This window comes from Excalfactoria chinensis, chromosome 2, assembly GCF_039878825.1.
Source record: "Excalfactoria chinensis isolate bCotChi1 chromosome 2, bCotChi1.hap2, whole genome shotgun sequence".
Classification (NCBI taxonomy): Eukaryota; Metazoa; Chordata; class Aves; order Galliformes; family Phasianidae; genus Excalfactoria; species Excalfactoria chinensis.
Genome location: NC_092826.1, coordinates 54,070,425 through 54,142,513, shown reverse-complemented (window position 1 = coordinate 54,142,513; position 72,089 = coordinate 54,070,425).

The following is a 72,089-nucleotide window of genomic DNA, read 5'->3' as shown; positions in this document are numbered from 1 at the left end:
TACTCCTCCACCTTAGTAACTACAAGTATGACTCTTTGCTATCGTGAAACTGAATTGTATCACATAATTGTAGAATCACAGAATTGTAGGGGTTGGAAGGGACCTCCAGAGATTATCAAGTCCAACCCCCTAAGTTCTGGATGGAAGAAGTAACAAAACCTCCTTTTCTGGAGGAAAGTGCCATTAGGTCATTTTAACCCTGTGGTAAATACTATGAAAAGGCAAGGAAGAATGGTTTGGGATGTCTGAGAGCTATTTAGAAGATATATCCTGTCAAAGTGTTTTTGCAAAGATACAGCATGCATCTAACCTTACTTAATCAGTTATGTTGGGTTTAAGTGGTAAGGTTTTGGTAATAGAAGAGGATTGCAGGGGTAGAGCATGAAGAATCCAGAAGACTCATCATTTCAGATAATAGCCAGCTCCAGCTGGCTCAAGAATGGACCTGCTGCTGGCCAGAACTGAACCAATAAGTAACACAGATTATGACATCAAGAGAGCAGATTTAAGGTGGGGGGAGGAGGGGAGTGGAAAGGAAGACAGAAAAACAGCGACAGTTTGTGTAGAGGCATCCACAGTGGGAAAAGAGGTCTGGGGGAGCTGTCACCCATGGAGACTCACGTGAAGCAGTGCCTGATGAGTGGGCCCAGTAGTACTGTATGATGTTGTAGTAGTGCTTGGAGAGCTGCAGCCTGTGGGAAGCCCATGCAGAATCAGTTCAGGAAGAATAATACCCTGTGGGAGGAAACTCTGGAGAACAGAGTGTGATCATGAAAAAGTGTCAGAGATAAAGTGTTATGGATTGACCACAGCTCCCATTCCCTGTTCCTCTGTGCAGCTTAGGGGGAAGAAGTAGAAAATGATGGAGGAGCAGGGGAAGGGTGTTTTCAATTTGAGTTAAGCTTTGTTGCTCTAGTCTGTAAGTAATAAGTAATAGCATTCATTTCCCTTATGTGATATCTATTTTGCCTATTGTGGCAACTGTTAAGTGATCACCCTGCTCTTTTCTCAGCCCATATGTTTTTCTCATCATATTCTCTCCCCTGTGGAGCAGGAAGAGTGAGTAGAATCATGGAGCTTAGCTATTGTGTTAAAACACCATCTCAGCTTGTTACAAGCAGCAGTTGGGGAGAGCTTTAATGATGTAGAGTTTGTTTTCCCTTATATAACCACAAGTATGTTTAGAGTTTCCATTTGTGGTCTCGTTGCTGCTTGTTTTAGTCTATACAGTGTTTTCCTCCAGGGTTAGGTTCCCTGAGGAGCTTCAATAGCATCAGCAATGCTCCAATACCACTAAAAGCTGCGGGAGAGTTTGTCACCTCTTCTAGTAATCTGAGTAGGTTTTTATTCATAGTTTGGACCATTTATCTATTGTACCTTAATAGAAAATCTTCTTGTCCAAGATTCTATTCTTAATCTGTGCTGCTATGAGAAGATTATGCCTCCACTTTCTATATAGCTCTCCTCTGAATAATCAAAGCTGAATAATCAAAGGATCATGAGATCTCCTCTCAGTCTTCTCTTCTGCAGGATGAACACTAGTTCCTTCAGCTTGTCCTCAAGCACTGAACTCTGTTTTGCTCACATTCATTGTGGTCTTTCACTGGCCTAACTTCATGTCATGTTCTACAGAGCCCACAGTTGATCATGGCAGTCAGATATGTATTCACAAGTGCAAGTTGTACTTTTCTTAACATAACCCAGTGCACAGTTGACCTTCTGTGATCAAGGGTGTGACGATGAAGAGGACTATCAGATCCTCCTTTATCTAGCTAGTCTTATTCCACAGTTCATGCTGTGGTTTGAGATTACTCTATTCCAGATTCAGAACTTTGCATTTTCATTTGTGGGACCTTATGATGTCTTGTTTATTTCTTGCATCACCCTGAAGAAAAATATCATACTTATTTCTGCAAAGATACGTGAATATTACTGTTGCAGTTCTTATAGAAAGTTACAATCTGTGAGGCTCTTTTCTGGAGACTTGCTTGCATTTTCTAATCCTTGATATTAAAGTACATTACAAAAACTTTTCAGGCTTATGAAGTTTTCCAGACTTAGAAATTAAAATTATGTCGCGTACAGTACCTAATTTTCTCCTTTTTTACTATTTTCATGTATATTCAATCATCTGAGTCAATTTAATCTACTGAAGTTTGTGAAAACTACAGTTTCTTTCTCCTTGAACTACTTTCAGTGCTTATCTAAATTGAGATATGCAAGAAAAATCTGGGCCAGTTCATTTGCTGAGGTTGGTTACTCTTGTGTTTAATATTCTCTAATGATCCACTAGTGTATTACTGAATGCACGTTGCTATCAAATAGATTACAGAGCAGATACATAAACTGCATAACAAAAGAAAAGCAGTTGTTGGAGAGGGATGGCTATTAAGTAATATATTCATGAGTAGCTTGTCTTAATTTGGCTGTGTCTACAGATTATTTGGATCTCTTTAATTTGAGAATCTTGATGGACAAAAAGTGCAACTGAAATGAAAGTCTTCTAGAAATAATTGATGAGGTAATGTACTCTTAGGAATAAGAATTATCTGTGTTTGGTCTTTTTGCTTCTAACAGATGTGAATGAGCACAAATATCATAGTGCTTAAGAATGATTTTGGCAGGGAGTGCTGTGGTAACACTTTCTGTGTAATGCTTTTAGAGTTTTCATCTCTGGCAGTTGCAGCTTCCAGTTATCTGGAAGATTTGCTTTTAACTCAACATTAAATGAACATGAATGAAGCTAGGCACTGGTAAGTGACCAATCCATTATTCTGTAAATGCACATGACTCACTATCAAGTTCTACTTAAAGTCTGAAAGTGTCTATTCAGCAGCACACTTGATATTAGAAGGCAAAACATAAGTGGAGGTAATAAATCACAGAACATTTTGGTAAATGCTTTTGTGTAACATAAGTAAGGCAAACAAACTTATGGATTCTTTTGGTCTTCATATTCAAGTGACACAGGAGAACTGTTTTCACCAGCAAACTGTGTTGCCATTGTTTTCTCAGCCAGGAGTAGTGTGAAAGAGTCCACAGTTTAGTGTGAAACAAGTTGCTTATGGCAAGAGATCAGAGGTGCTGAGCAGCTAGGTCAAAAATAAGAAGGCATAGGCACAAGAACAGTGTGCTTGAATAGCCTTAGGGAAGTCTAGAATTGGAAAAGCATTACAACAGTTCTGTAGAATTTGAATTATTTTTTGTGTCTCAAACAAGATGTAAAACTTCATTCTCCATATGGAGATGTAACAGAAATAACAAAATAGGTATGACTGGAAAAAGACCTCTAAGGGTCATCTAGTCCAACCTCCTTACTCAAGCATGGTGCCCAGCCCTGTGTTGAGGAATATTTTTGAAAATGTCCAAAGAGGAGACTATGCAGCTTCTACGGACAATGTGTGTTGTTGCTCTGCCTTACTCAACATTAAAGAGACACTTCCTGCTATTTGGATGAAACTTCTTGCATTCCAGTTTGTTCCCATTATCTTGTGTTCTGTTGATGGGCACCAATGAAGGGATTCTGGCTTCACTGTTTTGGCAGGTTCTCTTCAGTTATTTATAGATATTGGTATGATTCTGTCTGATGCTCCTCTTCTCCAGACTGAACAGTCAGAATTCTCTCAGTCTTTCCTCATAGGAAAGGTACTCCAGTACATTGGTGACTCTATGTTGGACTCTTCCCAGCATTTTCATGTCTCACTTTTGACCCCTCCCCTCCAGTAAGACTAGACACAGATGTGGCCTCAGCACTTCTTTCTTATGCCTGAGTCAGTCTAGAATACTCTTAACCTTCTCTGTGGTAAGGGTCCATTGCTGACTCCAGTTCAACTTGTTGTCCACTAGCATCTTTTTTGCAGAGCTTCTTTCCAGCTGGGTTGTCCCCAACAGATCAGGCTGCCTGGTGTTATCCCTCTCCAGCTGTGGTGAAGGACTTTGTCCTTCTCCTTGTTAAACTTCATGAGGTTCCTGTCAGCCTAAGTTTATAATCAGCCAAGGTCCCTCTGGAAGACAACACAGCCCTCTGGTGAGCCAGCTGCTCACTCTTGTTTTGTGTAATCTGCACGTTTACTGGGAGTGCACTTTTGTCCATCATACAGGTCATTAATCATTATGTTAAATACAACTGATTCTAGTATAAAGCTGTCATCATGAAGCTGAGAAAAAGTCAAGTACAAAAGAAAATGTCTAGTCATTAGCATTTAATTTACTGAGACAAATCCTATTCCTCTTTCAAGAAGAAAACATAAAATTGTTTGGTTTCATAGAGAAGTACAAAGTAAAAAGAAGGCTAAACTGTCAGAAGATATTTGGATATTTTTGGCTGACTGTCTTATACTAATACTTGAAGAGTGTCTTGCAAATACTCCAAAGGGTTTTTCTCATAAAATTGTGTGAGAAGGAGAAATCTTCACTCATCTTGATTTTTGACTGGGGAGCAGAGGTAAAATAATAAAACAGGGAGTAGTAGGTATGTTACTCTTTTTGCTGATGTTTATTTACTTAGGTAACAGCCTAGAAAACATGTCTATCAAATATTTTCCCACCAGGAGGAATCAGGTGTCATGTTACTAGGCATATCACTGAGATGGATGGGAAAGTGGACTACATAAATAGTTGATCAGATTCAAGAAGCAACTCTGTTAGGTAATCTTTTATTTATATTGTACCAAATATGTACATAGAGCTTTTATCAAACAAAATGTCCATACAGTCCTGGTCTCAGGTGACAGGCTGAACCTTAAGCATGAACAATATGGCTTTTTGGTTTGTTGTTTTGTTATCAGCTTTATTTTATTTTGCAAGAGACTTAGTTTAAAAAAAAAAAAAAAAAAAAAAAAAAAGAAGCAAACCTGTTATAACTGAATATTAATCTTGGAAATGCTGATAGTGTGAAAGCATTAATTTTTCATCAGATTTTTTTGTTATGTTTTCTACTGCTTTATGAAAACAACTGACTGAGGCACTGTGTTTTTTTGTTTTTTTGTTTTTTTGTTTTTTGTTTTTTTGTCACATAGCTTTCTGTGGAAATATTGATATCCATGTATTAATTTATATACATATTGGTACCTATATGTTTTCAAAATTAATATCCCTATATAAATACCCTTATGTTGTCCTTACCAAGATTAATATTCATTTATTATTAAAACACTGGACAAGAACATGAGATGAAGGATATTACTGAACACTTCACACTGAAAATGTTTTGTTTTATAAAGCAACAGAAGACATGCAGTTCAAATTGCCTGCTACTTCTTGTCTCTTTTAGAGCTGCCAATATAAGTGCAGTACAGAAACTGAGTGTAGCTGTTTAATGAAGACTTTCAGATCTAGAGAATTCACAGAAATATAGTTACTGTGGAAGATCTTTTGGTTTGATTGCCCAGAGAGAATAATTTGGACAGAAGTTTAAGAAAAAAGAAGAAAAATGCAATTTCCTCTTCATGTATGAGTTTAGGCTGCTACTAGGAGAGGTCACCTGAGGAGTAAAAGTCAAGTAAATGATAACAATGGCTTATAAAGATTAATTCTTGTATAAAGTAGGATATTTTGAATGACAGGAGTTGTATTCATATATTTAGAGAACAAAGCTCAGGAATTTGCATATCATATGCTAATTTACCTTACTAAATTAATGAAGATACTATATATATGTAATTTAATGTCAGTGAAAAATTCTATTTTCTGTTCTCTTTAAAGATTTGTTGGTTATGGAAATAACTTCAGGATACGGCATAAATATTTAGCCATAATGTATCATCTCATTTTCAAACACAACAAAAATTGTGTGCTTCTAGTCTCCTCATAGCAACCAAATGTAATCAAGTAGCATGTTTAATTTTGATTAATTTTCATTGAATGTCGTACTTCATCTCTAGATAAAAGATAAAAGAACAAACAACATGTGACCCTGGAGTCAATTATGTTTCTTAATTCATTTTTAGCAGGTAGTTGAAGCTCAGTGTGAAGGACAGATCTGGTTTTCTTTTGTTGTCTCAAAGCTTGCTTCGTGAGGTTTTTCTGATGATAAGACTCTGACTGGCGACTGCTAACTATCTAGGAGGGTGAATGGTGGTTGCTATTGTGCCATCTCTGCTTATGATTGCAAAGATAAGCAGAGACAGGACAAGCAGTCTTTTTCAGGGGTGCTGCTTGAAGGAGCGGACCACTGCAGAAGGCGATAATGCTTGTGTCTGGTAAACAGAGGCACCACCAACCCCTGCTGGCTTATCTGTGGGCCAGGAATGTCACAAAAGCTGGTTTTAAACCATTTTACAGAGTGTTTGCCTTCAGAAGATGCTTGTTTAGACATTCAGTGTTTGTTCGAGATATCCTCAAACTTCAAAGAAGAAGAAAAACAACCCCACCGAAATGGGGGATAAAAGGCCCTCGCTAAACTGGGGATTTTGGGAGACGGACTTTGGAGACGATCTCTGGAGATGAACTCTAGAGATGAACTCCCAAAGATGGCTTTGACGGAGAATTCCCTGACGGGAAACCTCTTCGGAAGGCCAGCTTGCTGCAGTGCTTCCTGACTTTCTCCCATCCCCCGCGGTGATCAGACGAGTTCCTGAAATCTACGGACCTACGGTGTACCTCGCTGGACCCACGGTGGTGACTATCTCTTTTGCTCTCTACAGACTCCTTGCTTATTTTTTCCTACTTTTCCTATCGCCCACCTTCCCTTCCCCATCTCCCTAAAAAGGCTAGGACTTTAATAAACTGGTTGGACCAACATTTGAACCGTTGCTTCTTAATCTCATGCCGGGTATATACACATATCAAAGAACCTTGCCTCCCTCCTGCAAATTGGAGCGAGACACTCAGTGAGGCAAAAACATCCAGACTACAACTGTTGGAAGTGGGAACTGCAGCCTATGTCTTGATAAGTGAAACAGTTATCATGGGAACAAGCCTAGATGTCACTTAAAGCTAAACTAAAATTTGGCTTCAAAATGTGACTTTGTTCCTCTTAATAATGTGCTTCAGTGCTTTTCTTTACCTCTGTCTAAGATTCAGGTCTAGACAACATTCTGTCCATTCCTCCCTCCCCAAATGTGCATATTTCTACCAATAAAATGGATAAAATCAGCAATACAAGATCTTTATTTTCCTAAAACTGATGAAGTAGGAGAAAGAAATGTTGAGCGAGGTGACAGATGAAAGATATTAACTACAGTTAAAGAATCTGTTCCATGTTTCTCCTCCTCTTGTAAGAGAAATTGGTTCACGTTTTATGAGCTAAGTACCTTTGAAGTTGTAGAGAAGGAGAAGGGTATGCATTTGACAAGGATAATATGAGACAAAGACAATATGACAAGGATAACATTTAAGACATACTATCATCTAAGTGCGTGCTTCGTTGTGGAAGGTCTTGGTCGTTTTCAGTCTGCTGCTCAGAAAAAAATGTAATTTTTCTGCAGCCTCTAACTGGGATCTGACAGATAGATAAAGTGCTGATCACAGAGAGAAATTGAAAAGAGATAAAAGAGAATACAAAATACTAGAGAGAAGGGAATAGCAGCGGGGTCATATCGGAGGTCTCTCTTTGTAGCATGGGAATATTATGCAAAGAATAACTTTTGTCATTACTGAATGCTCCCTGGATGATTGTAGTATGATTTCAGTATTTTAAAAGCCCTCATTCCCTGTTCCCTTCCCCCAGCCACTTAGCACTTAATGCAGTTTTCATGGATAAACAACAAAAAAAATTGATTAACACTAGATTAACATTAAATCCATTCTGGAATCAGGATTATCAGGATTTTATGTTCTCGGTTTTTTTGTTTGTTTGTTTGTTTGGTTTTTTTTTTCAAACTCACTGGAGAGGGCAGATGAGAACTGTGAGGTTTTGCAGTTCTAAATCACTGTATTTTCTTTGTAAGGACTCTCATGGACTCTCCTGACATGGAGACTCTCAAGTTAGGAGAGTCCACAGGAATCTAGGCTGGAAAACAGGACAGGCTTCCTGAAACTTCTGTGTTTCATGTTAGACCTTATTTAAATGTGGCTTCTCTAGTAGGGAAGACCTACTGGTTTTGCCATGTAAACTGTCAGACAGAGAAACTAGTCAGAGAATCAGAAATCCTGGTACAACACCAGTTGTCCAGTCTGGCTATTTGGAGATGAATTTAGTAGGCTACTCTGAGAGTAATGCCTCCTATTTAATTCCTTGAAGACTGCAATAGATAGAAACAGCAGAGTAACACTGTTTGATAGAGCAAATTCTCAGCTACAAAACAATATATATATATATATATATATTTCCAGTATGGTCACCACCATTAGCTAAGATGTTTTGTGAGCTTCTTTACTAGGAGAGTAGTGAGGTACTAGAATAAGCTGCCCAGGAATGCTGTGGATGCCCCATCCCTGCAGGTGTTAAAGACCAGGCTGGATGGGGCCCTGGGCAACCTGATCTAGTAAACATGGAAGTTTGGTGGCCCTGCCAGGCAGGGCCTTCTTTATACAGTTTATTCCTTATTAAGAAATACAGAGCTTTATTCAGATAGTAAATAATGTATCTTTTATTTCACATAGCTATCCATACCAGTCTTTTTTAAAGTACTACAACCTTTATTAGAATCATTAGAGGCCAAAAACAAATTTACCTTTTATTTATGAATATTGCTTATGCTATTCCATAGCCCTTTCAAATGCAGTTTTCAGATCAGTCTTCTCCAACATTATCTGTGAGTACCTTTTTCTTTCCAAGAAGCATTTCTTTCTTCAAAGAGAACAGTAAAATAATTTAAAACTTAAAAACACTGTAAGACCTATTTCACTCTTTTACTGCCGCAAGAGTCAAACAGAACAGCATCAGCCTGCACTGAATTCCAATAAAATCTTAATTTACATAACAGAAGTGTTTCTCGTGTGTACATCATAAATACATAAACACTTCCATTGCTGAAGTTTATGCATGCTATTTTTTCTTGTAATAAATCAATCACAGTTTTCTTTCCTTATTCAAGTTATTTCAAATGTTTCATTTTTCTACACCACTGTGATTTTGGATTTTTAAAGTGAATTCCCCTGGAATACTTATTTTCTATACTTCTAACCTTTTAATAAAATAAACATGCATCTAGATGTCTAACTCAGCTAGCAAATAATGCAGATAATTGCATTATCCTTTGAATGTGGTGTAGCTTTATTAATTCTTTACCTGTAAAATCATTTTGAAGTATTCTTCTCCATCTAAGGATATTAAAATACATCCAAACCTTTTCTGGTATATTTTGTAGGTGTTTTATAAACTGAAAATGGTCAGTGGCTTTTCCAGGAGATTGAAATGAGCAGCATTCAGAAATAGAATAGAGGAAATTAAAAACATTAAAATGCCCACCTTTTAGTATATCGTACAAGATCTCTATGAAGGTTACAAGACAGAAATCATAATTATGATTTCCAGCAGAGCTTTGTAGGTAATATCTTCCTGTTAATTAGCTTTAAGGTACTCTGGTCATAGGGAAGAAATGTGGTGTTTCTTATTTTGCCCTAATGGAATCAGGACTAGCCAGTTAGCTTCCCAGACTGGAGAGAGATGTTTGTAATGAGAAGTCACGTTACAAGACTACTATGTCACAGAGATGAATTCCCTCTGCAGATGGCTTAGGAAAAACTAAAAAAATGGTATTGTTCAGAATGGTAGTTATATTTTATGCTGGTAATAAATTGCTTTCTTTCTTTTTCACTCTTTTTTTTTTTTTTTTTTTTTTTTTTTTTTTTTTTTTTTTTCAAACATCTTTCTTATAGCCATTTATATAACAAGATCTTAGGTAGTGAAGTCTGAAAAAATATCATCCCCATTCAAGTATGTTTAGGCATTTGCAAAAGCATTTTGAAATTCAGTTTTTCCTTATCCGTTATTTATTTATGTCACTTGTTATTTTCAAACCAAGATTTTTACTGGATGTAGGAGAGCTGCTCTGAAAATAATGCCTCCTGTTTTATTACCTTGCTTCACAACGTCAGGGGCAGATGTTGATTGTATGTCAGTAGAGGCTGAACCTTCCCACCAATATTCCATTACACTTTGTGCCATGCAACAGATGGCAGCAGAGGAGCAATCTGACAAAATGGTATCTGACATGAAAGTGTGTATGAAGCAAAGGGCTGTTACTGACTTCCCTCACAAATAGAAAATGGTACACACAGACATTTGTCAAAGCTTATTGAATGTTTATGGAGTCCAAACAGTGGATGAGAGAAGAGTGAGGCAGTGGGTGGTGTATTTCAGCAGTGACAAAAACAGCAGTGAATCAACTTTGCTGATGTAGATTGTTACAAGTGCAGAATGCAGGCTCTTGTCCATCACTGGTGAAAATGCAGAGCAGCTGGTGGTGACAATGTTGGAAAGTAGCATTATGTAGCTGAGAATTTGCTCTATCAAGTAGTGTTATTGTGTTCTTTGTATCTTGCAGGCATTGCTTTCAGAGCTAACTGCATATTTAAGTTTAGCTGCAACAATACTTTTCCCCTTCTAATTCTGCATTAGTATGTTACTGCATTTTAAGTACTTTCCTCTAATTCTATCCAGAAATTAGAAGAAAAATAGATTTTTATTTTTTTCTTATGGTAGTGAATCTGTTTATGTCTTTTAAAATTTCACTGTAACCAAGTTTGTTACAGGTAGAAATGTAATTGCTTACTGTCAGCTTATTTAACCAGTATTTTTTTTGTTTTGTTTTTGTTGCTTCAATATAATGAAAATCACTGTATCAGAATACACAAGTGAATGGTTCTGATGCAGAAAACATCTAATCGTAAGAAAAAGGAGAAGCAAGCATCCTGTCCCTTTCCTTCCCACGCTTTTAATTGTTTCATTCAGTAGCTATAATGTTGGGTGTGTGTGAGGAGGTTATGCATCCTTCACTTCCAGAGATAAAGGAGTATCCTTTTAACTCTAAAATTTCCAATCAGCTGATGCTTTTGGACGAGAGCTAAGTGGCTCTTGATTCCATCCAAGCATGAGATAAAGAAATAAATGAACAGATTAATGTTGTCTTAACTAAAAATGGTTAAAGAAAGTCTTTAAAAAGATTCTAAATAATTATGCAGCCAATTATAAAATAGCACAGCTTTTGACTGCTTCGCTATAGATTTCATTGTCCTCTTTTGTTTTTTATTTCCAATCTTATACTCTCATATTTTTCAAGAATGCTGATAACAGTTCTTCCTTATAGGGTAATCTTGCTTTATAGGTGATAACTTATTTTACTAGAATACTTCCTTCCCAGTCCCTGTTTTACATGTGCGGGTTGGGTTAACTGCTATGTCTGGGAACATGTTGTGGTATATTTAACACTGTTTCCTAGTTTTGAACTCATTGAACTCATTTTTGGTGATGTGTGCACATTTCATCCTCATCCCAAATCTACCCTGTGTTATCCTATAACAAATTTTACCTGTTCAGTTATGGAAATATATCCTGAATCATCACAGGGTTTTGACAGAAAATTATATGGGAAGCAACAACTCTGTATTCTTGGCAAACTTATTTCATAGACTGAATTTCTAATTCTTGTTGGAGTTCTCTGCCTGTGGTAACGCATCTTTAAACTAAGACTGTTCAGGTGTTATTTATGGAATTTAAAGAAGTTGCCTTCTCATATATATCTATAAATATAGACTCATACATCTGTTCTTGCAAAACTATTATTGAGCAAAAAATCATCACAGAAACAATAGCCTGGGTGGGCCTGTGTTTTGAGTTTGTGATGAGAATGGTGTTGACATACTGATTTGTTGAACAAAGCCATCCTGGTTTCATCTGGGAAAGAGCTGATTGCTATCACAGTATCTGGTATGACGTTGTGTTTTGTCTTTAGGAGGAAAACCATGTCAATAAAAGACCAACATCTGCTGTTGAACGTTGCTTTATGAGGCAAAGGGCATTTCAGCTCCTCCTATCCTACTACTGAGGCAACTAAGGAGTCACAAGGAGCTGGGAAGGAACATAACCAGGATAGATAACCCAAACTGACCATATAACATAGTGTTCAGCAACAAAAATTGAGGGAGGGAAATTCAGAATTATGTCTTCCCAAATGACTGTTATGCTTGGTGGAAATCTGCTTTCCTGGAAATAACTGAACATCTGCTTGCTAATGGGAAGCAGTGAGTTAATTCCTTATTTTGCTTTGCTTGTGTAGGCACCTTTTGCTTTATCAACTGTCTTTAACTTAAGCCATGAATTTTTTCACTTCTACCCTTCCAATTCTCTTTCCTCATCCAACTGCAGGGTGGGAAGAGTAAGTAAGTAGGTGAGTGGGTGGTCAACTGCCTACTGGAGTTAACCCATAATGTAAGGAAAAAAGGGGGTTTGTACAGCGAGTTATTGATAAATGAGAAGTTACGTAGAATGGAGAGTTTCTACTCATACATCTAGGCTGTAATAATCTAATATGCATTAAAAAATTAGAAATAAGTTAACTCCTTTGTGCTAGTTCTCTGAAGTGTGTCTCAGTAGTATATTTTTAAAAAGATTATGTAAATCACAGTGGTGCACATTGTTTGTATTTTTGTCACTTTAAACAAATGTGACAAAAGTGGTGTGTGACAAGGAGATTCCCAAGTTAGTCTGCTCTACTCTGATTATGTTTAAGGGTTTGATGAACTCTTCTTCTCAAATGTGTTTGTTAAGAGAAAACAGAATATTTGATATGTAAAGGTATGCATTGCCTCCACTCTGTATCCCTGTGCATTGTTCAGGCCTAAAAGACAAATCTATCAGTACAGTTAGAAGAGTGACAGTCTTGTATGTAAGTCTATAAACCAGCAGACCAGAGGAATGACATCCCTGGAGAAGTCTTTGTAGTTTTGCTTATTCCATCTTCCTCTGAGATACGGTTTCTTTTCCCATGTCTTGGATATGTCTCAGAAGTGAGCAGCAGGCAGAGGACAAACAAAAATGCTAATATTTCCTTTAAGGTCTGCTTCTAGGTTTTCATGTTTCCGAGGCTTAAAAAATCACCCCAAAACTGAAAAACAAGAAAAAAAAAAAAAAAGAAAAGAAAATTGGTAGCACCACAGCTGGTGTTTTTGGAAACAAGTTAATTCACAGTGCAATGAGTGCTGACCAGACTATTTGCTAATGCATTTATAATTTTGATCGGAAATAAATGCTTTTAGTAAAATGATAAGAGCAGATTTTCAACACAACAAAACATTGTGCTCTGTGACTAAGAGCTAAAAATGAAGAGGAAGTTGTTATAGTGGGAACAAAATTGCACTGTCCATTTTGAGTAATGATGCATTTTTTTTTTCTTGACAGTAATGCTAGTAGTTTACTCTTCTTGTTTAAGTGCCATGACTTCATACAGCAGTTTTACAGTAGCCTCTCTCTGTTATGTTATCTTCTTTCATGCAGACAATAGTTTTTTTGTTTTTTGTTTTTGTTTGTTTGTTTGTTTGTTTTTGGTCTACTGATCTACTGATTCTACTGATGAAAAAAAAAAAAAAAAAAAAAAAAGGTGTCAAACAAATATCAGTTGTTTGATGCCAAGCTTGCAGTAGTGAGCTCATAGTATGAAGCAAAAACTCCACAATGATAGATCACTCCTGCCATCCCCTCAACTAAACTTCTTAAGTATCTGCGTAATCTTTCTATAATCTTTCTATTGGCCCATTAAAATCTAGGAACATTGAAAAACCTAAAGCAGACAAAACTATACCCTGAAATTCCAAGGAAGCTGATGTCCATCTAAGATGATTGTCAGAGTTTTAAGAGTGCATGGAGGTGTGCTCTGTCTTCAGGTGTCTGAAGGAGAATAAATAACAGGAAGTTGCAAAGGTGGAATAATATATTACAGAGTCTTGAAAATTTGGGATAGTTCTGTCTGAAAATGAAGTCTCTGACTCTGTGGTTGATCCAGTGCTGGATGAAAATAACTTTGTATCTACTTTGCAGACATTTGTTAGTATGAAAACTACTCTGGTCTCAAATATCTTAAGTGTGCACATTAACATGTGGATATAACTTCTATTGTTTGATGAATGATTTCTGTCTTTGATCTTATTTCTGAATTTTCTTTCCTTTTCATCTGTATGCACATACTCTTGTAATAATAGCTGAAGTGGAGCTTTTGAGCCTGTGACTGACTGGCTTAACATTCCTTTTCTCAGAGAGCAGGAAGAGTATTTACTGGGATAAGTATTAAGCTTGTGCTCATGTCTGCAGTGTTTGAGTCAGCTCAGCTGAAGAGCTGTGATATTACCTTGCCCTTAGAACAGATAACACGCTAATGTTAATTAGAGCTGTTGGTCTGTTTGATCAATTGAGGCAATGGAGTTATACAAAGTATTGAGCACTGAGTTTATTTAATGTGCAGTGCAAATGTGCATTAAGAAAGAAGATGTAGTTTAACACTGACATGTTTGTCCTCAAAATCAATGTAATTGATCAGATTTTCTTGAGGGAAAAAAAAAATAAAAAATGCACACATGCTTTAGACATTTAGGTTATCTATGTGCAAAATTAAATGATAATGACCGATAATTTAAGCTATATTATTTAATGGACTTTCCAGGGAAGTCCACAAAAACCATATATGAAGCCTGTCATTTCCAGTACAGTGGCAATAAACCTTTCCTAATTGCTCTAAATATTATCTACAGCAGTAAATGCTTCCTTTATGCTTCCTTTCCTTCAGCTGTGGCCTTCTTCCCCTTTGTTTATTCCCCCACAAAACTGCTTCCTACAGTAAAGACTAGACATCAAGTTTTGCCATATTTCCTGTTATTGATATGAACTGGATTCTTGTTATTAAACTTCTGCATGAAAATATTTTAGTTGCTGGTGAAGAAATTGTAAAAAAGTTGAGTGGAGAGTGTTATCACAGTGCTTTGTTTATGCTTTACAATAATATATTGAATTTAAAAAAAACAAACCCAAAATTAGTTCATATTCAACATTTAATGATAATAGATCCTTCAGTTCAACAAATTTTATGCAAAAAAAGCATTTTAAATAGGGGGATTTTTTCATTAATTAATCTCTCCCACCAAGTGATTCAGTCCAGTGTTTTCCTCACAAATGTGTATTCTGTATGACATGATTAGTATTAAAGACTTCAGTTCTTGAAAAGTGGATAGAATAGAACAAGAAGCATCCAGATAGAGTCCAAAAACAGGAGTGGCCTTAAGAATGTGCAGTTTATTGGTGGAGGTTAGCAGTAGCGTAGCAGCTTTGCAGTGTTGTGGTCATTTGTTTGCTGACGGGGAGCATATATTTGGTGAACAGAGAGCCATTAATGGCAGTCTGAAGGTTTACAAGAATAGAAATTTGCTTATATAGGAAAGCTCCTTGGTTGAGTATTTTCTTTCTTTTATTTCCTTGAAATGAATTCTGTGTTTGAATTCCTTTGCTATTTACCCAAAATATTTAGAACCTCAGGGCTAAACAAATAAGATGCATCCAGAATGCCCAACTTCTCAGATAAAATACATGAGAAATACTTTTCTGGCATCAGAAGTGGTAATACATTTTCTATGGAATTAGTGTACACATAAATACACAGCAAGTCAGAAAGGATGATTACTGCAATCTTTCTCTCTTTTATTATTTCTGAATAAGTCCATAAATTCTATGAAAGACAGCTGACATTGCTTGCAAATAATGAAAGTGAGCAGTAAGCTTCCATTCCCTGGAGACATCACAAGAATGGCAATTTATCTCTGCTTTTCTTTTCTTTTCTTTTCTTTTCTTTTCTTTTCTTTTCTTTTCTTTTCTTTTCTTTTCTTTTCTTTTCTTTTCTTTTCTTTTCTTTTCTTTTCTTTTCTTTTCTTTTCTTTTCTTTTCTTTTCTTTTCTTTTCCTCTCCTCTCCTCTCCTCTCCTCTCCTCTCCTCTCCTCTCCTCTCCTCTCCTCTCCTCTCCTCTCCTCTCCTCTCCTCTCCTCTCCTCTCCTCTCCTCTCCTCTCCTCTCCTCTCCTCTCCTCTCCTCTCCTCTCCTCTCCTCTCCTCTCCTCTCCTCTCCTCTCCTCTCCTCTCCTCTCCTCTCCTCTCCTCTCCTCTCCTCTCCTCTCCTCTCCTCTCCTCTCCTCTCCTCTCCTCTCCTCTTCTCTTCTTTTCCTTTTAACATGGCTTCAGAAAGGGAAGTAGTTACTTCAGTCTTATGACACGGATGATCTTCATAAAGCCTGTGTATTTGCACCTCCCACTGATATTAAAAGCAATTTAGCTTGAGTAGGAAATAAATAGAAACAGACATAAGAAAGAGATCTAACTTCCTAACAGCAGTCAGAACAAAGAAGTCCCATGTGATCCAAACTTTAAGATACTTTTCTGTGTCACTAATAAGATGATTAAAAGGCATTCTCTACTCACTTGAGCTGGGACAGGAAATCTGGGAGTAAGATTTATACCCACTAGATTTTTTTGTTTGTTCTGTAGATAATGCCTCTACACAATTTCTCATGGATGGCTTCCTGATACTCAATAATGCTTTGCAACCAATTTATAGGCATATTATATTTGATTCAATAAGCAGTTTTTTCTACACTGAAGTGTGTATCATCATATAAACATATTGCATACAATAATGTTAATATAACTGCATAGAATTTCCTTAGGTGCAGTTTTTTTTTTTTTGTTGGTTTCTTTTTTTTTTTTTTTTTCGTGTTTTTTTTTTTTTTTTTTTTTTTTTTTTTTTTTTTTTTTTTTTTTTTTTTAACTTGGCCTATCTCTCTTTATAATTAAGGCAGGTAGCTCTGAAGGCAGCAGACTCCTAGGGAGAGTAAAGTGGCTTTGCTCCTGCTGCCTGCTTTTCTTACATCAGAGGACCAGGAAAAGCCAAAAGACTTGATGCAGACAGACAGGTGTCACTGGGACTGGTAAGGGATCCAACCTCAGTATCACCACTCCTTTCTTTCATAATCCTGGTAGATGCAGAAGGACATACTCTCTGGAGACTTCCACATCTGTCTGCCTTCCTTCTTTCTTTTCAGGTCTTGAGATCTCCTTCATTTCTACTCATTGTTTCCTTGCAGCAACAGCATACTGTTTCCTCAGCGTACAATTCAAATGTGCATCTGCTGCAACAGTTATTGAATGAGCAATGTGGTGGACTCTACACAGTAATGTTGTCAGACCTGTCTACATTGAACAATCAGATCTGATGCTTTTTGATAGCTTTCCTCTTAATCATTATGGTGGATAGCCCCTGCAACAACCAGTTAAAAACTGGATGGAGACTCAGATGCTTTCATTCCTTTCATGGCTCTGTCACAGGTCACCTTCACAGTTTTGGTTGTGTTGATGACCCCTGCTGTACTTCAGTTCTGCCAGTAGGATAGTGATTTCTACTTTCCAGCTATGCTTGGTTATTGAAAAAGATAAAGATAGGTGGATATACTCCTTGATATATGCAAAGTACAATAATGTAGAAATCTAGACTCTAAAAATTCTAAGCACTGAAGAAGCACAGTTTCTCATTAGATATCTCTGTTTACTTAGATAACACATATGGTATTGAAAAAATGATAGTAGAATGGAGTATAAAGGTGTAACACAATAAAGATGGACTTCGTGTAATTTCATCCGCTATACTTCCAATGCATGCACCAAGGAACAAATATCTATGTGCATCCTAAGTGTAACATTGCTTACTGGATGACAGCTAGGTGCATTTCTATTAAAACACTACTCTGTGATATGGGCTGTTCTCATTGTAGAAAGTGTGAAAATCATTTAATTACAGTCTTTCATATAGAAATCAGCTTCACTGATCCCAGCACAGTAATAAATGGTATTATTACTCAGACTAACAATAGCTTACATGGCACCTCTAGTTGCATGAATTTAAATCATTTTACAAAAATAATTAGCCAGCTTCTTAAGCTGCTAAGAAGTACATCTTATGAGTCCTCTTTTTGTATTTTATACTGGAAACAAATGAGGTTCTGAGGGTTTTTTGTTTTTTTGTTTGTTTGTTTTTCCTTAAGTTCATGAAGCATTTGGTAATTCAGGACAGCACTCCTACAAAACTGGATTCTTCTCTTCCATTCTTAACTACTTCTGTTTCTATACATGCTGAAAAGCTACTACATAGAGAAAATACCCATAGAGGAAAAAATCCTGTTCTCCCTTCCTATCCCAATGATGAAAGAAAATCATACTCATGGACTGAATATGAAGTGAGATTTACAGAATTATTTACTCTGCAGTAGAGCAAGAATTAGTTTCCATGGCAACCACTGCACCTTCTGAAATACAGAACACCTAAATATAAACACTTTAATAAAGCCAAAAAAACCTTTTACATGTAGTGCATTGTTTTCAATAAATAAGAGTTTATATTGCATATATACACATATTAAGTGATATTTAATGACATTTTTCATTTCTAAATTCTGAAATGTTCAAATTTATACAATGGAACCAACATTTGGACCTGACATGTTGTCCCTGAGAGGATATTGTTGGACATCAGTGGCTTGAGAATCATGTTATGTATAAGACATACAAAGCTAGCAGGCCATAGTAGCTATCTCATTTATGTTTTATGATTTGTATAGCTTACAGTTCTAAGAAGGTGGAAAGATTTAAATGAAGAATAATGTTTTTAGTATTGATCAAATCTTGATGATAGTTTTGTTTTAAGTGGAAGATTGGACTTAGGGTTCAAAGGTCCATTGCTGTATGAATGAATTAGAACTATTTTTCAGGTCTCATGTCTTGTAAAGTTTGTTTTTCCTTAAATTATGTAAATTTACATTTAAAAGATTATGAAATTTGCCAGGTATTTGACCAGATACATGGTACTTGACAAAGGGCTGATGGATGAGGTGAAAACAATGTATTTCAGTAAAATCTCCTTTAGAAACAGGGAAGATTTGCTTTACCTACACCTTATCTACTTTGCAAAGTGAGAAGTACTTTCTGTCCTAATTAAAGCTTTCTAATAGCATGCACTCAAGTATCTGTGGTTTCACAGTAGTCAGGGAGAAGGTTGTCAGGAGAGGAATTCTTAGGGTTTTGGACATCTCTGATTTCAGCAAAGCCATGAGTCTACACCACTATTAATATTCCATGGATTTTCATTTACAGAGAATTTCAATGAGATTATTTTTCACCCTGGTTTGAAGTACATTTGAATTTTGTGTTGTCCATGGGGTTGAATTAATGCCTCAATGGAGACTGAGTGCTCACACAGTTGTGCTACAAGTAACAGAAACCTCTGTAATAATCCACAGCTATATAAAACTTTTTCTTTTTTCAAGTGCTGTGCAGAAGATGCACCTCAATTTTCTTTCCTTTCCTTTTCTTTTTCTTTTCTTTCTTTTTTTTTTTTTTTTTCTAATTAAGAATGCTCACTGAACTGCTGTTGAACTTGCTCCATTTGCATCCCTTAAATAATTTCATTCTATTTTATTATTCAGTGTCAAAATGTAAAAATATTTTTTGATATGTCACAGAACTGAGTAAAAGTGTCTCCATCAGCCCATTTGGGGGATTCATTCAGAAAGAAAACAGCTTTTTCAAACTTGACTGTGGTGTTTGATTTGAAGTAAGGAAGGAATATACCAAGAAAAGGTCAAAGAAAGACAGAAAGAGGCACAGGAGAATTTAGTAGACAAAATGTGACTAATTCTTTCCTACTATACTATCCTGAAAAGTTATTTTTCATAATTTCTTGTGGTTGAAAATTTCATGAGAATTATGTCTTATGTCTGTTCTGTGTTCATTGTCTTTTGAAACATAAATAAGGGTTAATGTATTGCAGTAGGCTTCAGTAGGAATGTGTGGCAATTTAACATGGTATTTAAGTGCTCTTTTAGTAGCTGTCATGTACTTCTAGCAATTTGCCATCTAAAGTTTTTCTTAAAGTCAGTTATTAGTACTTTACACCTGAAACAGTGCACAGAGATCTCTGAGGTTCACCTACTGATAAGCAGTGATGAGTGAAATAAAGATATTTCATTTTGCAGATTCCATTCCTTGTAGCAGGATTGGGAAAAATCCGGAAGCTGAATATTTTATTGGAAAATTATAACACTTGTTTGTCAAAACAAGACATTTAGGACAGGATTAAGCTGATCCTCAAAACTTCAGTCTACATTAATAACATCTTATGGCCAAGGATAAGTGGACCCTTCTAGGTTGCAATTGTAAATGAAGTATCCAAAATTAAAGAATGCAATTGTTCTCTAGAGTTGTCTGTTCCTAGTCTGTATTCTAGAGATTTGGGCTGATTTGCTCAGGTAGCATGCACTGTATTTAACTAAAGCTGTTCAGATAAATTCTATACTTAATTGGAAAATCTGACTCAAACTAAAACTTTTTGACGTGTATCATGTTATTGTATTGTGTAATAATCTGCTTGCTATGGACAAAACTGATTGAGTTCAGGCTGGCTTAATGGTAAGCTATTTTAGTATTTTTAGTATTCTGGCCACTATCATATCTTAATCTAGGAGAGACGAAGATATAGAAAACTAATGTTCATATAAAAAACAGAATTTACAGGATGCTCTGGGTCACACTGGGCTTTGTCAGTGGATATAATTGTCACGATAAAAAGTCCTTCCTGTGAAATAACTGATATTATGAAAACATCAGGGTTTAAATGAAACACCTACAAGAAAGAGAGGAAAAAAAAAATAAATGAAGTTTTAATATTTTATTGAAGTGTTGTGAAACAAATAATATTTTTTCCATTTAACAAAAGGAGATTCTCAGATATGTGTCAAAAAAAAAAAAAAAATACCTTGCTTGATTTTTCTTAGTGATTAATTGGATTCTGATGAAAAATAGTATTTCTTCTGTGTATTCCCAAAACTAACAGTTTTCCTCAGAAAATAATAATCCACCATAAATTTTAAGCTGACTGAGGATCTGTGGTGGCTAACTGGTGACCTGACAACATTAACTGAACCCACACACAAAACTATAAGAGGGTTTAACAGGGGATAGAAATTGTTGTGCATATTCTACAGAGCTATGATGGGTTTTCATCATAAACTTTGTGATGAAGTTTTACTTAGTTCTTCTTAAAAGCTCCATTATTTGTATCTATTACTATGCTGAGTATTTTATTGCATTTTGATACTGCCTTTCATGTCTGTAACTTAAAGAAATAATGTATCACAACAAAAGGTACTTCAGATAATACAAAAACTCTGCTAGATGTTCAGTCTACTAACTGCTAACAGCTGAATAAAGGTACCTGTAGATACATACCAATGCAAACACATGAAGATATTTTCATAGCAAGTTTGAGTTAACATATTTAATGATATTTCTTTCAAAATTCTATATCTACAATAAAAGCTTTACCATAAAATAACTGGTCTTGCAGAGAAGGTTACTTAAGTTCCAGCCCTTGACTGAGTCTACTTTTGGATATGAAACCCAGGCTATATTAAAACAAATATAGAATGAAGTTGTGTGGACATTGAAGGATCTCTGAAACTTGAGATAAACATTACCCAGAGACAGAAGAGTTTAGGTAGAACCTTTGAAAATGGGACTGTGGATCCTAGGTCACTTTTGCCCCTTGTTGATTTTTTTAGGGCATAACTAGTTTCTATTATGTACATTAGATACGTTATTAGGTACTAACACTCTTCAATAACACATTATTAGATAATATTTTATGGAAGATTGTATGTTCTTTTGAAAACTTTCACTGAATTTTGAGAATATCAATAAGGTTCATCAATATAGATAAAACCTTTTGTGGTGTCTGTAACTCTTGAAGGAGCTCAAGTTTCTGATAAACTGTACATTTCCTTTAATGTCTAAAGATGGGTCAAGATAAGTTTAATGAAAAAGCATCAGTAGAACAGTGTCTAGGAAGATTCTGTTGGGATCTTTTTTATACCTCTCCCCTTGATGTTTAAAGGGAGTTATACTGCTGAGGTTATTTTGTCAGGTTTCTGTCAGACTTCCTTTCCCACATTTTACAGCTCATTGCTGCACTCTGTGATAATCTTACTACACTGACTGGCTGCAGTTATTACCCTTTATATGAAGGATCTATGTTGAAAGCCAGTTATGAGTTTCTGTCCCAGTGGATTGTATGATGAAGTTGAAGCAGGCTGTCATCCAAAGCTGTATAATAGCCTCAGCTGGGAAATACAAAAGTGCCACGGATTATTGATAGAGTCATATCTGCAGTTCTGCTGATAAATTTGATGTATCTTGCTAGGTTTCTGTTATTAAGAAATACCTCTGTTTGTATGTCTCCCCTTTTCTCTCCTTGTGTTCCATTTTACTTGGATTGTAACTTGGCATAGTACTATATTTTCCAGTGAAAAGTGATGTTATTTTTAATAATCCTAACATTATAAGGCAAATGATGAACTTAACCAAGAGTTAATGATCTTCATTAGAAGATCTATACTGAAACAGCCACAGAAACAAAAAGGGATAAATTTTTATTTTATACTCTTGTAAAAGCATTACTTCTTGTGTTGCAGATCAGATTTTGACTAGCTGGGATATAAATCTTCTTAATGGAAAAATGAGTTAAATTATGTTGACAACAGAGATTCTTTTCTCTTCTCCTCGTGTTCAATGAAAGTAAGACCCAGTGATATGGTTGAAGTATGTGTCTAAGCTGGAAATATTATACTGTGGGCAGCAGTGGAAGTCAAGAAGATATGAAAGAACTCCTCGATCTTTCCAAATATACAAAATTAAGAGACAGCTAGTTATAAAACATTTTGTCTAATCATTTTCAGAGTAATAAGCAGACACTGCTGCACTCTGTTGTGAAGATTTTGTTAAACCTCTGACTCAGATAATAAAAAGCTTCAGAGAGCACCCACTGAAGATTCAGTTTTTCAGCATTCAGTTCTTCCTCCACCACAGGGGATCTGCCTGGCATGGGAATTTGTCAGCCTCTTAAAGCATAATAAACTTATATCACTCTCTTTTAATTCTGGCAGGAACTAGTTGAGGTCTACTAGAATGTCTCAAAACAAGATTTCAATAATGACTTCTGAGCTGACCCTTTCACTAATTTCATTTTAAAATTCCAGAATAAGTGAAGAATAATTAGGAAAAAGGAAAACGATCAACATGTTAGTGAAAACAGTGACTGAACAAATCCAGTGAGATGACATTCCAAACAATATTTCAATAAAGTTATGTTTGACTAGCAACTGTGTATTCCATAAGAATCTTTAGCACATGAATGTCTAAGTACCTGTCATTGGTAAATCACTTTCTCAGCGTCAGTTTAGTTTTTCACAGGACTTTAAAAATAGATATAGATACATAAGTTACTCAGCTAATTTTAACAATCTGCTTGCTGAGATTGGTGGTACTTCCTTGTTCTGTGCTGAACGTAATTATATTCTTTCTGATATGTGAGAAAGCAGAAGAAAGGATGCCTGTTGGCTTAGCCCAACCAGACTGATAACCTCTGGCGTAGGTGAACTACATGTGGGAGAGAGAAAGTTCCTCCTTTCTTGAGAGCTTATGGAAGATTTAGAAGGGAAAGACTCCAGAACATGTGGTGGAGCAGGGAGCTGGAGTCATAACCAGCCTGGAAGCCTGGAGTAACAAATCCTAGCCTAGACAGGCTGTAAACCCTATTTTCTAGACATCCCAAGTTATTGTGGAGTTTGCAGCAACTAACGAAAATATTACATGGCTTCTTTACTTGGGTGAGCAAATCTAAAAGTAAGGTACCACCACTGAAGATGACAATTTCCATTCTGAATTTTCCTTAAGCAAAAATAAATTTGAAAATAAGTCAGTAACTATTGTAATAATCTTTGACTTCTGGGGCTTCTTTCTCTTTAGAAAGATGTTCCGACTAGTTGGAATCATTGCTTTGGCAGGATTAAGGACCAGTCATGTTAGCAGTATGGTGAAGATACTTATGTGACAGTGTGTGTGTGGGGATGTATTTCTTTCCATGACAAACATAAGCATAACAAAACTATGAAAAAAACCTGTAAGTATGCATGTCTAACTTATTTTTTTTTCCTTAAGCAATAACCCCCCACCCCCCAAAAAAAACAAAAAACCAAAACAAACAACAAAAAAAAACAACAACAACAAAAACGTTTTTCTATTTTATGATGAATGAAAATATTAAGTTGAAAGCATATTACTTGTTACATATATTATTTATGATGGTACATATTAGTAATGATATCTCAGGCTACCTACATGTATTGAACGCCTTGTCTAAATGCATATATATACATAGACACACATGTATTGTGATTCGCTGTGAAGGTTGAACATACTTATTTTACCAGTATATGATCTCTTGTCATAACCTAGATAAGAGCTCTTGTGCCTCTCACTCCTGTATTAAATCAAACATTAACTTGCATATAATCATAGCCTGATCCATCAGTGTTCATATGTATAAACATTCCAAGAGAATTCAGGTTTGCATAAACAGAAGAACTATTGCAGAGGACTGGTTTTTATAAATAGGTTCAGATTTTTTTTTTTTTTTTTTTTTTTTTTTTAAGCTGATATATTCTGTATGACTTTAAGATCAGTGGTCTGCATGTTTATGTCCAAGAAAGCTGTAGATCTGTGCAATGTAATATGCAACATAGCATGTTTCCTATACCTCTTCTAGGAGCTATGTTTCTGTCAGTAATGCTGTCAGCAGATGACCTTCTCAAAAACAACTGTAGAGTAGGAAAAGCAGACTAGTGATGAGAATATCTGAACCTATTTATTGAGCATTTAAATGCAATATCTTACAAGAGGTAGTCAAATAATCTCTTTAATATGATTTTCTTTCCTTTCTGCTCTGTTATTTGAGAATTTGCCACCAGGATTTTACATCTCTTTACTAATTCATTAAAAAATGTAGTTTTGTCCTTCTTCCTTTCTTTCTTTCCTTCTCTCTGTCAGCTGTTTATGGACTGGTTCGGCCTGGTTCCATGAGGGGCAGGGTGGAGGGATTTCTCAGAATCTGCACCTCCAGGGATAGGAAAAAAGGGAACCCCAAGTTATTTGGAAAAAAAAAATAAATGGCAACAATGTGATGAGAAATGAACTAATTTACTAAATAGAGTATCAAAAAGAAAAAAACAACAAGGTAAGACAGTATAGTACAATATAATTAGAACTGGGATTGACCAAATCAGATGTAACGAAAAAGAGATTGTCTGAAAAAAAGAAGGCCTTATGCTAAAGCTGAGATGTAGACGTGACAGTCAAGTCGAGCAGCAGGGAGGATAGACAAAGGAAGGCAAGAGAACACCAGATGACCCACCAATGCCTTATATGCATTCTCCCCTGTGCAGGAATGATATCAGCACAGCAGTCTTCTGGGGAATGTAGTTTCTTCTCTTTGGCATGCAGAACAGGGGCATTAACACTTTAATTCCCAGTGCACTACATGAGGTTATGATGTGGAATACTGATGACTGTAAAACCATTTTACTCTCTTTTATTTTTCTCTTCCTTTCTGTCTATTAATTTATATGTTTCTGAATTCAGAGCATTGTGAATGTAAGAATTCTGGCAGATGGTAGTCCTAACCATTTTCACTGTTTATTTAATGGACTAGAGAACACTTTCTGGATTCACTATAAACATCGTTACTTATACTTGAGGTTAGAATTTGATTTCAGTAATGGAAATTTAAAAACTAATCTTATTTTATGTAGTAGTTCAGTGGTGAAAATTCACGTTAGCTGTTTGTAGACATTTAGGCTTCCAACACAAGAATTCTGAAGAAGTGAGCACACACAAGCAATTTGGTGTCCTTTGGGTCTGACGCAAATTTCATGCAAAGAGTACACTCTCCAAGACACTTAAACTGAACATCCTCTTGGAATGTTTCTTGCTGGTGAGACTCGTTTGGATTTTTATCAGTGATAAAAGTTATCAGAAACTTTTTGTAGATGCAGTTTCAGAAAATGTACTAGAAAAAGGGCTACGTGCATATGATCTTTACACCAGATAGACTGCTGCTAAAATAGTGTACACTTTCTTGGAAAAAAAAAATTACATCTACTATAATCTGACACCTATATGTGGATTACAAATTCTGAACTAAAGTTTTTGTTTTGTTTATTCATTTGTTTATAATGGTAAAATGAAATTGCAAGGATAAAGAAAACTATTAAGTTGTCTGAATATAACAGTCATGCTCTAAAAGCCAAATGTTATTATTAATGGTATCCACTTTTAAATTTTATGATGATTTTATGATCTTTTTATGTTTTTATGCTTTATAGCAGGAGAGATTTAAACTTTTTTCCCAAGGTGCTACATTGTTTTTAAAACTTATTCCGTTTTTCACACAAGTTTGTTGTTATTACTGATATTTTTGTTTGCTTGCTTGCTTATTTTCCAGAAGATTCTGGAAAATTTTCTCACCAAAACAAGGAGGAAAATGACTATTATTAAATAAATAAATAAATAAATAAATAAATATAAAGGACAAAACATGAATATTCCCTTTACTTCACCTACTAGCAGTGAACATATTGTTGGAACTAGAAAATAGAAAATAAAAAGAAAAAAAGATTGTTTAAGTACAAGTGTACAGTTATTTCATGAAACTGCAGTTTGATCTGCCATAAAATTAGCAAAAAAAGGCAAAAATAGAGTACCTTCTTTTAGGTCAATGTTCACTTAAGTCAATAGGTGCAATTAGAAGAAGCGATTGTGCACTATGTCTTCCATTTCAATTTAAGTGTCTACAGTGCTTGAAAATGCATTTGATGTACATTTTATTAAAGCTGACAAATATAGGCTTAATAATGTTTGTACTTGTCTGTGTACGTAAAGAAGATGAGATATATATAAGTATCAAGTTTGTACAAGGTCTTCTAGTAGTAAGAGATTACCATACCTTAGCTGCCTTCTTGAATCAATACAGTAGAGTTCCTTATTAATTCTCTTGATAAAATAATATGGTATTTTTTCCTCTCTCTCCTGTGATACAGTAGAGCATTAAGGAAGCAGTATAAGTACATTTACTGCCTTCTTAGTGCTGCCCACAGGGTGCTATAAATGCGCAAACTGGATATAATTGAAGCACATATTAACTTACCTTCTGTTGTACAGGAAGAACATAAGCAGGCTGTTAATGGGCACAGTGTTGAAACTCTTAACTTGGGGGATGAGAATTAGCTTGCAGAAGTAATTTGGTAAGCACCTGGGAAAATTGCAAGCTTCATTTCCTACAACGTGGAATATGATTAAAAACAGAATATATTATTATCAAGGGTGCCATTAAAAAATGTGTAGACAGCATTCTGTGATGTTAAAACGGAAATTGGAAGTTGTATTCAAATATGTTGAAGATGCTGCATGTTAATTATTGTCTACCACAGTGCACTGAAAGTGCAATTCAATTATTTGCTTTGTCAAGCAATATTTTGATTAACTTGAACTTTAATTTCGTACATCTGGTGTTTTTCACACTGTGATAAAAACAGTGTTGAGGTATGCTACTTTGCCAACAGTATCTTGAAATAACAGAAAGAACATATGCAAAACAACAGTAAGCCATATTAGATACAGGAAAGACTGCCTTATTTTTTTCTCACTTTTTTTTTTTTTTTTTTTTCCCTATTTAAAGAGGAAAGAAAAAAAACATTTAGTAAGGGGAATACAGTAAAAACATTAATTTAAGTGCATATCCATGAATATCTCTTGGACTTGCTCATGCATTGTCTTTAATTGGTATGACCACATTAATATGATTACTGTACTAAATTATGTTTCACCATTAGATTTGGATGCACAATTCAAAAGACTTTTGCAGATCCTGGGCAGTGGGAAACTGATATATTAATCTCTAGTCATAACAAGAAAACTTGACAGTAAGGTTTTTTTGTTTTTTTTTTTTTGATGCCTGTTCTCAGTTCCATAGAAAATGAGGACTTTAAATTCTATTATGTAGACAGTAATTCTGTGAGAGACCAAGTAAAGAAGAATGAATTTCAAAATATTCTAGAGTCCCTTTTCTGGATACTTCTATTCACAGTTCCAGCTGACATATGAGAGTGGGTTGTGGCCAGTTCCTTTGCAAGCTAGCTGTGGGCTTGGGAGCCTCATGAAGGACCTATAGTACAGGTGGGGACTTGTGTTAGTGTTACAGATAGTGTTGGCTTCCCCAAGGGAACTAGCAGCTGTAGAACAAAATATACATTGCATTAATCTACCCAAAGACAGCCTTCTGCTGCAGAACGTGCTTCCTCAGAGCTAGAGGAAGATTTATAGCTGGATCATCCTGTATTGCTTCTAAGACTTGTACTGCCCTCCCTGTAGGCAATACTCTGTCAAAAAGTTTGCTTAGCTCTCAGCATTTCTTTCCTGTTAAGTTACTGATTTTTATGTAGTATATTCATAAAGAAATTGTTTAATTGTCTGAAAGCTAGTGTCAAGTGATACAGAAAGAACTCTTCTGTTACCAACTAAAAAACACTGAATATTCAGTTGTATAGAAGGGAGCTTTTATGGGAAGTGTGAAATTCCTAAAAGCTAAAACTGTGTAAATGAATGCTCTGCTATTTCTTGAAGTGTCTGTTCTGAGTGGTTTACAACTGTTAATTCAGATTATTAACAAGAGATATAAATCATACAGAAGATTTATGAGTAAATGATTTTTTTCCTTCAAGAAATTTTTTCTTCATTTTAATATGGCATGAAAAAATGGTTATTTTATCTCAAGAGTATCTGCAAGATAGGAAAGAGAAATTATTCAACAAAATAATGTGTTTAAGAGATTGGAAGATGGTGTGAGAAAACTTTGATTCAATTTACTTTGCTTAACGTCCTCCGTAGCATCATGAACAAGTCACGTATTATCACCCTGGCCTATTTTTCTTTGCTACAGGGCCAAAACAGGAGGGCAAGTTAAAAACCATTAAAGAGGAGATGGTATGGTAATGAGCAGAATTGAGTTACAATGTTTCAGAACAGTTTTCCAGAGGAAAATACAAGACTGAAGATATATAAAAGCCACAATTTTTAGGAAACAGGTCAAAAAGTAAACTTGTTTCTTTGTGAGTATTAAAAGAATAAGAGTCTAAAAGTCAAATATTCTACTGGATACTTCAGTTTTATACATACAGATTGCATGAAAAGGATGGAGAGTTTGGATACAATTGTAAAGATGGAAGTGAATCTCAGTGTGAATCTCAAGAAAAGATGGTTTCTGATGTTCTTTATGTTCAGTTCAGTTTCTATGTTAGAATTAACTTACAGAAGGGAAGTTTATTTACTCTTATCTCCTAAATACTGAATTTATTTAGAAATAATTGCAAATTTACATAATGAAAGTTGGAGGGCCAGGCCCAGAGAGTGGTGGTGAATGTAGCTAAATCCAGCTGGTGACTGGTCACGAGTGGTGTTCCCCAGGGGTCGTGCTGGGGCCTGTCCTCTCCAATATCTTTCTTGGTGACCTGGATGAGGGCATTGAGTGCACCCTCAATAAGTTTGCAGGTTGCAACTTCCAAGTTGGCTGGAAGTGTCAATCTGCCTGGGGATAGCGAGGCCCTACAGAGGGATCTGGGCAGCATGGATAGCTGGGCTGAAGCCAATGGGATGAGGTTCAGCAAGACCAAATGCCGGGTCCTGCACTTTGGGCACAAGAACACCATGCAGTACTACAGGCTTGGGGCAGAGTGGCTGGAAGACTGTGTAGAGGAAATGGACCTGGGGGTATTGTGTATTGATTGATGCTTGGCTGAATATGAGCCAGCAGTGTGCACAGTTGGCCAAGAAGGCCAATGGCATCCTGGCTTGCATCAGAAACAGTGCTGCCAGCAGGAACAGGAAAGTGATTGTCCTCCTGTACTCAGTTATGATGCAGCCACACCTCAAGTAGTGTGTCCAGTTTTGGGTCCCTGTCTGTGAGAAAGAAACTGAGGTCCTGGAGCATGTTCAAAGAAGGACAACAAAGCTGGTGAGGGTCTGGAGCCTTATGAGGAGCAGCTGAAGGAGCAGGGATTGTTCAATCTGGAGAAGAGGAGGCTCAGGGGAGGCCTTATTGCTCCCTATAACTACCTGAAAGGAGGTTGTAGTGAACTGGGGGGTCAGCCTCTTCTCTTGTGTAACTGGTGATAGAACTAGAGGGAATGGCTTCAAGCTGAGCCAGGGGAGGTTCAGACTGGATGTTAGGAAATACTATTTATCTGAAAGAATGGTCAGGCAGTGGAATGGGCTGCTCATGGAGGTGGTGGAGTCACCAAACCTGGAGGTGTTCAAGGAATGTTTGGATGTTGTGTTGATGGTTGGACTGGATGATCTTGTCAATCTTTTCCAACCTTGGTGATTCTGTGATTCTGTGAAGTGTTTTTCATCACAATGTTTTGTAACAGTGAATGCTCTTCTCGTCTAGGCTTGCTCTTCAGCAAAGATTTTTGTTTATTCTTTTTGAAGTTTCCTATTAATCAAGACATTCTTAGAACTTTTCACTCCAAGCAATAGTAGTGTTACTAGCAATATAATTTTCTAATAATTCTCTGTATAGAACTGACTGAATTTCAAACATGGATAGTATTTTTATATTATATTATTTATTATTTATATTTTTTATATTTATTTTTTGTGGAAAACTGTTTATGGAAATATATTGAATATAGGTAAAACAGTGCTTAACTCAATCCAACAAATTGTATGTGGATAAATTATAATAGTTAAAATATTTATTTTCTTTCTGAATTTTTAATAAATAAAGAAATTTTGTGGGTATTCTGATTGTGTTGTCCTATACTACCCTTATTCATTTAAGTAATTCTGAAAGTTATCATAAATGATGTATTCATAAAGCTATTTTAGAGGCTGAGAATACAATCTGAATCTTCAAGTAAGGTGGGTGCTATTCTGTTTCAGATGATTTAAAAACTGGTCATAAAATCAAAATAGTAGCCTCTTGTCACATCCTTAAATGTTAGCTCTTTTGATTTTTTTTCTGTATATTGGTTCTTTGTATTTTTATAGCAAATAATATGACTGATAATCCTGTCTCTTGGAATAAAGTAAAGCCTTGAGGTTAAAGCTGTCTAGACTCTTTTTTCAGTTTGCTTTGTGACCTTTTCTTGTATTACAGCAAGTGAACTAACATCTGACAAACCTTTAATTTTGGCAGGTTAGGCTGCATGTTCTCTCAGAGAGAAATATAGACAAATGTCTTCAAACTTTAATTTAACTTGAACATTTTGCTGTTCAGCTGAACTTGACTATTTTTGTATGTAAGGGTATTTTTCTTTTCTTTAAGTAAATATTTTAAATTATTTTGCAGACTAGATTTTTAAACTGGAAAGAAAATACTCTCAGCTTGGAGCATAGGCAGCAAAAAGGAAAAAAAAAAAATGCTGATTCTTTCTGATATCTGTCCTTTGAATAACTTGACCTATTTTCAGTACCTTTTTTTTTTTTTTTTTTTTTTTTTTTTTTTTTTTTTTTTTTTTTTTTTTTTTTTTCCAAATAGCAGTGTACAAATGATATATGATTGTACTTATCTTACATTTTTAAGTGTGGGAGTAAGCAAACACCTCTTATATCATCCTTAGTCACAGGGACATAGCAATTATTCCAAGAGTTTTTGTTTTCTGAAAATTTATGGACAGTGAAATGCTTGATAAATCTTTCATGTTTGAGAATCAATATATGAATAATTTCATGTTTTATTTGGAAATTTCCCTGAGTGGAAATTGACTGTCTCATTCCGTTTGTGTTTTAATGCACCAAAACCCAAACACGGGATGACTTGGTGACTGGTGCCCATATGCATGTGTCAAGATGCAGTTAAGAGAGATCTTCTGTCTCTGGGCCTCCTTAGCAGACCAAGTCCTGGGATTCCTTTCTCAGAGTGGGAATGGCAGTAAGCCTACCTTTAGGTTGGCTTCTTGATCTTTGACAGGTAAACTTGGAGAATAGTTGCATAAAAACTTTATGCTATATGTGGCATACGACTTACAGATGACACTGTTATTGAGATGATTTTTGTCTCTTCAGTAAACATTTGAGAAGTCTGGGGAGAAAAAAGGAACTGATCCAATGATTTTATATTCAGGAGGTGTGTGGCCATCTGTAGGTTTTCTGCAGACCCTCTTGGAGTTCTCCAGTGTTGTGGAAAACACACACACAGTCTTAATTTATACTCAGTGTTCTGGGATCTTAATTAACATGACAGAAATTTTATGTATACGAATAAATACATATAAATACATTGTGATATGCACAATTCAAGGATTTTAATGTGTTTCTCCATTTATTTGTTTTGTGATAGAAATTAAAGTAAAATCCACCTATGGAATTCTCTTTCATGCAACAATGCTTTTTTCTCACCCTGTTCCGTGTTAACATCACTGATTTGTGATGCTAACTTTTTATTTATTTATTTATTTATTTTTTTAAATCAGTTTATGAAAACAGATGGAAGTCCTTTTCCTGCTGGATGGCTCAAAGATCAAATGTTTATTGAATTTCTGAGAATGATACTTAGTTCTTCATCAAAATGCTACATTTTTTTCTATAGATAAAATGTTTCATGTGGATTATTTTCAATAGAAGGCAGCCTTGGTACAGTTTTCTCTACATGTATCCCTAGTTTATATATTACCTATCTTACTTTTCATTTTGCTTTGTTAGAACTAGACTAGCTTTCTTCCCCCACCCACCCTCCCACCTCCCCACCCGCCCCTTTTTTTTCTTTAAACTTTAATTTATTTATAGTTTTTATTTTTTAAAATTATTTTCATAAGATTAGAGATATTTAGCATTGATATTTATAAACATCAGTTTCATGCTCCCAATCCAAATTTTAATGTAAGTAGAATTCAAGAGCATGTTTTTTAGTCATCTCGATCTATATGAGGAAACTTCCTAAGAAATTATTTGGTGTTTAGTGGTTACCTCAAGTAAAGCCTATGTTGACTTTATCTCATTCAAGAAGGATACCACCAAAGACAGGGAAAAATGAAACCAAGTGTTATGCATTTGCATATATTTTAATTTTTATTTTGGTCTACTGGAATGCAATGAAAATTAATATATTTGAGAAGGTCTCTGGTATATATCTTGCATCAGCAAATGAGGAAATCAGAGAACAGTCTAGAAAATAAGCAAACCCAGTCAAAGTGGTGGCTCATCATGCAAGAAATACAGTTTCATCTAAACAGCCTATTTGGCTGGTAAAATAACTTGGCATTTTTTTCTGGTTTAGTACAATTCTATTGAGAATAATTGAGAACAAAGTTCGTGCCAAGGAAACTTACACCGAGAAAATCCCAGTTAATGACAGTGCTGTTTCTCATAGGTGCTCATAGTGTTCAAAGAAATGCAATGAGGTGAATAAGCTAAAAGTCAAAGACTTGTCTCACTCAACGTAGCAACTTCTATGCTTTCAGTGGAAAACATGCTTGGAAGAGTGCAGGTTGCTGACATCATTACTGTTTTGGGTAATATTTTTATTTTATTTTTTAAATTGAGGTACTCTTTAAAAATAAATAAATAAATAAATAGATAGATAAATAAATAAACCTGGAGAAACAATTGAAAAAGCCTGTCTGTAAATCAAGGGAGAGAGACTGGAAGAGAAAGTTTCTTCTTGAGAACGTGATTGCTTAAGCAGAGTCTTAGCAGAGTCTTGTTAAAGTATATATATCCTCTAATACAATACATATTGGATTAATTTTTTATTTGTACTCTGTGATTTTTATTTTGGGATTCAGAAGGTGATGAAGAGGTGCTGACTATACTAATGAACAATGAGCTGATATTGTCCTACGAAAGAAAAAGACTTCTGTAGCTAGATTTGTGAATGAGATCTTCACCTTTTCTTTTCACTAACTGAAGATTTTAAATTTCCCACTGAGGATCATCGAGGTTTGAGAACCTCCCAGCATTCATTTTTATTTTAAAAAAGTTGAAAATGTTCTGTATTGACTGTATATAGAGAGATATATACATATATATTTAGGCAATCAAATATGCAGTGAAGTAGTTGAAGCTTAAATATATTGCTTAAATATATTGCAAAGCATTGCATTTTAGTCAGAGCAGTCCCAGATATGTGTACAGATGGGGAGAAGAACAAATTGAGAACATTACTGTGGAAAAGGACTTGGGGATCTTGGTGGGTGAAAAGCTGGACATGAGCCAGCAGTGTGCTCTTGCAGCCTGAAAAGACAACTGCATCTTGGGCTGCATCAAAAGAGGGGTGTTCAACAGAACAAGGCGTGAGTGTGTCCTTCAATTCTGCCCTTGCAATGCTCCATCTGGAATACTGTGTCCAGGCCTGGAGGCCTCCAGCACAAAAAAAAAAAAAAAATAAATGGGAACAGGTTCCAGAGGAGAGTCATGAGGTTGTTCAGAGGACTGGAGCACCTCTCCTATGAACAAAAACTGAGTGAGTTGGGCTTCTCCAGTCTGGAGGTGAGAAGACTTGGAGGAGAACTCATTACTGCCTTCCAGTACGTAAAGACAGCTATAAGCAGGAGGGAGACTGACTTTTTACATGGTCTGAAAGCAACAGGAAATTTTTTACTCGGGGAGTGATTAATCACTGGCACAGACTGCCCAGAGAAACTGTGAATGACCCATCACTGGAGGCACTCATGGCCAGGTTGGATGGGGCCCTGATCTGGTTGGAATTAGATGATCTTTAAAAAAGAGTCACTTTCAACCCAAGCTATTCTATTATTAAATTTGATTAAATTGAATCTGAACTCAATTCTATTGGATATTAATATGAGCTGGTAACAAAATTAAATCAGTACAGCTACTGAAGAGCTTTAAGTGCTCTCTTGATATTAAACATTAATAAGATAGGAAGTAAGAACAAGAAAAGCCACATACTGCTGTGGTTGATGCATATAGCAATGTTTTGGTAGTGAAGAATTTGAGATGGTCTCTGTGTGAAAGAGCAGGGTCTGCCCGATGTCAGATAGATAGTTCCAGCTGGTCTGAAATGGACCCAAAGCTGGCCAAAGTTAAAGTTGTCAGCCAAGCTGGTGATATCTCCTGGAAAATGTATTTTAAACAGCGTAATTTTTAATCAGTGACAAAAGTAAGGGAAATGCATTCTGTGATCAGCAAAGTCAGTGAAGAAAGAGGGGAAGAATGTGCTCCAGGTGCTGGAGCAGCCTGTGTAGAAGAGCATGACACATCAGGTTCTCCCCTTGCAGCCCAAGAAGGACTCCTGCTGTGGCAGGTACTTGTGGGTTGAAGGATCCCATGGAGAACTCATGCTGGTGCAAGTGGTCTGGCATGAGCTTTAGACTGTGGACTGGAGTCCATGCTGGAACAGGATTTCTGGCAGGAACTGAAGCCCAAATGGGGCCCATTCTGGAACAGTACATTCCTGAAGGTCTGAACTGTATGCATAGAATCTGTGCTGGGGCAGTTTGGTAAGACAAGGGATCCATGCTCAATCAGGGGAAAAGCATGAGGAGAAAGAAGCAGTAGGGAAGAGTTATGAGGTAACTGTAAACCTTTGCAGAGGGAGAAAGTAGAGGATTTGGGGATGAAAGAGTGAAGATGAACCTGAGAAGAAGGAAAGGGTAGGAGAAAGTGTTACAGCTTTTATCTTTGTTTCTCACCATCATGTCCTTGCTATTAAGAAATTATTTTTCCCCAAAACAAGTTTGTTTTGCATGTGGTGGTAACTGGTGAACAACTTCTCTGTTTTTATCTTGGCCCACAAACATTCTTTCTTTTCTTCCCCTGTGCTGTTGAGTAAGGTGAAAGAGAGAGTGGCTGGGTGGTTGTCTGGCATCTGGTTAATGTCAGGCTACCACAATTGGGGACAATGGAACTCAGCTACTTATGTCATCATCCTTAGTGTTTCATGCAGGTTCTGCATGTCTGGTTAACAGCAGCTTTCTGGACCACATAGTCATTGGAAAAGCATTTTATTTATTTATTTATTGTATTGTATTATTATATATATAAATATTTGGTTGGTGGGGTATAATAATAAAGCTAATGAATAAATAGATGAAACAATATAGTTCTGCACATTATATTTCAGTTCTAGGGATTTCATATTTAGCCATGCCAAATAAGTCCTGAAGGTCTTTGATGCATTCTGCCTTAGAGACAAATGTGTCCACTGTCTTGACAAGTAGCTTTTTCAAGCTGAAAAGGGTTATAAAAGAGAGATCCTCAAAGGCATGGAGAAATATATACCAAATCTGACCTTTAAACTTGTATCCCAGTGAAAGTGGGTCAAGTCAGCAATGAAACTGAAGGTAGAAGAAAACCAAAAACTTTGGGGATCTCTTTATTTTCTTTCTTAATACTTGCCAAAGTGGAAACAAGAAAATTCATCAAATTAAGTATTATGACCAAAATTCCTCCTAAGTTATTATCAATTGAAAGAAACACAGAATTCCTTATACTCACATTTGCTCTCAGTACTTCTTATTTAATAGTACAGTATATACCTGAAACAAGTGATAAAGTATGAGTACTTTTGAAAAACAATGGACAGTAAAAGAATTTCAAGGAACTAAATCAAGATACATTTTAAATTAAAATAAACTTATTACATCATCTAAATTTGACATTTGACCATTTATTCTGTGTTCACCACTTGTTAGGAATTGAGTACTTGTTAGGAATTGAGGAACTGTGTGTCCCCAGTGGCGCATGGTGTTAGAACCACCACTTGCAACACTGGAGGCCCGGGTTCGAATCCCCCCTGTGGCGCAAGTGGTAGAACTGCCGCTCTGCTACACTAGAGGGCTCGAATCCCGGGAGTTGGACACGATGATCTCTAAGGTCCCTTCCAACTTGCACGATACTATGATACCATGATACATTTCCTTAAGAAAGTTCTTATTGATTAGCAAATTGTCTTATCACTTAAAATCAATTATTTTAAAATTTGAGCACAAATATTATTCTTTGAACAGATAGTGCAGCTTCAGTCCTCTAATGACAGACAGGTTAACAAACCTGCTTCTTGACTGTCTTTCAATAAATAATGAGCTATGTTTTGAGTGCAGACTTCATTAACACCCTTGTTTATTTTTGCTTCTGTGGATCTATCACTGATTTGAAATTTGTATTAAATATTTAACAAATTGTCTGATTTTATATATCATCATAGTATCATAGTATCATGCGAGTATTCCTAAGCAGTTTGCTTATTTAAGCTGTTTATTTCTTTCTCTAGAATACTATGTTTACAGTTAATCAGCAGAAGTACTGAAAATGTGAGAGCTGTTTTTGCATAACATTTTTAGTAACAATCCTATATGAGAAAGAAAAAAAAAAAAAGAGCATAAATGTTAATTTACTTATCAAATTCTACATTTTCTACAAGCTTGATTTTTGAAAAGATAATAATATATCTCTTATTTCAGCCCATTTACTCCCCATCCGTACATTCCCATTTATACAACTGGCAACCTTTTGGTCTTTTTTTCTGTACATGGTAGGATGAACCTATATGTTTGTGGTTTGTGTCATCCCAAAGAACATCAAAGCTTCTGGCTGTGATGGGTTCACTGGTGACAAACAAGCCAGTTCTGTAGACTGTCAAGCTGTTACAGAGTATGACCCTTGAATTCCAGTTAATTTGAGAAATGAAAATACAAAAATAAGACTTCTTTTAGCTCTTTCATTAAAATCACCATGGAAATCATGGTCATCAGTGTATTTATTCAGTTTGATAAAAAGTCAAAAAAAGAAATGGTTTGGAAATTTCAGGTTTGTACTTCTGTTTGTAAAGTTTTTCTTGAGGGAGAGAGGGAGAATGTTAAACTTGAGATTGTAATTTAACAGAGATATGTTATTTCCTTTCATTTCCTTTCATTTCCCCTTCTGCTTATAGTCAGTTTGAAAAATTCACAAGTAATATTAGAAATGAAAAATCAGAAAAAAATATTCAGTTTTGGAAACACAAAACTGTAAATACATAGTGCTTATTTCCTTTGAACTGCATCTGTTTTCTTGCATTAGAAGATAATGTGCGCAGAGAATAGCCATACTGGCACAACTTGTCTGTAATTACTCTAAAGGTGCATAAATAGATCATAAAAGGCTTTTAAAGAAATCATTATGATCTGCTGGTTCAATGATCCGTGTTTGAGAAAATACCTTCTGACCCAACAGAATTTAAATCCTATTTGTGCTGAACCAATTAAAGTTATTATTTAATCAGATAGTCTGATAGTTTCTGTGCATGGTACTAATCTGTTAGCACCTTGAAATTAAATTTTGTGTCCTTTGGTCCTCTTTTTATCCTCTTCTTGGCATCATTCTGTTCTTTCAAACATGTCAAAAGCTTGTTGTTACCATAAAGTTTAGTGTTCTCCAGCTGACTCAGTGGTTTGGCCAATACTATCAATAGCTTGTCTAAAAACTACCTCCATATTTTAAACTGAAAATTAACAGCTCACCAGCTAATTGTTGTGAAACTACACAATTATCTTTTTACCTATGTACCTTCAAAGGCAAATTTTCAGTATATAGCTGAAATCTATTATTTATAAAGGGGTATCTGGGAGGAAGAGCAAAGATTTGTGAAGAATTTTGAAGAGATTTTTAATGGTATATCTTCATCTTGGTATAAAATTTCACTATAGAATTATGATGCGTGTCACTGATATTTCTTTTAACCACCCTCAGCAGTGCTGATTCAAAAAACATTTATATTCTATGCAGGAATTTTCTTGCTCTGTTCTCAAGCAGCTTATTATGAGAAACACATGTGATTTATCAGTGTTTGGAATCTGTCTTTATATAACCTTGCAGAGTTCCTGAACATACGAAGTTCTTAATAGAAAAAGTGAATTATGTCTGATCCAAATGCCACATAGAAATGAATTTCTCTAAGTATCTCATAGTTTTACTCAATGCTAGCACCCTGAAGTGTCAGCAAAGAAATGAAAGCGAGATTGTAGCTGTGGAGTAAATGTAAATGATGTGCATTGTACATTTGGCAGCTTGTTTCTTCTTATTCTAAATTGGTTATACAGGAAGTTTATTACTGCAGTCTCTCAATGACCTGTCAAAAATTTTATAGTGTGAATCACAAGATGAATCAATTAATAGTATATAATGTATATTTTATGTATTTTTATATTTTTTTTTTATTTTAGTTTATTAAAAAGGAGAAACTAAGTTATGACAGCTAGAAAAGACCTGCTACAGTATAGTAGTTTAACAAGTATCCCTTCAGGAATACCATAGTATTATAAATATGAACTCATATGCAATGGCTGTACCAAAAATAAGTTAAAGAATCTTGAATTATTTAGCAATATTATATTGATTTTTGCCAATGAGCTATTTGTTTACTTTTAAATGTGTATTCAAAAATTTAAATGGAAGAGGTAAATGTGTAGATATCACAAGGAGTGGTTCTATCCAAGTTCTTTCCAATAGATCATAGAATCATAGACTGACCTGCGTTGAAAAGGACTATAAGGATCATCTAGTTTCTATCCCCTTGCTGTGTGCAGGATCATCAACCACTAGACTAGGCTGCCCGGAGCCACATCCAGCCTGGCCTTGAGTGCCTCCAGGAGCGAGGCATCCACAACCTTCTTGGGCAACCAAGAAATACTTGCTTGTTTATGGTCTTCATTTTTACGCGTACAGAATCTGACTACCTCTGATTATCTGAGAAATAATTGAGTGCTGTACTAATGTACAATGTCAAGAAATATAATGAATCATTGCATTATTTTGCATCACAGGGTGAAGTGAGTATCAGTTTGGGGAATTTCTTAATGCCCCAGTATTCAAGAAGTTGGGAATTAGAAATGTATACAAACATGCAGAGAGAAAATCAATCCGAAGTATTTTAAATAACTCCTTGTTGATTTCCTGCTCTACAGAAGATGAACAAAATGGATAGGTCAAGCAAGTTGCAGACATGCTTTTCCTAGTATCATTTTCATGTCAAAAAGTCATGTATCAGCTAAGATATATTGCAGTAGGCTTTGGAAAATATTTTACAAGGTATTTAAAGCACGAGAAACTATATGTCATTTTAATGCCTTAAAAAAATCTACTTTGCAATTAAGAAGTTGTTTTAGAAAGGAATGTGAGTGAGAGCTGTTTATTAAATCTAATTTATCAGTATTATGCAAAATGCAGAGTGACGTTCTCAGTAGTGAAGAAAGCTATGCAAGATGGCTAGTTGTCTGGAGGAAAAAGTGATACTTAGCCTTTTTTGAAGCATTAGTTGTTGGCACTAGCCATCAACTTTGTGTTAGCAGTAATTATTTCTCCTTGCTTAGATGTTAGATGTCATCATGTGGTATAAGAAGAACAAGAATCTCTTTCAAAAATTTATTGATAGATTTTTCTTTTCTTCTCTTGCATTTATTTGGAATGAATTTCACATTTAGGTAATAACATTTACTATTAGTTTCTGAGCAGGCCAAAAAATCTGTGGTCACCAAGCTTAATTCTGGTACCGCAACCTATCTGAGGAGCAGTAAAGAGATATGTGTGGTTGTGCAGTGTGTCAAACACAACAAATACTCTGCAGGATAAAGTATTATTAAAAAAACAAACAAACAAGTATGTTAGTAAGAATAATGTTCATGATATTTGAAAATATACTTGCAGTGCATAATTATTAATTATCAAAAATTACTGTTTATTTTGGAGTTTAATCATTTGCAAAAGCCCTTTTACCTAACAATATTATTTTTACATAACTTATTAAAGATTTTTCAAATTTGTAAATATTATTCAAATCCCTGTACTTGTAGACAGCTTTCTTAGTGAAGAGATTATACATTCAGAAGAGCAATAATCAGTCAGTCATGTGAATAGAAAAAGTGGGCTGAAAATTTGATATGGATTTGTTCAGTTAACTAAAACAGAATTCTTCTACTTGTGGTAGAAAAGAACTGACCTTAATGAAATGAGTAGAATGAAGCTGGTTTATCCCAGATGAGCGTCAGAATTTAAAACACTTGGAGTATACATTCCTTAGCAGATTGAAAATATTACATTTCTTCTTGTCATTAAATGCCATCTCATTTTCGATGTACTGATTATGGGGTGATTAACAGCTGTTGATTTCTCTCAAGAAAATGAGACTAGGAAACATATTTAAAAATTCTTTGCCTCTAAAAAATAGAAAGCTAATTGAACAATCCTGGAAAGGCTGGAAAAGAAAAAAAAACAAACAAAACAACAACACAAAAACAGTTCTATGATGATATTGTTTTAAAAGTGGGATTATTATTTTTCTATACATCAGCATGTTTAGCATTTCAGATACTGTAGTAAACAATACACACTTTCAGGCGTAACTTGTAATACAGAAAATGAATTGACAATGGGATACCAAGTTAATATAATCTGTTGTTTTGGTACTAAGAATGTCTGGCAGCATTTGTGTTTGACAAGAATTCTCTGTTTCATGCAAATTTATGATCATTGTTTTGTTTTGAACCTTCAGTGCTTGTGTGAAGCTCATTACAAATACTGACCACTGAGATGAACATCTGATTACAGGTTAATGTTAATATGGGACTGAACTGCAATTGGTAGAATGACTCCTGACATTGTGAGGATGTAGGTGTAATTTCAGGTGTAGCACTTTTGGGTGTATTCCTGAGCAGTTCACCTCATTACTTTATTTATAAATCCTGGACGTGTCAAAAAATATTGCACATTTCCAAAGTGGTACACAAAGGTCTCTCCTTTTAAAAAAAAAAATAATGGAAAAAGCAGACTGATTATTCAAATTGCATATTATAACACTTCACTTCAGACACTGATTATCTTTCTTCTGTTGAAAGCGGTTGAAAAATAATTTATGATTTAGTTTCTAACATGATAAAAAATTCATTTGAGGTAATGGCAAAATCAGATTATATTTTATTGCTCAATGTCTATTGGTTTTGATACTGGTACAGCGGATTAATTATACCTCTCTTTTACCATCTCTGTAACATGAAGAAATACCATTAGTGTGAGGTGAACGACTTCATTCAGAGAAGAGCCTTTTCTATTTTAATTACATAAATACAGGTAATAAAAGAAACAGCCATGACTATTTTTCATCTCATATAATTCACTTAGAAACTGCATCCAAACCGGCTTTGGAAATTCTCAGTTACCGGATATTTAAAGGCTAACGTAAAGGCTTACTGTGCTATTGCTTCATGTCCTCAGGAATTGTAACAGAAGCAGCAATTTACATTCTTTGTAAAGTCACTGACAGTTTGGTGCTCAATGAGTTTTCAGATGTAAATAAGATAATTTCACTCTGCAAGTTTTATTTTTCCTCCTTTCTTTCCTTGTTCATCTTCCCTCTTAACAAAGTAAAATACAAGGATCAAGTGAATGTTGGTGCTGATGTAAGATGTCAGACTGACAGCCTTAGAAAATGAGGGCCTTAATTATCCCTCTAAAATGGACAGCACGGATAGCACCAGTGCAAATTCCTTTCACTGAACCGTTTATTCCCAGAACTCAGTTGAGCACTTCTAGGGATTAGAAAACAATTTAATCTCAGAATCTCAGTGGCACTGAGGTCTGCAGCTTCAGTGCTGAAACTGAGAAGGGAGCCAATTAGCAGCAGCTGTGAGAGCTTTTATTCCAAATCATAACTGTCCACTAGGAACTAGTCTGAGATCATCATCCCACATGCTATCCAGCACTTGTTAGGGCAGGTACAGCCCTCAGTCATGCACAGCTCTGTTACATCATGCTGGTGACCTACAGGTGGAAAATGTTGTACTTGCTGAAGCAATGTGATTTCCACTTTGAAGGGTGGATTCTTGAACCTTAATCGGGGTGGAAACTGTGGTCACTTAACTTGAAAAGTATTTGAGAGTTTGGTGGATCAGGTGATGAGGTCAGGATTTACCAGGATGTTAAAACTGAAATTCTTATGGTGATATTAACTAGAGCAATTACATTTGTAACTGGGCAGAGATCCAAACTGTCTTGAATATTTCTTTGTAATCTCGTCTGTGTACCTGGAAACCTAGAAATTACTGAACACAATAAAACCAAAACACCTTCTAAGCCATTGAGCTGGCAGCTAACACGCTGGCTTTTGAGTTAAGCTGCATAAAATAAAATTGGAAGATACTACTTAGTGCTTTACAGGATTGCTTTCTTAAAATGTGTGTTCCACTGTCTCAAATCGCTAATTATGGAGGAGACGGTGATAGTTCCCACCATGAGTAGATATGAGCTGAGGTGGAACACTGACACTGAGAAGGGACTGGAGGCAGAAGCAGTGCTTGCATTTATGAATGAGCAATACGTATATTTTTCCTCATTGGGTACGCTGTTTGTAGGCTGTGAGACTGCTTTAGGTTTCCAGATGTCTTATTAAGTGCATACAGGAAAAAGCGCCCTGAAGCAAGGGATTGTGACGGAGTGGTGGAAGTAACTTAGATAATGAATACTGGTATAACATAATTTCATTGCTGCTTTTTTCACTACCAAAAGAAAAAGTGGAGTATAGAAGACTATTATTTTTTATTGTGGTTTTTATTTTGTTTTGTTGTTTATCTATTTATTCCATTTTCTTAACTCTGTACTGCATTAGGACCTGTGAGCTCCACAGAGAAATTATTTCAGACATTATGCTTGAAGTTTTCTACCTATTTCTGTTTCTGTTACGGGTCATTAAAACTTGTGTGTGGGTAGTAGAGTCTAGAGGTCATTCATGGGCTGGAGGGTCTAAATCAGCTTTCCTACTCTTGACTGTATACTATTTGATATTTCTCACCTAGGGCACATGATGGAGAGGAAGAAGAGGAAGGAGAATACAATAAGACTTGGTTAGATTATCTGTGATACTACTCTTAAAACAAACAAGGTCAAATTATGAGGGCTAAACCACACAACAAAGAGCCTGTAGCAGAGAACAGATGGGGAAAACATGAACTGAAATACAGGTAAACTGATGGAGAAGACAGCAGTAGAGACTGGAAAAGCAGATATGCTGATATACTGGGTCTGGGAGGAAGCACTTCATTCTCTAAGAAATAATTTCTGGACAATCTGAAAAAAACAACAACAACAAAAAAAAAAAAAAGGAAACCATTCCTTGGAAAAAAGAAATGTCAAAAAGCTTTTTTTAAAAATTTATTTATTTTTTTTATTTTTTTTTATTTTTTTTTATGTCAGAAAAAATAATTTATCAGGTAAGAGGGATTCATTTTACTGCTTTTTAAGTATTTTGAAAATTCTGGGTGACATAATGCAAACTTTAAAAACTTGTAAAATTTCATCATTCACAATTATTTTAACTTTACTTGTTTCAACTGGAAAATGATAAGGATACATAGTTGTGCCTTTTTATTTTTCTGTTTTATGGTACAGGTCTTATTTTTATCTTTCTCTACCCATCTGTCACTGATGCATTACTGAAAGACACTTTTATCAGGAGTACAGTGGTCTGAAGACAAGAGTTTTGAGGAAACACCAGTAGGAGTCTTGTGGAGAACATCTTAGGTTTTATTCATCAGCGTCAAACAAAAATGGATAGCACCATACAGAAACCTGCCTGAAATACTGGTGATTTAGAGAGTCTGACAGATCAAGTTTCTTGTTTCTGCTTTTTTTGTTCCTTACTTTTTGCTTTGTTTTGTTGTTTTTTGTTTTTCATTTTTTCTTTTGCTTGCTTTTTTTTACTTTCTTACTGCAACAAAACAAACTTAGTTGTTTCTCCTCTGTCATTCTTAAGTGCTTTGGAATTACTTATGTTTTAGATAATACATTTGATTTCACTGTCACTGTGCTTCAGTTGTTTGTATAAATACAAATCAGCTTTAGAACCCCAGGAAGAAACACACTGACTTCAGTGTTAAGTTTTAGAAATGGATACTTCAGTGGAATTTGTCACAGGAGATATCTGAACTATACTCGAGTAGTCAAATGAGGTCTGTCTTGGAAGGATTACGCATAGAAAATTTGTTACTGCTGTCACCTAGACTGTGTTAATGGGGGCTCGTGAAACATATATTGGAAAAAATGCTGGAATATATATTGGAAATACACTGAAAAATAATTTGTCAGAAACAGTTATTAGTTTACTTGGTAGACTTGAAGAATTAACTGTAATGACAAAAATCAAGCTGGCAGCATTTTTCTTAAATACATATAAAGACTATGAAGCTTCTTTTGTAAAATACTGCTTTGTTGTGATTTTTTTAAATTTTTTTTTATTATTATTATTACTTTAATACAGGACCTTGTGATTTTAAAGAATTAAGTGTGCCTTGTTCTTCAATTTCTATAAGAAAGGATCTGTACATTATTTACTAGCATATCAACAAATTAACTTCAAAATATCTTAGGCAGATTAGATAGGATTTCTGATTCTATCTGATTAAAAACAATAATCAGTAGCCAGAATGGAAAAAGAAGGAAGATTTTTAAGGATATTAAATTTGCATACTCAGAATTTTTATTTATTTATTTACTTTTTGCACCATTTTCTTATGTTTCTGTGTCACTGACTTTTGAATCAAACTCTCTTTTAAAAATATTTCATGTATTTTAAGGAGAAACATAGAAGTTCCTGATCTTGTGAAAATTATGAAAAAGCAGGCAAAAGATTTCTTGCTCCACTAGGGTTGTCACAAGAATGAAGGTTCAGCGTAATTTAGGATCCAAGTATATCAAGTTTAAAAACATATGGTAGGAGTTTAAATCTACTACATCAACTCAGCAACCTCAAGAAAATCCCTGAATAATGAAATGAAATGAAAATTCAAAAGTCAATAGAAGTTCAAATCCTTTTTTCCATTTCTCATGTCCATTCTCATTCTCATTTGGTCTTGCTTGAAAATAATGAGTATGTTTTTTGAGATGTTATGTTTTCTTTTCTGAGTTTATTTAAAACCCTAAAACTTATTCATTATCAACACTTAAGAAATTTTCTGTAGTTCACATGTAGTTACTATGTTTTATGTGCTCAGAAACTCAGTATAACTGGGATGTAGCATTGCTGTGAGCTTTCTTGGTTAAAGTAAACTGTGTATACAGAGAGAGAGAATGCTATATAAAAAATATTTTCAATTAAACTGTATAAAGGAAAGAGTGGTGTCTCATTACATCTTTGAAATTTCAGAATTTATTTTCATTCTGCATTGGAAGTGACCAGACTATCTCTTTTCTCATTTTGAAGATGTCTTCACTGGAATAAAATGAAAAACTTTTGAATACCTGTGGAATTAATTTTCACTGTACATTTCCTAATATAATAGTCTCAAAATTTGAATTACAGCTGTGTCAAAGAAAGTCACCTGCAGTGGCTTGTGCCATTAATTTCTCAATTCTAAGTAGATACTGTCTGTAGGTGAGAATTTTTTTTTGTTGTTTATTTCTTTGTTTGCTTCTGTGTGTGCTTAAGTCCTCTTTTTCTGTCAAGAAAGTCCCCATGACCAATGCTGAGTAGCAAAATTTTCGCGAGAGTGAATTTCCGATGGCAATCTCATGTGACATTGAAGTAATGACTGTGTCAAATTTTATTTTTCTAAGTCTTATAATTCAAATCATCTAAAAAAAAAAAAAAAAAAAAAGGGAGAAGAATAAAGAGAAACAGAGAAACTTGGGTGGTGATTCATTAAAATGTCCTTTATATTAGGAAATGCTTTCCCTGAAAACATTTTACTCATTAATCTGAGTTGTGAATTTTTGATATTTCCTTTCAGGATGTGGAAAGTTAAGAAATAGTAACTTGTGGTCGTTAATTTTAACATTTTCTTCATATGAGGAAAAGTAGATGTTCATAATGCTTTTGTTATGGGAGCAAAAAGTGAGAAAAACTCATAGTTAAGAAAGTGGAAATATTTTACAATGTGTAGAATAGAGGAAAGCAGTATAGACAGGCAAGGTTGAATTTCCTTTCTTGTCAGCATGGTATGTAACAGAATATAAGTTCTCAGGATATTGCCCTTACCATTACACATAGGCAGCTATTTCTGTTGCTATAGTGATAGGATATATATTGGTTTTTTTGTGCCGCATTATTAGAAGAACACAGTTTGTACTAATAAATAGTTGGATGAACATGTTTTCTACTTGACGATCTTCAAGACAACTGGTTGAGGTTAAAGAGGTTTCAGAGTGTGAATAGATAATTAAGACAATTTGCCATCTGCCAAGCAAGAAAAAGAACAATCAAAATAGAATCATACACTCCAATGGAGTAGCACAGTTATAGCAGGCAGCAATTATACCTGTTGTCCCAGTGATTATTATTTCATTAGGCTCAAGAATGAAATGATACCTTTGCTGATGGAGAAAATTGTGGCTTCTAAGTAAAGCAGTCTCACAGTGCATATGGACAGCTGCTGTCTATTTATCACACACAAGAGAAAGGGTATTGCATGGAAGAAAAAATGCATTTTTTATTAGTTTTTCTTATGAAATCAGGTCTATTTCTCTACCTCTAGTTAGTCTTTATGTTTCTGTAAAGATATTCCTAGATAATTTCAAATGCAGGCATAACTAGTAACATGTTTAGAATTGAGGTCAACTTGATTAGTATTCAAACCTGATCAATTTGTAGTTTGACCCAGAATCTTGTATAATATCCAGAATATTAAATCACTGAGCCCTTACGGAGCTGAGACGTTTACATGAGATATGAGCCAGAAAGACCCTACTGTGCATCATTAACAAAGGCAGATTTTATTGAATCACAATTTCAGTTTTAGACTTGGATATTCAGAGACTGGACAGTGCAGTCATGAATACTGTAATAAGAGTTTTATGCTTCTGAGAGGAGGGGCTTTACAAATAATTGTTCTGTTGCCTCAGTGCACAGCAGCCATTGATGAAATTAAACAACAAAACATGAGTCATCTCTACAGATGATAGATGTGTAACAGTCAAGCAGCAGGTATGCTTGAATGTTGGGAGAGGGATAGCAACTCTGCTTGTTCTTGCACACTCACTCAGGTTGGAAGGTCTTCCATTTTTCAGATAGAGCAGGAGGGAAATAAGCATCACATCTGTGCATTAGTTTGTGCACCGTGTTTAAACTGCAACACGATATTTACATTGTGAAAGTTATAATCTGTCTGGACATGCTCGAATATACTAGAACACATGGAAGGCAATATAATGTAACACGGTATATCATTAATCTCTTATATCAAGCTGAAATTTTTAAAATAGAGATAAACATCTACCTTCACCAAATAAATGATATTTGGAAAATTATTAAGCAGATTATCCACAAATTTACCACCTGTATGTCTCTAATGAAAAAATTAATGCCTGTGGCTTTTGACCATCTGTTTTACAAATATTCTGGCAGGTGTAAGTACCCAACCCTAAAGAGGGATTATGGAAAACAAACCTTGTAGCCTAGTTGTCTATACCTTAAGTAAAAGTGTATGAAAGATTGAACTCTATTTTTATATGTGTACATACAGTGTAGCAGTAACATCTAAATATTTACCAAGATACCTTCCATAAAAATATTCAGTGCTAATTAAGACAGTAAAGAAACTGTTTAAATTGCTACCTGCATTTCATACTTTGTTGTTATGGCTTTCAGAATCCAGTTCAGAGTCTTGGTTAATAGTCTTTGGTAATGGGAATTTTAGGTTGTCATTAAGAAAATGCCATGGACCATCTTCTACGCTGTGGGAAACCAAAAATCCTTCCTCCTAGTATATAATTTCTTTGTTGTCTGGAAGGTGGAGGGTACATTTAAACATTTTTCAAGTACGGAAAGTTTGTAGTTTTTTTTATGCATAAATTTGCAGTGTAGGGGGGGGAGTGGAGGGGTGGTGGCAATGTCCATTCATATCTTAACTTAAAAAATTTCTATTAAAAATCTGTAATTTTTGAAACATGTTTCAGTGTTTTAATCCAGAAAATCTAATATTTAGTTCAAAGGTTTCTCAGTATTCATTCTATTCTCTTTATGAGGACAAACATTTTAACAGAAGGAATAAAGACAATCTGGTGCCAAAAGGAAACAACCTGGGCTGAGCAGCTGTTTGAACCCACTGATTTTCCTTCCTTAAATATAAATTCTATTGGAAAATTCTTTTTTTGAAAAACTGATATAATAGTTGATGCAGGCACCATTCAGAGAATGCATCTAGACTGAAACTCATTTTTGTGGTCCTGTAAGGTTACCTCACATCTCCAAAGTAACTATACTACTATATCTGAATTAGGAACTACCATCTCACAGACATCTATAGTCTGTTTTTCTTTATTTAACTTTTCTTTATTTAACTTAAGACTGCTCTTTTTTTTTTTTTTTTTTTTTTTTTTTGTGTGTGTGTGTGTGTGTGTGTGTGTGTGTGTGTGTGTGACATTTGTTTTTGTTATTTCACACAGATAAGTTACCACCACTAACCAAAATGTTTCAGATATCATTCTCTCTGTCATTAAATAAGCGTGTTTGGAATTTGTGGAATTATTTACAGGTAAAGACAGACTCTTTCTCATTATTAGAAGTAGGTAAATAGCCTATTATTTATTTATTTTATTAATCACTAGGTGAATCTTATGACACTGAAAATCAGTGAGGTTGATCTCACAGAAATGGACCAGGTTTAGTGAGCTATAAATGGGAAGAATAATTTTTATCCTGGGATGTCTTCAAGGCAATGTTTTTTCTGTGGTGTGATACCCTTCTTTATGTCTTTTACTTCTCTCAACTTCCATGTTTTATATTTATGCTTTTTACAGTAGCTAGGACTGAATAACTTTCCATGGGAACCAATAAGAACAGCATGAACACAGATAACCTTTTTTAAGAGCTCATCTCAAGACTGTCATTAGCCACCAAAAAGTACAGATGTAAAAACTTTGTGAGAGTTGTTAAAAGTTCTGTCTTATCCATGTAGCTCTTCATTTCACTTTTTCTCATTCTTACTTCCATCTCATCTATATGATATTATTTGATATGATTTTATGATATTATATATGATATGATATTATATATGATATGATATTATTATTATTCCACTTTGGTTTGATAATTGGTTTGTATCTACCTTGCACTGGTTTCCTGATATGGATTTGAATTTTGGTGGTGCACTCATCTGACTACCTTCAAGTAGGCCTGAAAAATCTGTACCTTCTAGACCCTGGTTTAGTATGTGGCTGAGTTCTTACCCTTTCTCATCTTAATCTTTCTCTGGTTTCTAGACTCAGAGACAATTAATGCTAAGTTTCAGTTTCAGTCTTGTGAAGTCCTGAGCACTGCTTCCTCTTCTGTTTAAGAGATAAGTTTTATGTTACGATTCTTCTTGCTTGGACTGTTTGACTGCAGAAAGTAGTCTTTGACTACAGAAGGAATTAACTCACTTTGCCAAGGTCAGTGAAACGGAAGGAGCAAATATCCATTAAAAGAATTGAACACACAGAGTTTCAGTAAGCAGCATTATTCATTACTGAGTTATGACCTCAGAAGGTTGCATTTCATGTTCCTTGTTGTTATTACTAGTAGGTTTGATTCTTGTTCTTGCATGAGGTGAAATTCCTACAGAAAAATTACTTATTGTGTTTATTTGACATCACAAAGTTTTTAAAGCTTGCAAACTTTCAATAATTTAATCATTTAAAACCTCTCTGAAGTTTCATGAATGGTATTATTTCACTTAACAGAACAGAAATTGAGAAAAATAAAACAACTTAGGAGTTTGTGAGAATATTAGAAACAAAACTGACATCTCCTTAGACACAGCAAGAAGCTGTGACACAGTTGCCAGCTTCCTCTTTCTAAATTAGATTAGTTGGAGCAATTGGTGTTTGCAGTCTTTCATGTATCTAGATATTGATGATGTAGAAAAGCTTGCTGTGAGCATACCTTTTTCTTTAGTCTTCTCACTTGCCAGTTTTACCTGAGACATGAGTGGGTCAGATGCATTCTTATGAGGGAAAGATGGCTGTTTTCAGTACAGTGTTTTCATAGTTCTCTGTTTCTACAACTAAAACTTCATTTCTTACAGCAATGAAAGAGAGCTGATCAGTAGAGACAGATGAAAGGAAAATCCTCTAATCAGGATGAACTAACTTTATGGCTTATGAGATGGGTATACTGGAAAAAAAAAAAAGGGGGGGGGGGGGTTGAAGGGTATGGGGGGAAGAGGATAGTGCATGAATAAAGAAACAAAGCAGTAGCAAGACAGAGTTACTGAAGAAGTTGGCAAGGTTAAAACTTTCTACCTTGAAGAAGAAATGTGGTATCTCCATGGGAGGAATAAACATGTAAATTGAAGACTTTTTGACTATTAAGGTATATGAAGTTGGAATCAAAATAAGTACTTTGCATGAAGTCTCAGTTTTTATGCAGTTCAGAAATTCTCCTGAAACTCATTTACATTTTTTTTCTCCTTATTTCAAAGCATCTTCTTTCTAATGTAGATTCTTCTATGACTTTAGTCTAAATATCTAGGCATGATTCACTTTTGCCTTGGCTTATGCTTAGCTTAACAATATAACAGTTGACAGTTTGCTTTTCTGTGATTTATACCTGTGTTGAAGCTTTTTATTACACCATAGCGTGGGACTGGTGATAAAGACAAGCTAAAAGAGTTTCACAAAACTTCCATATCTGGCAGTATATTGTATTTTCCATGCTGTTTTGTTGTTGTTGCTGTTGTCAAGGCTGAGACTTCTTTATTTCTTTTTGTAAATAACACAGTGAACATCTCCAGCATCAGCACTATCATTTCCTTGTCTTTCAACTTATCAGCCTCTTGTCCCACCTTCAGTCATATTCTTACAACTAGAAAAAAAAGGAAACAAAATGCTTATTTTACCATAATCAATTCACTCATTTTATTTTCCATTTTGTGTATGCGTATGTAATTTCCTCAGTGGAAACAAAAAGATTGTGTGAGGCTAGAAAGCCTATACTGTGTCATAGTAGACTACTTTGATTGAATAGACTGCCATGGTGAATGAAAACAGTCATGGTGGCAGCTGTGATCTCTAAGTCCTTGCCTAGCACAAATTTTGACACAGATGTGTGGGTAAGTCTGGTCTGCTTTCAGGTTTGTGGAAGACTTCATAAATAGGAAACATTCCCTGGTTTTCTCATGAAATTGACATGCTAATCTGGGAAATTTAACCAATGGAATTAATGTCCCCTCATTTTATTACAAGCTTGAAGTCAACTTTAATTTTCACAAAGGTATGCCTGTCAACCTGACCTTGGTACCAGGGAAAGTTATGGAGCAAATCATCTTGGGTGAGATCACGGCATCCAGGAGATAAGGCCTAGCCAGCTCAGGCTCATGAAGGGCAGGTTGTGTTTGACCAACCTCATCTCCTTCTATGACTGGGTGACCAGACTGGTAGACAACAGAAAGGCTGTTGATGTAGTCTGCCTAGAATTCAGCAAAGCCTTTGGCATGGTCTCTCACAGTATTCTCCTGGGGAAACTGGCTGCCCATGGCCTGGACAGCTATACCCTCCTTTGGGTAAGGAACTGGCTAGAGGGCCATGCCCAATGGGTAGTGGTTAATGGAGTTAAGTCCATCTGGTGACCTGTTACAAGTGCTGTCCCCCAGCGGTCAGTGATGGGGCCCATCTTGTTTATTATCTTTATTGATGACCTAGATGAGGGAATTGAGTGTACCCTCAGTAAGTTTGCAGATGACACCAAGTTGTGAGGTGGTGTTGATCTGCTTGTGAGTAGGGATATACATAAGCTGGATAGCTGGACTGAAGTGAGTGGGATGAGGTTCAACAAGGCCAAGTGCCGTGTCCTGCACTTTGGACACAATAACCCCATGCAGTGCGATAGGCTTGTGGATGAGTGGCTGGATGACTGTGAAGAGAAAAAGGACCTGGGGGTGTTGGTTGATGTTTGGCTGAACATGAGCCGACAGTGTGCCCAGGTGGCCAAGAGGGCCAAAAGCATCCTGGCCTGCATTAGAAATAGTGTGGCCAGCATGAGCAGAGAGGTATCATCCCCCTGTACTCAGCACTGGTGAGGCTGCACCTCAAGTATTGTGTTCAGTTTTAGGCCCCTCAATACAAAAAATATACTGATGCCCTGGAACATGTCCAGAGAAAGGCAACAAAACTGGTGAGGGGTCTGGAGCACAAGTCTTATGAGGAGTGGCTGAGGGAGCTGGGATTGTTTAGTCTGGAGAAGAGAGGACTCAAGACAGACCTCATTGAGCTGAACAGCTTCCTGAAGGGAGGCTGTGGTGAGGATGGGTTTGGTCTCTTCTCCCAGGCAACAAACATGATCCAAGGAAATGTCTGCAAGTTGTACCAGAGGAGGTTTAGATTAGACATAAGGAAAAACTTTTTCTCTCAGGGAGTGGTCAGGCATTGGAGTGGCCTGCCCAGGGAGGTGATGGAGTTGCCATCCCTGGCAGCGTTCAAGAGGCATCTGGATGAGGAGCTATGAGATATGGTTTAATAGCTTATGGTAGTAATGTAATGAGAGGACGGTTGGACTAGATGATCTAGTAGGTCTTTTCCAACCTTATGATTCTATGACTTCATTCTCCAGATCTTCTGCTGTGGGACTGGGATCATATATGGGATTCAAATTTAGTTGACTGGGTTATCCTGTACATTTAGCTTTAAACTAGGCTGCACAAATTTATATTTAAGCAGTATGACAGAACCATTGTTTAAATAGATGTGGTCATACCATTTTACACAGTTTCAAATACAGTAGAGTATGCCAGTCAATTCCACTGAGACTGAGCAATGACTACATTCTACCCTGTAAAGTACATTCACGTTTCTTCATTTTATATTGCAAGGGACTTTCGCTTTGTGGGTATAGTCAGTGTAAATCTATTAATTCCAGTATTTAATCTGGTCAGAGCCAATATATTTTGTAGACAGCCTGTGTTAGAACTTAATTCTTTTAATTATTTAAAGTGGTATAACTCATTGCAGGAAGTGTGTGCAAGTCATGTAGTTAATCTGGTTACAGCTCTCAGTGCAGTCTATACAAATCACACATCACAACATTTTAATTACATTGTCACTTTGCATTGCATAGAGTTTCTGAAAATCTCAAGGTCATTTAACTGTTAGTTAGTGATGGTAGAAATCTGTGCCTTTTATGCTCGGACATAAGAAACCCAGTCTCACTTAATGAGTTAGGAAATGTACTGATTATTATTATTATTATTATTATTATTATTATTATTATTATTATTATTATTATTATTATTATTATTATTTGTGTGTGTGTGTGTGTGTATTTGTTTCATTCACATGGAAAAACGAAATAGGACATTAGAAATTAGTGTTCTCAGTCTATGAATATTAATTTCACAGCTACAACAACCAAAAGTCCATATATATTTCCTTTCAGTATCTATAGGGAGGTTAAGTAAAAGAAAGTGGCTGTTGTGCAGGGGCTATTGTGACACAAGGGGAAATGGTCTCAAGCTGAAAGATTTAGTCTACATATATAGAAATTTTTAAGAGTAAGGAAGATGAAACACTGGCACAGGATGTCCTGAGAGGTGGTGGGTGCCCTGTCCCTGCAAACATTCAAGATCAGAGTGAACAGGGCTCTGAACAACCTGATCTAGCTGTGGGTGTCCTTGTGCATTGCAGGGGACTACCTGGCCTTTAAAGGTTTCCTCAGACTCAAATTATTCTATGAATATAGGGTATTCCATAAATTATAGTTCATAGGCAAGTGCAGTTTTTCTTGTTCGGGGCAAGTAGTAATGAAATTCATGTCTCAGAATCCAGCACTGGATACACATTACAGCACCTTGAAGGTAGTTGAGCCCACTAAAGCCCCACATTTCAGAAGTAATTAAGTTAGGCACCATGCTGTGCTGCAGCCATACAGCCTTAGGTTCCACAAGAAACTTTCTTTCTCTGACTGTGACATCCCACTCTCAAACACCACTAGGTGTGCTGAGACTGTGTGCTCTGTAGCCCCGTGCATTAGTTTTGAAACGGAAGAGACAAGGCTCCTGCTCAGTGGCTGCTTAGCTGCTCTGCACAGGAGATATTTTTACTAGTCTCTTTCTGAAAAGCATGTTTCACTAAGTTATTGGAGTGACTGCATTTGCTATAAAATAGACAATATTGCGTTTGTCCCCTACTTACCCTTATAAAGCAGTTGTTACAGTTTTGTTCACTCTTTAAAAATCTCTAGGAAAAGTAAGCTTTCCTTATTGCATCTTTGTCTATAATGACAACCACAAGAGTAAGAAGAGCTTCTGTGTTGATTTTCTGCGGTAGAAATTTAGACAGGTGAATGTTACACAAAACACTGACCTGGACTTCTGTGTGTGCTCCAAAATATCATATTACACAATATATGTAGAAACATACCTTTCATGACTGTCCCAAATAATCCAGCAGGTATCAGAGGAGACTGAGTAACTAGGCCTCATCCAACAACTTGGTGTTTTTTTGTCACTAGATTTTGTGGTTTATTTTTCTTAAGAAGTGAAATTTTGTTAATTGTTTTATTTTTTTTTTATTTTTTATTTTTTTGTAGAAGATACTGTTAGCATAAGCTCATGCTTAAAATGACAGCGGGAAAATCTGCAATTTTTTTTCTTCTCTGCTTCTTTTACCATTTCTTTTGTTGAATGCACCTGTGGATATTAATTATTAGCAAGATAAAAGTAAGAGGAGGTTCACACTAAATCTTTAAGTAGTACTTAAAGGATAAGAAAGAGTAAGTTAATTCAACAAATCCTTCATGAGGTAAGTACACTTGAATCTGCTGTTTCTGTAATTAGTTCAATATGTAGAGACTCAGTCTTTTAACTTTGCTGTACCATTTCATATATTATTTCTATCTTAATTTTTAAAATAATTCTGTACTACCACCTGTTTTTAGAACAAAGAAACAAACTAAAAATTCTGTAGGATTTTTCTTTGCCAGCTCTCACAGTGCTTCATTCTCAGCAAGCCTTACTGCACACAAAGAGGCAAATCTGTCAGTTCAGTGTTGCAAGACTTCCCTGTTGAACCACAGATTTTTATTTAATTTATTGCTTCTATTCTATGTAAATAAGAAGCATTTTTAGAAGTATTTTATAAGTATTCCTTTACAGAAAGGCTGTTTCAGGTCAATCCGGAAATGAGATCCTGGACAGATGATCTCAGTCCAGCTGACAGGTGTAGCTGTATGTGTGAATGAGGTTGCCACTCCCTGCACAAGTGTACAAGAGAGCCCTCCACAAAATGTTGAGAAGGATATGTTTCAAAAAAAGTATTGTGAAAGGAGAAGAGATATTAGAATATGAAGTCTATGATCGAAGTTGTAGACCTGAATTTGAAAGAAGGGCCATGTTCAAAGCAATTCCAGAGTTGAGAAGGTACGAGGAAGCTTAGCCAAGACAATTGAAAACCCCGGAGTCTAGGAATGAAGATGATTTTGTGAATTTGTAGGACACACCATACAAAAGGAGAATCTCCAAATAAAAATTAGGCAGAGGTATTAGACTAGAAGAGCTAAGGTGTTTATATCACGTGCAGCTGTCTCTATTTCTAATGGCTTCAAGTTATTCACGTGCATCCGGAGAAACAAGTCATAGCAGCATGTGGAAACCCTGCAGATGGAAGATAGTGAAATATATGGGAATTATGAAGATGTAGGTCTCTCTTTGTTTTATGGTTGCACAAATTGTATCACGTAAGAGCTTTTCCTTGAACTGAATGGTGGCTCTATGGGAACAGTGGCTGTCATTCTGTTTGGCAGGGTTTTACCACACAAATGTCTGATTAGTTTTACAGGTACCTAGGCACATGTAGTTCCTTGTAAAGACAGAATGTTTCTCGAAGGAGCAATATTGTTATTCTGGAGCCTGGTTAACTTCTACTTTACATTTTCCTGAATTAAATACTCAAAGATTCCTACACTAAAGAGTGAGTGATAAAGGTAAGCTTACGTTATGTAAAACAAGAATTGATCCTTTCATACTCATCTACTGTTGCACAGAAACATATTTTTAGCTTTTTACAGAAAAATTACATACTGCCTGTTACTACTCCTCACAATATTGTTTGGAAGAACTGAGTGTTTTACACTACTTGTACCTCAGATTTACCTGTACAATAATTTCTGTGACAACTGTTTAGTGTTCTGTTCATGATCAGATGCTTTTTTGTGTGTAACTTTCAGAATGATCCCTTTCTTTTCTGAAGGATGCATTGTGGGAGAGCACAATTCCCTTATATAGTGGAGCACTGCCTGAACAGACACACATTCAGTGAATAGAATTTTTCATGAGATATTGCAATTTATATTTCTGTATGGCTTGAAACTCCAAACATAGATCAGAATAATGCTATTTTGATGCTAGAAAAACACACCAAACAAACCACCATTTTTCTCCCATAAAACATAAATATAACATAAAAGGAAGGAGATGATGTCAACAAGAGCAGTGAAAGGAGATGGTGAAACTATATTGATCAGTATGAGTGATTTGAACACATCAAAAGCTATGTTAGCTTTTTCTTAGCTATCATAGGAAAGCAGTCTACTAAGAGAGGATTTAAGAAATGAAGGTAAGTTACTTTAGTGGATATTTATAGGCAGTGGTCTGAAACCACAGGGGATTTTATGGCAAAGCATGCAGGGGTCTGGATTAAGTGACAAGTAGAACTAATGGATTGATTTAGAGGAAGGAGAAGCTTAAAAAAAAAAAAAAAAAAAAGAATGAAGAGTGAGCAAAACAAGGAAGTAGGTAGGAAACCCTGTATCCAGCAGCCTTTGTCCCCAGACTGGTATTACTTTACTTGGAAGGTAGGTCTCAACAGGCTTGAGCACTATGTAAAGGAGACTACAATATATATGAAAATTTGCAAGTGTGGGAAGAGAATTTGGAGTGTGAAGGTAGAGTTGCAGGTTTGTCAGGTCAGGCAAATGTTGTCAAATATACAATTGTAAAGTGATATGTTTGGCAGTGTATCTATAGTGTTTTAAAATGTATTATTTATTTATTTATTTTTGAATGTACAGTATATGACCCAAAATTAAATTACATTAAAAACTATCTTCAATTCATTTGCACTTGCTGGGGCTCAAATGCCAAATTCAGCATCCAAGACTGGGGGCCCCAACCCAGGAAAGACATGGAGCTTCTGGACAAGAATCAGAGGATGGGCACAAAGATGAGCAGGATTCTCATGGGCATAAGCTGAAGAAACTGGGCTAGTTCAGCCTGGAAAAGAGGAAGCTGAAGTGAAATCTAATTGTGGCCCTTCAATATTTAAAATGTTGTTTATTAACTTTTTACATGGGTAGAAAGTGATAGGACAAGGGAGAATGGCACTAAGCTAAAGGAACAAAGATTTACTCTAGATGTCATAAGGAAGGTTTTTACTCAGAGTGATGAGGTGTTGGAACAGGCTGCACAGAGAGGTTTTAAGTGTCCCATCCCTCCAGGTGTACAAATCCAGGTTGGACAGGGCCCTGGTCAGTTTGATCTAGTACTTGACCTAGCGGCTGACAACCCTGTCTGATGATCCTTGAGATCCCTATCAACGCAAGCCATTCTATGATTATAAGAAAAGTTAAAGACTTGATGGTGAGAGACCTTGAGATACAAAGGCATGCTTGCGTTTTGAAAACTGGAAGGGACATTAGACTGAAAAGCAAAGAATAATAATACTAAGACAGCTGAGAGATGATGTGAAGGAATTAAGGGATTTCTGGGGCAGGTGGGTGTTTTTTTTAAACAAACAAAAAAAACAAACAAAACAAACAAGCAACACAATCAAGAAGATAAATAGATAGTGCCTTTGAAATAACTTTGAGGGGGAAAACTAATAAGAGAAGGAGAACCAAGTCAAGAATAAATCAGGGATTTTTTTCTTTTTATCTGTCATTAACCAGTAGAAATTCAGAGGATGTCGCAGTAACAAGAAATTAAAAAAAAAAAAAAAAAAAAAAAAATCAGAACAAAGTTGATACAAATGAAATTTTGTAACTCAGAATTCAAATTTAGTGGTTACACTGGAGAAGTGTGAATATATGAAGACTAGTCAGAAAGAAATATATTTGAAATTCAGAATAAAAGTAGAATTTCTGAAGGTATAAAATCATTTTTAAAAGTTTCATTGTATTGATTTTGGTTTTTAGTTTTCTAAAATTGAGTGCCATATAACTTAGTCTGCTTTCCAAAAAAGGCACTAGGGCATTTTTTTCCTAAATATGTAAACATAGTGGTTCCAGGCTCTTTTGTGATTCGAGAGCAATCCATTATGTTTTTTGAGTGTCCTTCAAAAATGATCATCACATTTTTTATTTGTTCTTTAGTGTGTTTGATATGAAGGAACACACTACTATTTCTCTTATCTTAAAAGTTTTACTTGAATGGTTTATTTATGCCTTCTTCATGTAAGGTATTGTTCCAGATTAGAAATATATATCTGCTGTTGTATGCTAATTATTAGCTGCAAAAGAAGTCCAGAAAACATGTTTTTTCTGAATTTCACCCCAGAAAATCCAGGCATGTAACAAAAACAGGGATTTAAAATCTTATAAAGATCACAGTTATAGACCACATCATTTTTGAACACTGACACCGTGGAAAGTTAAACTAATGACTTTAATGTGCCCTTGGGCCATGTAGCAAAGATATACTGTATTCTGAGAGCTACATTTTTCACTGTTTGCTTGTCCGTTTTCCATGCTTAACCCATAAAATTTTTGAAATTTCTGTACACAGTATTTATTAATTTACAGATATTTTTCAAGATTCATGTAAATTTACACTATATAAAAGACCTTTTATTGATAATTGCACTTATATTACAAAATCTTAACCTGTTAACAGTGTTAAAAATATGTAGATATTTCAGTGAATAGAAGAAAAGATGAAAAAATTAAACATAGCATTTTTTTTCCTCAAAAATAATAACTTAAAAAATCTCTCAATTTAATGAGCTTTAATTTTAATTTAAAAATGAGAAAATTCATTTCTTCGCTATATGAGAGACTTTGTGAAATGGAAATATTTTGCTCAGTATAGTTAGCAATCAAGAAGCACTAAAAAGAAAGTGGTTTACTTATCTCCTATAAGAACAACCAGTATGAAAAAAACATAGTCGATAAGTATTTTGATTAGGGATGTGGAAGACTGTAGCAGTAGAATTAATTAAGTATTCTTGAAATACTGACAAGAATTAGTATGTGTTCAAAGGGAAGGCATAGATGTCTTGGTTTAAAGTAAATGTTCTGTTAAGTATTTCATGCATCATAACTCCAGCAATATTTTCAGTATAGTCCACTAGAGACATTAAGATTGTTTCTGTGTAATGTCAGTGGAGTCCTAGAAAAATACTGTTAATAAGTCATACATGCATAGAGGAATACATTTTTGTACATACAAACTGTACTTACTGGTAGAAATATATTTCTTTTAAAAAATGGTCTGGTTTTTTGTTTGTTTGTTTGTTTGTTTTTTATTGTTTGTTTTGTTTTCCTCCCAGACTTCCCTTCATTTTTGTATTCTATATGTTAAGAAATCCAAATGCTTCACAGGGTGATTATCAAAGCACATACAATGTTTTAACTTGAAATGTTTTAGCACTGGAATTTCTAAAATATACCTATAATGTAAAAATATAAAAGCAGACAAAAACTAAAGGTCACAATGAGGAATTTGACTTTAGAATGATTTTTAACTTTAATAATAGTAATGCATCTGTACTTATGTTTGCCTCTTAATATCTTTAAAAAAAATTCCTGTCTCTTCTGCTCTCCATCACCAAAAGTTACCTTCTCAAAAGGCACAGCAGCTGTGGCTTTAAAACAGAAAGATCTTCATAACATGAAGCTGTCAGGTGACATCTACTTGAGAATACCATACAACTTCATAAATCTTAGATTCAAACATCGTAAATGTTGAGCTGTGTGACTGGTAAATTTTATGACTGCACATTTCCAGCTCATGAATTCATAACAAGACATTTTCAACTTGCAAATCTTATTTAAGAACTGTGACCTTAATGTGTAAAAACTGAATGCACTTTAGTGACAGCAGGAAAATTTACCTGATTACCATGGAGTCTAGCCTTTTGCATTTGGATCTAAAAGCCAACAAAGGCTTAATATTTATCACGGCTACTGGGTAAAAATTGCCTAATGATTTGATAACAATGTTATTTGCATAAGGTTTATCGAGCACTGTGTGTTTAATCAAGACTTGAATCAAGGTATTTTTTTCTTTGGTTGATTTGCTGACATGTTAATTTTTCACGTTCATTCATAACATTTTATATTCAAATTGTTGCAACAAAAGATAGGTGACGGTGTCAGGAAACAAGATACTTCTGAAGAAATTCTGAGATAACTACTAGTAGTGAACAACTGAGATAAATATCAGTTTCAAAAGACTTCGTACTTTCCATCTCAAGTAAGCAAGTATCTAAGTAAAACAGCTCCCTCAAAGTGGCTCATAAACAAAGTACACATGCTATCAGTATTCATAGATCTCCGAATATGGAAGAATCAAGTCATAAGTTCAAAACTGGTCCTTGTTTTTGCCAAAGAATTACTTTGTCCTTGGAAGATTTTCCCCTTGCATTAAAGTTTATCAAAAAATGGTCTGGAAGCACTTTAACCTGTGGGTCTAGGCCAGTGATCAATGTCTATTCCATTTTTTTCTCCACTGAGCATAATTTTTCCTGCTCTTCAATGAATGAATCTGCACTGAAGGTACTCTAGGAGGTACCATTCCTATAAACAAACAAACAAATACATAAATAGAGGGGGAGAATGCAGATGTATGCCTTCATATCTTTGTGTTCATGTAGATTGATATATGTAAGAGTGAATCACTATGTCAAATCTCTGGAAATTTGTCTGAGAAACTTTTTAACTTTGGATTTTTGGATACAGCAAAAGATAAGAAACCCAAACCTGATAAACACAATCTGAATCAAAATGATAATTAAAGTAAATATAACCTTAACCCATACTTGTATATATATGTATATGTATGTATGTGTATATATAAATATATATATATGTATATGTATGTATGAATGCTTATTTATACACATATATATGTGTATATACATACAAACATACACATATATATATATTTAAGTTGAATATTGCTCCAGTTTAGGGGTACAAACTCTAAAAAGAGAATGTATGATAACTTTTGTCTGTAGAGATAATTGCTTCTAATAATTGCCTCTAACTCTTTAGATTGACAGGATTTCAGATGCATAATATTAATAAGAACAGTCTTGTAAGTGTCAGAAAGTATTTAGCAGATAATAATATCACATTTTGATATGATTATAATTTATATGAGAAATAATTTCAAAATTAAGAAGTGTATGAAAAAATGTGACCTTTCTATACAACATTTTCAATTACAGTTTCAAGATAACTGTTACTACGGTTGGGTAATACTGAAAATTTGGAGTAATCCCTTTCTTCTCTTGGACAAAAAAATAAAATTATGGACTATGTACCAAAGTGAATTTCAATGCATTTTTAAATGGGTTGTTTACTGCTATAGATTTTCTTTGGCCAATATAGTTCTTGGCAAAAACTGAAGCAATTGTTCTGTATTGTAATCCCCATCAGACCTCTGTCAGTCTCTCAGTAGAAATTGTTTTTACATGTGAAAATAATCTTTAAACAAAGATAATTGTGCTGAGACAATTAAAAAATAAAATAAAATAAAAGAGTTCTGTCTGTCTTTTTGTATTAATACAGTATTGCTTATTCTTGAATGAGTTTTAAAAAGAACCATTTCATATTTATAGATCTGGATTCTAAAACTTTGTTGCCATCTAACTCACTTAAAAGAATATCTGAGAAATAAACCTCTTAAAAGAATGCATTTTCTCTAGGCTACCCTAAAACATACTGAATAATTCATAGGAACCACTGAAATAAACACAATAAAGAATGAAGCAGTTAAACAAATACACTTCTCTGAATTCTGAGTTTATACATTTAACTCTTTGTTCTATACACTAGGTTTGGTCAACAGTGAGACAGGGAAGTAATGCTTGGGGTAAAAGTACTAAGACAATTATATTACAATTTCAGTTTAAAATTTTGTAAACTAGTGAGGACAGAACTTTGAAAGTTCAGTAAAAATTGTGAAAATTATCATGTTGATTGGAATCATTTTAAGTTCATCACAGAACAATTTCATCAGTCTTCCTTCTGGTCCTGTTTCTCAGGGTGTTCTTATTCTATGTGGTTTCCTGCTCTGCAGGACCAATTAGCTGAGATAAAGGCTGGGAAGTGCAGGGAACAAATTATGTTTTATGTATTTATGTATCAATAGTCACTGGTGTATTTGTGGCCTTCACTGACTTTTAGGAACCTAACTGAACAGTCACCTACAAAAGGTTAGTTAAAAAGAAAGCAAATTGTTCACTTTTTTTTTGTTTGTTTGTTTTGTTGTTACTTTTTTTAATGTGAAACATGCATAGACATAACTTTTCTTGAATGTCCATCCTCCCCTGTTTCAACTATGACAAAAACACAGAAAAAACTTGATTAAGTTTGTTAAACAGTTTGCAAGAAAAAAATAACTTGCAGCTAACAAAAATTGAATAAAAACTAAAGTCATTTAAAGCAAAAATAAATTTTGTATTGGATTCTATGGTAGCAATTACTGCAATGTAATAGTAACAATATTTTATACATTTATTGGCCTAATTAAGAAAATATATGATTCCCAACAGCTGTTAAAATTTTGAAGATTTCCAGTAGCATCTCAATACTTGTTGCATGTTTAAAAACAAGACAAACAACAACAAAAACAACAATAAAACAAGTAACAGAATAATTGGAGTTGGAATGGACCTCTGGATCTCTGTAGTGGGTTGCATGGGAAAGCATCCAGGTGGATTCTGAGAAGACTCCACAGCCTCACTGGCAGCCTGTTCTAGGGCTCTGTCATTCCAGGGTGAGTCTCATAAGAGCAGAGTAGATGAACAGAATCACCTTCCTTGTTCTGTTGGTCACTCTTTTCTTGATGTAACCTAGGATATGGTTGGCTTTCTTGGCTGCAAGTGTACATTACCAACTCATGTTGAGTCTTCCATCAATCAACACCCTCAAAACCTTATTTTCAGAGCTGCTCTCAAGCTGTTCTCTACCCTACATGTGTGTGGGTGTTCTCTGACACAGGTTCAGGACCTTGCACTTTGCCTTGTTGAACTTCATGAGGTTGATGTGGGCCCACCTCCCAAGTATGTCCAGGTCCTTCTTCATGGCATCCCTTCCCTCTTTATGTCAACTGCACCACTCATCTGCAAACTTGTTGAGTGTGCACTTGATCCCACTGTCCATGTTGCCTACAAAGATGTTAAATAACACCAGTCTCAGCATGGATCCCTGTGGAACACCACTTGTCACCAGTATCCACTTGGATATTGAGCCACTGACAGAAACTCTCGAAGTGTGACCAACTCCTTATCCAGCAAGTGGTCCATTCATCAAATCCATTTTTCTTCAAGGATACCCCAGGATACCACCGATCTTCTTGGCCACAAAGGCACACTGCTTGCTCAACCTGATGTCCACCAGGACACTATGGTCTTCTTTCCATCAGGTCAGAACCTAACCTGTATTGATGCATGCAGTTATTCCTTCCTTGGGGTGGGACTGTGCACAAAAATAAAGACAAAATAACAAAACATGAAAATTCCCCTACGCATAATAACACCTTAAACATTTTTCAGTCCTTCCATTTGGATGGTGACTTGTCTTGAGTGTATTTCAGTGTTCAATCTTGCTTGTTTACCAGCATCAATATGTCAAATTTCAAAAACAAACAAAAAATAAAAAAGCAACAAATGTTTTTTCCTTCTAGCATTAGGAACTTAGTACTGGAACAACAAATTAAGCAAACATAATGTCTATTAATAGGCTAAACTTGCACAGAATGCAGGATTTTCAAATTCAGCTAGAAAAAGAATGCATGATAGTTTTAAAATTAAACATAATTTTCCTGCTTAAGAAATGCTGAATGCTATATATTCCAGAGATATTTGTTGGAAGCTCAGCTATTCATTGGAACTGGATTTTAATTCATCGTATTCTTGCTTTTTTTCTTATCCTACTATAAAATAAAATGTTGTTCAGAGGTGGAAGTACCCAAATAGGAATGGGTACACTAGAGCACATTCCTTCCCTCACCACATGCACAAACAGATGTTGTATGAAAATGTTCAGTGGCAATATGCAAAGCTTGTAGATACTTTCTTTTGAGTATACAGCTTCTGATCCATTCTCTGTGAAAAGAAGACTTGATGCCATACATAAGTGCAGTGATGTATCTCACTTGACCCTGATAAACCTGGAAACAATTTCTCTCTCACAGGCTCTTACATTTGAAAACACTTAGAAATGTACAGCAGTAAATACAAACAACTAATTAGTTTAATGTAAATGTTGCCATAATTGATATTCAGTATAGGAGGATTAGTGTAGTCCTTGAAAGCATGAACATAGGGGTTGGTGATCTAAATAAAAGGTAAAGCAAAACAATAAGACCAAGAGTTTTTCAAATGATGTGGAAATAATTTAAGTGTTGCTATGATTTTCTGTGATAATCAAAATCTTCCACTGGCTGAAAATTTTTATATGGAGTAGTAAAGAGAGATGATCCATAATAATATTTTAATATACTGCTTCTGGTTAATTTCTTCTTTCATTTCCATAGAGAAAAATGCCTATTTTGATATCAGGGTTCATGCTATTAGCTTTGTTGCTTGTTGGCTGAATGATAGTCTAACTGGAAATACTGTAGGCAAATAAAAAATCCAGGAAGTGTGAAGTTTCCAAAGCACATTTAGCATATCTGTGAGAAACACTATGGTACTTGACCAGAAACTGTCATTTTCTTGTTTTCTGAGTTGAATTTGATTTCAGAGACTCTTCATTGATTTTGGTGGTTTTATCTTATAATTCTTGTTCCTACTCCTGGGATTTTGTTCTATTTTCTTGTGACCTGATTCTACTGCTTTTAAATGCTTTTTGTTAAAATAGAAGTGCTTCCAGAAATGCAAGGAAGTCAGACCTTGGTTTAAAAATCATATTCATCCTTTCCCTCCTTTAAACTTTGAGGAAAGCTTGGTGGTGCATACTTTTTGAATACAATTAACCTGTAAACCAACATTGAGATCAGAGTTTTTGAATTAAATTCATTTCTTCTTTTCCTCTCTTTCAATTCTGCTCATATATATACATTTGTTGAAAGTTCAGCACCAGAAACATTTTAATATTTCAGTTTTCATAAGGAAATTTTCAGGCTATGATATTTATAAATATTAATTTCTCAAACAACTCAAAATTCATATGAAATATGTATTATGCTACCCAGATGCTGCTGGCTTTATGCAGTTATGTCATAAAAATCTAGCAGAACATCCTCATAGAAACAAACATGAGAGTTTAGTAGTGCATTATAGAGTTAGGAATGAAAGAGTTATTTAGGAAAGGAAATAGTTTTGATTCTAGTAGCTATTGTAACCTATAACTAAAAGCTCTGCTTCCTGTGTGGGAATACAAGATGGGAAGTGATAGCAATTTATAGCACATTTGTAGCTATTACAGAAAAAGACCCATCATTTCCTAACTATAAACATACTGTTGGCCAGACCAGTTATCAGAATAAGATGCATAGAGGAAAGTCTATGTTAACAAAAAATCATTAATGTCGACTGATAAATTAAAAGACAGTATGGTATAACATGCTCCTAAGAGTTCTGTAGCAAATCCATGATGAAAACGAAATGTGAAACAGAACAGGATCCTATAAAAGTTTTTATCCAGAAACGTGGAAATTCTGAAATAGCCACAGGTTTCCTCATCTTGTTGACTTTTAGTCTTCTAATGACTAGTGTTTCTATCAGGTTTTCAAAGCAAAGCTTATATAATTAGGTATTTTGAAGAAAATCTGATAGCCAAAGTGTTAATTATTTTACTGAATCAGCAAGACAGGTGCTTCAGCAACTATACACAAAGGCATACAAGGTATTTCTTTTTCCTTTCTTTTTGTTTTATAGACCTATATGTTGTGTAGTTGCCAGCTCAATATTTTAATGCCTTTTTGACAATAGCCACAGCAAATGCTACCAGTTTAGTTGTGTTGGTATAATGATGTGGGTCACATCATTTACATAATCAAGTACTTGAGATGCATTGGTGAAAGGTTTAACAATACGTTTATTTCCTGGAAGATCTAGACTCTACTGTTTGATTTATCTGTATATGTGCACAAAAATAAATAAATAAATAAATAAAATATTATATCTCATGAGTTGGGAACTCAATAATTGGAGAAGCCATACTTGGAACTACTGTTGCATCCCTGGTTCAAACTAATGGGAGGTGTGGGTCTTCAGCTACAACTGTGAACTACACTTGAAAAGAAACCATTAGCTTTATATTTTTGGAGGGGAGTAGAGTAGTGGGGAAAAGGGAGAGAAGAAAAAAAATTAACAAGAAGTTTATTAAATAACAACATTAGTTGTAAGAACCTAGAGAAAGAGATAAGCAGTATCTAGAAGGTTAGTTCTAAAGATGCAAATTGATAGTGGGGTTATAACTTTAAAAGCACTGAAAGGTAAATGAATTATTTGTAGGTATGAATGTACTAATTTGGCCCCAAAGGTACCATTATTGTTAAGTATTTGATCTTTATAAGAACCTGCTTCAGCTCAATCCACTTATTCATTTTTCTAACAAAGGAGTTACTGTCTAATGACTACAGGATCATACTGTAGGACAGCTCAGTCTCAGAAGAAACAGTAAATCTGTGTTTTGTTTTTTTTTTTTTTGCTTTTGCTTTGTGTTTGTTGTTGTTGTTTGGTTGGCCGTTTTTTTTTGTTTTAGGCTTCTAGGAGGAAGTGTTTTATATGCTGTCTGTCAGCACTAGGAAGGGTAAAGATTTATGAAATATATGTGAAAATTAAGTCAGCTCCACTGACTTCAAATGCACATCTAATTCTTTGGTGAGAGTATAAAAAATTGTGTGAGACTTCCGTCAAAGGAGGCTTGTAAATAATTTTGCATGCAAATTCTTGACATTTTAGTGATTTAAGTAAAGAAAACAAATAACTGTTAATTACTATAAACAGAGACTGTTTTATTTCAATATGTATCTGGCTACCTATTTTACACAAGCATGTAGACAAAATAATTCTGTTGTTTCCATCAGTAAAATTCTGCTTCCTCAGAGTTGAGAGCTGTGTTTATCTGCTTCCTTCATAATTATACTTTATTATTAAGATACTTCACTCTTAATAACGTATTCTGTTGTAATTAGATTATCACTTGGATTACACCGCAGTTTTCCCATGAGGATTTATTTTTACTTAATTTCGTTGTATAATTAAAGATGTCTACATTGTATTACAGAGCTCCAGGCTTTAATGGAAGTAGCTGAAGCCTGAGATGCTGCTATTCTGGTCCTGATTTGGGACTTGGACTCTGGAGATATAGAAAGAAAAGTGAAATTTGCCAGATGGCAATCAAGGAATAAATAAAAGATAACACTTTACTATTCCTTGCTCCTGCTTTATGTCTAGTGGTACATAGCTAAGTAACATGGCTGCCCAGTCTTTTTGCAGTGTTGTCATGTCATTCTAATTTAAAGTTTTGGGGTTATTTACTTAAAAATGTTTCAGAATTTGAATTCATTTTTAGAAATTGCTAGTATTATTTGATTAGCTAGACTTGTGGTTTCTTTGGTTGGTAAATTTTTATTTTTTAAGGAAGAATATTGACATTTAAATCCATTGACTACAATGAAGTTGAATAATGGAAATTAAGACTACAGTATGTTTATATATACTGCACTTTACTTACATGCAAGAAAATATTTCTGTGTAGAGATTACTTTTTTTTTTTTTTTTTTTTTTTTTTTTTTTTTTTTTTGGTTTGTGTGTGTGTTATTAAATATCTGTTATTTCTGGTTTTCCTTTCTCCATCTCCTCTTCGTAGCCTAATTGGACCAATACTGTTAGGAACCATGTATTTATCTATGCCTAGCTTCAGTAAATATAGTTGTGTTTTGAAACATTTGTGTTATCCTAGTGATAAAATATGCATTCAGATATATACTATAAGATGTCGTCATAAGACACAGATCAAAAAAGAAAATAAGACAATGATTTTAATAATTTGAGAATATCATTTTAAAGTTCTTGAAGGGAAACAGAGACAGTTCTTTGTTGCATAACAGTAGATAGAAAAGTCTCTTTCTTTGTTCTCTACTGTGCGCAAGACCAGCACTGAAAGAGTAAGATTTGAGAAAATTTTGGTAACATCTTTTAATTTGCATCAGTTTTAATATGCAGTTCCAATACGTTCAACTCATTAAATGTTTATTATCACATCAGAATTATATCCATACATATTTACATATTTTATAAGCTAATACTCCTACTGCTAATGCTGTTTATTTACAGACAGGAAGGCATTTAGTGGGGAAGCTGGTTTTTTACACGAAAAAAAGTCACTAATTCATCTTTGTAAATTTGATAGGCAACTACATATTCTGCAGCTATGGCTTATACCCTGGAAATTGAAAATATACATTTAAATATCCTGAGTAAGAACAAAATAATTTTATAATGCTCTTTTCTGTAAATTTAAGGTAATTTATATTTGTATTGGTTAATGACAAGAAAATTTCAGGAAACTTTCTGTTAAACAGTGTGTACTTGTAGAGTTTGTCGTAGAAGTCATTAACAGTATTTGTCTAAAATCACGATTAATATCTAATGAAGTGACAAATATTGCATTGTAATTATTTTTGTGATGATGTTTAAAATAAATTTAAAATAGGTATACAAAAGACATTACTAGAATTCTTATAGCAATCTAGTATTTGATTAATTGAGTAATACCAAATAGGGGAAATAGGGAAATACTTTGAAATGAAAAAGATTATCTGATGTCATCAAAGTACTAAAGTCAGATGATTTTAAATTGCTGAGGGTTTTGTTGTATGTCTGTGTTTTTGCATCTATTTATTTATTATGTGGCATCTATCACCAGAAACGGCATGCTGAAATTGTGTCATGGCTTGCTATTTTGAGGGAACTGCATAACATGAGGTGGTGAGAATTTTTTTATACCTCAGGATATTAGCATAACAATTACTGTTTTTGTATATATTCTCAATAGAGACTGGAGACTCACATGGTATTAGAGCACACTACTGTGCCAGGATGAAACAAACAAAAAATATGACAGCAACAACAACAACAAACATACAGAACAAACAACCCCCCTCCCAAACTAAGATTAGAAAAGAAGTTATTTATTCCTTGACTTAGACTAATTCAGCACTTTTCACAAAGACAGTATAAAACAAAGAAGGATAAAGGTACCCCCTTTATCCTACATCGTTATTCAAAGCCTCAGAAAGACTGGAGCATTTATTTCTCTAGAATCTGTGTTACATTGGATCATGTTTTAAAAAAAGAAAAATAAAGAAATGTGATGGAGAATTGCTGTCATGAAATATATATATTCATTACCTGGAATGTTAATCTTGTTTCACACAAGTTCACAGCTTTCAAAGTCATGTGAGAAACATTAAGTCCAAAATGAACATAGATTTTATTTGTGTTCACATGGTTGATGACATCCAGGAGTGCTTTCTTGCCAGTCTAACAATATATTCAAGAAATACAGGAAACCTACAAATCTGCATAAGTTTACTAATGAAACCCCAGATGTTTATATACCTTCAACTTTGATCTTGAAAATAATGTTATTTTATATTTTTCCTCACAGATGTACAACATTAATGCTGTTGGAGATTAGATAAAACAACTGTCAAGAACTAGATCTAGAAAGTCCCACTGAGCTGATTTATCTATGTTGAAGAAGAGTTTGAAGAATGAAAAGTTAAAAGAGGTGAAATTATAGTTTCTTCTATGAATACTGCTGAATGAAATATAGAATTTTTCTTTGATGTGATTTTGTTGTTGTTTTAAGAGATTGGAAGATTATAGATTTCTATGATCAAATATTATGTGTTTCATCATTCCACGAGTATAAAAACATATATGCTAAAATTATCATGAAGGAAATGATCAAAAGGAAAAACGTGTTTTATTTAAAACTTCTGGGCTATCTAGATACTCGTACTTCTCATGTCTACAGACTGTTTTTGTAATAATATATTTACTTATTAAGGTAGAATCTTAATTTATCTCTCTATATTCAATTGAAAGGCCTTTTATATACCTTGAGATATCTTTGAATAGTCATATTAATCACTGCTATCCCACAGAAATTTGTTAAGTATCTGTTTTTGTTTGTTTTATTAGTTTGTTTTTAAAGACTGTGAAGAATAAGATTTAACTATGTTAATACATTTTCAAGATAATATTGATTCTTATTTGGTGTTGCTTGAAAAAAACAGTTCTAAAATACAAGCCCTTTATTACTTAAAATTTTCTTGTATTGTTATCCTTATTTTAGATATTTTTATTATTTTCATGCATGAATAGAAAAGTCATCATTTGCTAATGTGTTGAAATATTTGAAATAATTAAACACATTATCTTGAGCTAAATATAAAATAGGCTGAAGGAATTGCCTAACAGCAGAGACAAAGGCTACACAAAGGTGTGTGACAGCTGGTCAAGGGTAAAAAAAAGGGAAGACTTTTTTTCTCAGACGTTTCTGAAATCAGGGTGATGAGAATGATCCCAACACCTGGCTGCAGAAATGTGGCACCTGCAAGTTCTTAAACACTGGTGGAGGCTTGTTCTCTTCTTTTACTCTTCCCTTACTACCTGCCACAGGTCTGTCCTAGAAATGGGATGCATGATTGTTTGATGCACTACTATCATCCTGAGTGCTCTTTCAAAAAATAAGTAACACTTGAGAAAGAAACAATGTGTGCTTGAACTAATTACTGAGCACAGAGTAAAAAATAATATGGATTAGAAAGGAAACTTTAATTCTATTGCTCAATTTTGAAACCTTGATATGATTCTCTTAGGACAGTTTCTCTATATTGATGCACAGTATTTTAACCAATGAACTAAAACCTCAAAAATATGTAAGGTTAGGATCTGACTTTTTTGCTGAAATCAGTGTACTGAGGCAATCTCAGCTTCATCTGTATGATGAAGGTATATGTCTGGGGTGCTTACAGAGATGGATCCTCAAGTTTTTGGTAGACAGGTGGGGGAAATTCCCCCTGAACTAACAACCTTGATCTACCTTGTATTCTGTTATAAGTAAGGTTCTAATAAGAGTTTTCTGTACATTGCAGGGCAAAGGTCTCA